This window comes from Lygodium microphyllum, chromosome 14 (genome assembly GCF_053477565.2).
Source record: "Lygodium microphyllum isolate KBCC chromosome 14, Lygodium_microphyllum_v1.1.10, whole genome shotgun sequence".
In the NCBI taxonomy this organism is placed as follows: Eukaryota; Viridiplantae; Streptophyta; class Polypodiopsida; order Schizaeales; family Lygodiaceae; genus Lygodium; species Lygodium microphyllum.
The window spans coordinates 65,380,299-65,452,387 of NC_141148.1; the positions used below are offsets into that span (position 1 = coordinate 65,380,299).

The window sequence follows — 72,089 nt, forward strand, 5'->3', positions numbered from 1 at the left end:
ATAACTTGCACAGGTTTTCTCCAAACGAGATAAAACTTTACCATAGAACATCTATGGAAGAGAAAAATATACCTGTAGAGTTTTGTGAAGAGAATCTTAGGGCTTTGGTAAAACAAGCTCTACTCTCATAAAACACATGAAACTCTCTCTGTGCTTGTGCAAAGCAAATGAAATTTTACAGGGTTACAGACAGGGCAAGCAACAGTGAGGCTGTAAAATTTCGTCAGGAAAGAAGAAGCGAGGAAAGAGATATGACAAATTTGAGTTCCGCCTAAGAAAGAGGGGAAAACTGAAAAGGGGAGAAAAGAAAAGTCAAACATAAAAAATAAGAAAATGAAAATTCGAGGCACAAACTTCCAAGAAGTGACAGCATTGTAGTCCCCACATTTTCCCTTATTTTATTGCTAAGGGAAGATTTGGTCCAAGATATGGCTAGAAGATTCATGTTACATGAATCTGGAATCCCAGCTCTCTCATTGGTTAGGCCTATATTTTTTTATTCACTCCTTAAGGGGCAAAAAAGAGAGTCCATATTTCTCCTAATGAACTATGCTGATAGTTAAATCGATTTTTTCTTTACATCTACTGCCTATTTTCAAGCATAAACTAGTTTTTTGGTATTTCAAATACAGTCAAATGGATTCCTTCTTTAATCTACATTTGTTGATAATCACTTTTCAAACATATATACTAATTTTCAAGGGTTGTGACAAATTTTCTCTAAAATTTGACTATTTTTGAAGGGTTTATACTATCATTTCAATACTTTGGCTACTTTTTCTCACAAGACATGTCTTATGAGTCTATACTCATGGTGCATACAAAAGAAAATTGAGTTTAAATACCAATCAATCATTTATCAAAATATATTTAAAGGTACTCATGAAAAATTAGTTTCACATACATGGTTAAATTACTTTAGAGATTTCATTTATCATTGTAGATAATATTTATCATTCTACACAATCATCATTCTCATTGCCCATTTGGTGGGGGATAGAATTTCCATATTTGATAGTGGATAATTTGTATTACATAGATAACTATCTATGTATCTCTAAGAAAATCAATCCCACGTTATCTCTATTATAAAACTTCCTTGCAAAATATACCTTTTTTCTTGTATATCTAACGGTGAAAGAAACAATGATAGAGACACCATAACATCATATAATCTAAACTGTAGTAAAGTCAATAACATACGAGGGCAATAAGTCATATCCAACATTTGTCATGAATAGAGTTTACAAAACTACACAACTCTAAATATCTTGCAAAGTATGAAAAACAATATGCTCATCATTCTCTATACCTAAGTAATGCCAGTCAAGGTCTTTGCATTGTCATCCAAGCTCCCCACATCTAGCAAATATATCGACAACTATTGTATGATCTTCTCCTCATGATAAAAGTTGATAATAACCACCTACACAAAGTATCCCGTTAGTGACTATAACACTTCATTCATATTCATTAAGTATATTTATTATTTACATCTTGGAATATAAATATCACCTATAAAAGTGTAACGACTGCTCTCCAACCCTCCTCGCAAATATTCATTGCCTACTTTGGTGCACTCATACAGCAAGCTCTTGCTTTGCTCCCCTAGCATGTTCCACTTTGCATTGAAGAGGGCTCATGCAACTTCCTCACGTCATAATGGGCCAAGGATATCCCTTCTTCAAGAAAGTTAACAATAATGAGTCCTTACCTTAACAATAAAAAAATGGTTTTAGTTCTTATGGGTACATTACTCAATAAAATACCTGTGAAACTCAATATAAAAGGACATGATACAAACCTCTTCCTCGTTCTTATATGTGTGTGTGTGTGTGTGTGTGTGTGTGTGTGTGTGTGTGTGTGTGTGTGTGTGTGTGTGTGTGTGTGTGTGTGTGTGTGTGTGTGTGTGTGTGTGTGTGTGTGTGTGTGTGTGTGTGTGTGTGTGTGTGTGTGTGTGTGTGTGTGTGTGTGTGTGTGTGTGTGTGTGTGTGTGTGTGTGTGTGTGTGTGTGTGTGTGTGTGTGTGTGTGTGTGTGTGTGTGTGTGTGTGTGTGTGTGTGTGTGTGTGTGTGTGTGTGTGTGTGTGTGTGTGTGTGTGTGTGTGTGTGTGTGTGTGTGTGTGTGTGTGTGTGTGTGTGTGTGTGTGTGTGTGTGTGTGTGTGTGTGTGTGTGTGTGTGTGTGTGTGTATATCCACGCTAGACTAGCAAGAACAAGGTTTTGTAGAAACCCTACCTTCTTCACATGTTTGTTGGCAACAATAGGCAAATGGTTTGCAATGCTACATATCGCAAACTATCCTTTGTCTGCAACATATCTGATGCCAAATGATGCAACAGCCATAAAGAGAGAAATCAAGAAATGATTCCATGGTGGACAGTTTGCAGACTCTGTCATCTCCATGGCAAGACCCATGGGAAAGTTGGCCCACACTAGCTTGGCCGCAGTGGCCGCAGTCATGCATGGCTCCCCCCCATGGCACAATGTCAGTACTCTTCAAAAAGTCATCCACTCTACACAATATAATCCACATGAAAAAGTCAATAGTAGACACATTATCCACATTAAAAATTTCAATAGTAGACATTGAAAAATACTCACATGGTTGGCCACTTCACAATGGTTACTACACCCTCTACAAGGATCCTTTTGCCATAGTCTCAAACACCTTTCTCCTTTGCCCTTGGTTGTCTGCTCTCTCATCCAAGAGCCTCTTTGTGAGAAACTCTCATCTTGAGGCTACAAGGGGTGGACCTTGTCCTTCTACTATTAGTGGAACCTAACTCTGTCTCCATCTATATGAGCATGTCTAGTGTGCTTATGTCTTCACCCTCTCCCTCTTCTTTGATATCCTCATTCCCCTCCCCTTCCCCATGCTCAGCTACTTGAAAATCTATTCCACACATTACCACATCATGTTATCTATTTAGAAAAAATGATATACTAGCTGATAATCAAATAGTCATTCTCATTGTTTACCTTCCCAAAGGGCTTACTCTGAGGGATGGATGTGGCCATGCAGATAGCCTAACCACCACAAACATTCCCTATACTCCCCAACATTGATTTCTCATTCCTTCTATGAGTCTAGATACATGCCCCTCACACTCCTATATTTTCCCAAACTAACATGGGCTCTGCCATATCCAAGCCTTCCTCCCTTTCTAAGGTCCTTGCCCACCTACACCACGTAAGTAGTTACATTATTTTTTGTATATACTCTTCAAGGACAAACAATACATTAATCAAAAACGAATTTATATGTAAACCACTCTCCTTGAGGATTCTTCTAAATGTGATTGTTTCTCTGCTTCCTTACTCATGTTCACATCTTTCCATAGACTATGGAATGCTTCACCTACATGTTTACTCTGAGCATTCCTCTAGTACAGGAAAAAGTATGAAGGTAACTTGGTAGCAACAATCTACAACTCCTTAATAAAACCCTCATATGTCTACAATATGTACTCCCAATACAACTCCTTGCAAACATAAGCAAGCACCCTCTTGTTATCACCAAACTTAGCTTGAGCTATGGTATTTGGAGTTCTGAGACTATTGATTAGCATGTGCAAGTCTCCTTTTTCCTACAACCGTTGGAGAGCTAGATGCAATTCCCAATCACATTGCCATGCAAATACTAATCATGTGCAACCAAATAGTATACCTTCCAAGGTTGAGTTTAGAGATTGCAACAATATTAAGTTTTTCCTTCATTATTGGTATCACACCCTTCTTCTTCCAATTGTATGAGAAGAGAAATTGGAAGAACATCTACAATTGCTATCTGCAACCACAGTTTTCCATGGTACAATACCCGAGCCATGTTATTGGGACAGCTTGTATGAAAGATACCTCAGTTTATCTTGCCAATCTTTTGTTGATCACCAACACTATGTTAAAGTAACTTTGAAACACTTGGAATACTTGTGTTTACAATATGAACATGGCTTGAAACTCTAAGCCCAAGGTTTTCCCAATAATGTGGGAGGGTATTGTACCATGGAGCACATGTTCCCTTTCTATAGCCATGTCATATTTTGCCCATCTAGGCACATCATTGCCTAGGTTGCTCATCACCAAAATCTTGTTAGCTAGCCCAAACTTTTGAAAGTAGAATATCTCCTGTGAGAGTGTCAAGGTAACATTGGTTCATGCTATCCTGTAACAATAGTATAAACAGTGAACACATGACCATACAAGAGACAAATGGAAAAAAATATAAAACTACAAGGAGAGTACTCTAAAAGAGTACTATTGAACTAACTCATTTTGGGCCTATAATGCCATTAATAGCTCGCCCTCTCTCTATAAACTCCAAGAATTGACATCGCACTCACATGACGTGTTGACATATAGGGCCATGCTACGAGCAAAGCAAGATAACAATGACGATGCATATTGTGTGACTATACATTACAAAAAACCCTAGTGTAAGAAACATAACTTCATGAATGTGATTGTACCATGCCTTGCATCGATGATTTTCATACCAAATAATGAATTTCTTGTTGCTAATATCCTTCCAACTAGTGCCATGAAGCTCATTTTCAAACACTCATCATTCTTAGTTGCCTAGACTAGCCCCCACTCACGTAAGTCAAGATCGATCACCTCCATGACCATGTCAAAACCAAGCAGCATGCAAATATGAGAAAAGGAGTACAATAAAAGATAACCCTTTTCTATTCAATCTATAAATAACCCCTTTATATTACAGGCCTCTGTATGTAAAAAATATATAAAAATTGTATTTTTAAAATACCTTATTTTAAACCCACGTGATGCACACATATATTCATGAGTAACTTACCCAAGTATAGGCATATCTATCAAAGACATCTTTGAACATATTAATATGTGCACCCACATTCCTCATCGCCTCATTGGGGACCAATCTACATAAAGGCACAAGTGGAGGCTCTAACCCCCTCTCGATGATAAAGGTATACACTACACTTTGCAAACTATCAATCTCCAATTCTTTGCCAAGTAGTATGTCATGGCATTGTGTGTCAGAAATAACATTGTTGGTGTCATCATCACAATTTTTTGGCTAGATTATAGCCTCTATATTACTAGTGTGGGATGGGCCTACAACACGTTGGCGAGCACTAGTATCAACACTACTCACTGTTGGTGAACCAGGCTATTGGTGTGAAATGGGCTCCATATGCACAATAGGATTCTCTGATACAATGCAAGACTTAGGTAGATCTCAATCTCCTAGTGTCTTGGAAGTAGTCTCCTCATTCATTGTGCATCGCATAGCCGTGGATCGCAACCCATGATCCCATGGGGGAGGTGTGGTCTTCTTTGGCACACTTTTACAAAGAACCATAGCAATCCTAAAATTTCCATGCATTAAATATAACCATGAGAACTCAATACTAGCTCTCTATACAAAATCACCATACAAGACTTACTTGGATCTTAGTTCAAGTTAGCACCTGCCCCCCTTGATACAACCCAGTGTTGTTGACCTAGCTCCACAATGTGCATTCTTGCACCATAAAAACCACCACTATCATGACATAATAATACAAGAGCATGGAATTCTCAATGATGATCAATTATATAACTAAATTAATTGAACTAGAAATAGGACAATATCTACTATCCACAATGCAAAAGTTGCACAAGAATATTAAGAGAATCTTTAAAGGGCATGCTAAACAAGATGGCCAAAGGCTCTATAGTCTAGATTCTACAAAGTTTTATGTATCTAAATATGTATTCAAAGATACCAAAGATTTGTTCTACTTTGGATGGGGGTCTCAAGGGGCAAGGTCATATGTATAAGTATTGGTGAGACCACATCCTTCACAAGTTTTAGGCCTCCACCTCTTAGTTCAATACCTCAAGATGCTCAATGCCAACAAAAGAGGCATTGAATTTTGAGCTCAATGAACTTGATTGACCCAACCATTTAAGACAATTTTTAAAGAGGAAGAATACTCCATGAGAAGTACAATTATCAACTTTGGTGGCCCAAATTCAAAAGGAAGAAGCATCATAGTCTCTCAAATGACTACGTTGTATCTTGGATTATTGCATTGTATTCTATAGATCAATGATGAGATCTAATAAACTCTCATGGGTGGTTACTTGGACAATGTCACACTACTAATCATCATCTTTATTACACCTAGCATTAGTTCAACATAATGGAAAATTGCCATTATGCTAGGTGTTATGCATTATTACAAAGAACTGGCTTTTTTGTGATCAACCTATGGATCTAGAAGCATCATGCATAGATGCATTGACTGCATCTTTGATATTCATACTATATGCTTCAGCTCATAGAGGTATGTTCAACCCTTACCGCTAATCACCAAGACATCGGCACTTAGCAAGTTGATCAACCTAATGGCATCTAGGATTGTCATAGCAGAGCTGAGAGCTAGCATTTCATCCAATAGCCTATAGATTTGGATGAATTGAAGGACCTTTTACTCTTATATCATGCATTGATGCGAAGGAAGAGTTTACATTTGAGAGACTATGATGCTTCTTCCTTTTGAATATGGGCCATCAAAGCTAATAAATGTACTTCTCATGGAGTATCCCTCATCTTTAAAAACTATCCTAAATGGTTGGCATTGAATTACAAGGTCAAAGAAATCTAGGTCAATGAATTTGATAGGGTCGTTGGAATCGACGAATCTAGAGCAATGATGTTCTAACTGCCATGAGATAAGGGGCACCAAGTTTTTGGATATGAATATGTGTTGGGTCCAAGGTATGAGGGGGAAGTGACAATGGAATTTTGCGAGTATTATCTCACTTTCCATTTCATTTTGCACTGTAGGAACACATTCAATTCTATAGAATCATACTGTAGTCAAAGTCCAGATTCCATAAGATTTGCATGCCTCAGCATGAGCATCTAGCATGACATTTGGTGTTAAGAATATATGATTTTTCAATATGATACAATATATAAACAAATCATATTACAAACCAAATTCACTATTGTGGCATAATGTTCATGTATCTAGGTAAAGTTGTTGCATTAGCATTAATCCATAAAGAAACCGCAAGTTGAGCAAAGATGGACATGCCTTGAGTCTAGACATTTATTATCCCTTGTATAGTGGTGTTTTGGTTTTCTCTTTTAAGGAATCAATAAAAGGGTCCTAATGTTCAAGGAAATCATCAACCAATTGTAGTACAAGCATTGTCAATTCTTCAATCTTACCTTGTTAAGTAGAAGAAGAGAAATAAGAGCGCTAGTCACTAGGAAGCCATATCATGGCATTGTAAGAGGCTAAAGGACTTGATTAGAATGGCATTATAAGCCTCTACTCAGACCGTGTTGAATTCCCCACAATGGACCCCTCATTCGAGAATTCCCCTTTTTTGAAATTCTCCTTGTAGCACTTGACAGTTGCACTAAAGTGCTTGGTGGACTCTATAATAGTTCCATGATTAGTCTATGCAATGAATTGTTTTTTATGAGCTCCATGAAGGGAAATTCTATTCATGATTAGTGGACTATGTAGCCCCATGATTAGTCTAGTATGCACTGAAGTGTTTCAAAGAAGATAAGAGATGGCATTATGGGGAGACTATGACCACTCCTCTAACAAATGGAGGGTTGGGGCTCGATAGGATAGATGACCATGACATTATGAGGAGGGCAAGGGTACTATGGAAGCTTCAAAAGTTACAATGTCATGGTCAACTATGCATTTCAGCAGCTCTGCGAGGACCGAAACGGTCTCCACTAGCAACTATGCATTTCGGCACATTCGTGAGGGGCATGGGCCGAAATGGTGTGCAGGTGCCGAAACGGACTGCGCTACCAAGACTACCAGGAAGGCCATGGGACTATCCAAGCGTTCCTAAATCATGAGCATGTATCACATCTAGAGCTACCTTCTCTACTTCATCTCTGCAACAATTCTACATTGCATTCCTCTCGAGAATTTTCAATCATTTGTGAGCAATTCACTTTCTAATGGTGGTGTCCTCCAAAGCTCACATAAATTGTTAGTTGGCCTAGGCACCACAATGTTAGGAATAATCTAGAAGACATTGGGTCTTCCTATATAATATTGTTGAAACCTTGTCTTCTATCATTCATTATTTAGATGCATTGAACACCCTAGGTGTTCATCTCCTTACAATGAATTAGTAGGACCCATTATCTCAATACTAAAATCAAGTTAACACAAATATAACATGAGAGATAATAAGACCTTGATATTCTGATTCTCTCCCTCTCAAGATCAAATAAGATCATGCAACCCAAGTAACTGTATAAAGTATGTAAGCTTCTCTTCCTAATGACTTGGTAAATATATCTGCTACATTGATCTCTAGTCTTCACATGGATCAAATCAGTCCTTACCCTTTGCTACCATTCCACGACTAGAATGATAATATATATAAATTTGTTGTGTTATCATATGTTGGTTATATAGGTATGTAGGATTGTTTGCCAGTTGCATAATGCTTATATAGTGCAATTCTCTATATAATCAATTCCAAATTCTATCAGAGCTTTTGACATCAAGCAACCTCACAAGTCAAGCAACCAAGGTTACTTCTCTACATTCTACCTTTATTTTGTAAAATAATATTGTGGGTTGCTTTTTAGTACTCCAAGTCCCTTATGATATCATAAGTGTATCCTACCCGTGTATCCAGTAAATTATAAGCTATGTCCATACTTACAAGTAAGTCCATAGTCATTTTCAACCTTGAGATATTTGAAGGTCCTTCCCATTGCATTCAAACGAGGTTCCTAGTCTAGAAATTTTGAACCATAATCACACACAAAAGCAAATCAAACCCTAGTCACACACATTTAAGGCCCTAGTCACACACACTTCAAGCCACTTACACATTTTGAACCCTAGTCGCACACACGAAATGATTAAGTGAGGATATTGTGTGTGTTGCTATAAGGTAGGTTCATTGAAGCAATGGATGAAAAGAGAGCCATGCGAGAGAGTGAGAAACACACAAAAGTGGGTTCGTGATGAAGGTGCAGAGGCCAAGAGAGTGCGAGGGAGAGGGAATAGAGATGCGGAGAGAGAAAGAGGGGGTTAGAGATATGATTATAGAGAGCGGAGAAAATATTTAAGGTAATAAAGAGGGGTCCAAGCGGTTATAGTTGCATGAAGAGGGTGGTGGCTATTGATGATTATTGGCTCCATCACCTCCCATGTTTTTATATTTTACAGAGGACCCTCCTTTTCACATCCTTTTCTCCCACGCCCCCACCCTCTTTGGAATATCTCTTGCTTGTTTCTCCTGGATCCTTTTTTCTCCTAACTTTGTCTTGCCACTGAAAATTTTGTTAGCAGATCAGATCCTGCGCAATCGGACTGTGCAGTCAGACTGCCACGTGACAGTCCGACCTGGCACAGCACAGTTGGCTGCATTTAATGCAGTCGATAGGCCTATTTTTTACGCTTGTTTCCTAGCTATTTATAGCCGAGATTTCTGCAGTCTGGACACACTTTTCTGCTCGCAGATTACAAACTGGTGGCATGCACAAATTCTGTCTCTGTTCACAGATTTCAGACAGGAGATAGTGCAGACTGCAGCGGACTTCGAGGTGAATAGCAAGTTGCATTGTTGAGGTGGAGACACGCAGTCCAGCGCACCGCGCCCGTGTATATATCTGCATATCTTTGTATACAGCACACTTTATACAATAGATCTTCATCTTCCACTGTCTCTTTCTCTCTCTTCTCTCTCTCTATGTTCTCTCTCTCTCAGTCCTACGCTTCCGCACCGCTGCACTCTGACATGGTATCAGAGCAGTGTTAAAGGGTTGACTGAGTGCAGAACCAACCTGAAGAGGAGTTTCTATCGTGACACAAGGCTGTGTTTTCAGCGTTTGAGGGCAGGCAGGAGGGCTGCGCCTCGGAACTAGGCTGAAGCAAGCATGGGCGCACAGGAAAGGAGTCCAGGTGGTGGATTTGCTGTTGTTTACTACTGTTTGACGAGGAGGAAGGTCAATGAGTTTTTAGCTTTCAAGTGTAGGTTTTGCTTTTTCATCGCCTCCGGCGGGTGAAGAAGGTTTAGGACGTAGAAGAGCCCTAGCAGGCTGAGTTATCACAGTCAGAGGGGGTTGCTTTTGCGTTTGTGAAGGCATTACAGGTGAAGATGTCTACCGAGATTGACTTGGAGTTCCAGACGATTATGGACCAGAAGGTGCCTGCCTTACCGTCTCTTCCCGCAGATCAAAAGCTTGATGGCGACAACTACCGCATCTGGCATGTGATGATGTTGGCCATCCTTGAGTCCTACGATTTGGTGGAGCTTGTACAGGAGGAGATCAACCGGGCCTCGGTGCGAGATGAGTCCAAACTCTCTTCCGATGCTCATGCAGAGTTGGCCAAGGCACAGTCTCACTGGGACAAACTGAATGCTAGGATTCGTTCCTTTCTTTTTCTGTCTTGTACTACAACCGTGATAGCTCACATCGAGCACTTGACGGTGGCTTGGGAGATATGGCTGGAGCTTGATTAGATGTATAACCGGATGACCCTTATGAAGCGGGTTTCTTTGGAGGTATAGATGCGGACCTTGTCCGTGAACAAGTCTTCTTCGTTGCAGGAGCACATCAACAAGCTTAGACAGCTTCAGATGTAGGTTCAGAATGCGGGGAAGCCGATTTCCTCCGAAAACATGGGATCACACTCTTGTCCCAGTTGCCGCCACGATTCGGTGCTTTCTACTCCGCCCTTATTGCTTCGGGGCGAGAGTCCACTCTTCGGTGGGAAGAGTTGGTTCCTATGGTCTTGGCCCAAGAGGAACAACTAAAGGGACATAATGCTTCCAAGTCGGAGGCACTGACAGGTCAAGCCTCTCAGAAGAAGGGGAAGGACCAAAAGAAGAAGAAGGGGGATAACAAATCAAAGAAGGACAAGGACAAGGACAAAGAATCTACATGCCATATTTGTGGAAAGACTGGCCATTGGAAGAAGGATTGCCCTGACAAAGACAAGAAGGACACCAATAAGAAGGACACAAAGGATTCTGGAGCAGTGGCTGCACCCTCATCAGCTGCATTTCTTCATCTAGTTGTCATTGAGGACTCTACACCGAATGCTTCTGATGCTGCGATGACAACTCCCCAGGCTCGTTGACAGTGGTGCCTCCCGGCACATGACTCCTTCATCAGATGGTGTTGCCCAGTTGCAACCCTTGCGTGGGTAGATTCTCATTGGAGATAGCTCTTCAGTATCTATTGCAGGACGGGGTGAGATGCAGCTTATTCCAGATGGACGCGGTGGTATCCATACCTCCGAGGTCTTGCATGTACCAGGTTTAGGATATCATCTTCTATCAGTTCACAAGATTTGTTCCCTTGGACTTTTAGTGGAGTTTGACAGTGATTCGGTGCGAGTCCTTGATCGTGGGTCTAGGAAAGTTCTCTCATCTGGATATGAGGAGAACGGAATCTACAAATTGAAGTCTTCCACTACCCTCTCTACTCTTCTTCTTACCTCTCAGACACAGTCAGAGTTATGGCATGCTCGGTTTGGTCACCTCAACTATGATTATCTTCGGAGGGCGTCACGTGGACAGCTTGTTCGAGGGTTGCCGGATATAGTGGTGAGACAGCAGCCATGCGTCTCCTGCATTCATGGGAAATAGCATAGGGATGCCATTCCCCACAAAGCTTCACGGCGGTCTACTTCACCGATGGAGCTTGTATCTACGGATCTTTGTGGCCTTGTGAGGAATGAGTCCTTGCGAGGGAGCTCGTACTTCATGTTGATCATAGATGACTATAGCAGGATGACATGGGCCTATTTCTTGGCATTGAAGTCAGAAGCTTTCTCCCACTTCAAGGATTGGCTTCTCTTTGAGGAGAACTGATCAGGCCGGAGATTGAAGACCTTACAATCCGACAAGGGTGGTGAATTTGTTTCTAATGAGTTTGCTCGGTTTTGTGCAGATAAAGGTATTCACCAAGAGTTTGCTAATACCAAAACTCCTCAAGAAAATGGCATTTTTGAACGGAAAAACCGCAGTGTGATCGAGATGGCGCGCACCATGATGGAGCACCGACAGACACCTCAGTTTCTGTGGGCTGAGGCTATGGCTACTGCAATCCACATCCTTAATCGATCCCCCACTTCGGTCATTGATGGGATGACACCTTTTGAGGCTTACTTTGGGACTAAGCCCGATGTTTCTTATTTTAGGGTCTTTGGGTGTGATGCCTATGTTCACATTCCCAAGGCTCATCGTGATAAATTTGAAGCAACTTCCCGAAGACAGGTATTTGTTGGCTACAACTCCCAGTCCCAAGGCTATCCTTTGTATAATCCCGTTAAGCGAGATCTGCACACTAGTCGAGATGTGCGGTTTGTGGAGGCTCCGGCCATATCAGCGAGTGAGGAGCATCCTGTTCTTGGAGATCCAGGGGAGAGTTGGGCTCCTGCTATACAGTTCCTCTGGAGCATGTGCCTTTTGATTCTGATTCTGTTTCTGACACAGAGTCTACTGTTCCACCGGCACCCCCAAGGAGTTACCACCGGTGGATATCCCAGCGTCTTCAGCTGATGGAGAGAGACGAGGAGAGGTCCGACCTCCTCCTTGTTGGGCCCATGACACACTCCGTGATTCAGGGATCGAGGGGGTCCCTGAGGAGTGGGGACCGCAGGATGGTCCGCGGCGGTCACAGAGGCACCAAGCACATTCAACGGAGCTTGTTTGCTCTAACTATTGTTTGATGACCCATGTTATGTAGGATCGAGAGCCCACCTCCGTGAAGGAGGCTTTACAGTCCGCACCATGGAAGAAAGCTATGGAAGCCGAGTTGGAGGCTATTGAGAGGAATGGCACTTGGTCACTCGTGCCACGCCCCCCGAATAAGAAGGTGATTGGCGTCAAATGGGTCTTCAAGACCAAATACCTTAGCGATGGTTCTTTGGACAAGCACAAGGCTCGCCTTGTTGCTAAAGGTTTTGCACAGCGCCCAGGGATTGATTGTCATGACAGTTTTGCCCCCACTGCTCGTATGGCGACTATTCGAGTTGTTATTGCCTTGGCTGGCCATAGGAGATGGCCTATCTACCAGTTGGATGTGAAGTCGGCCTTCCTCAATGGTGATTTGAAGGAGGAGATCTATGTCGAGCAACCTCCTGTCTTTGGATCTTCAGATGGGAAAGTCTACAGGTTGGAGAAGGCCTTGTATGGCCTCAAGCAGGCTCCCCTTGCATGGAACGAGAAGATTGATTCATTCCTTCAGTCACAGTTGGGATATCGGCGTTCTAAGGCCGATCCGCAGCTTTATGTACACACTTCCAAGGATGGTTGTGTGCTTTTTGTGTTGTATGTTGATGATTTGATTGTCACAGGTGATCATGCATAGAAGGTCCAAGAGACGAAGGTAGCTTTACATCGGACGTTCGAGATGACGGACTTGGGTCTACTCCATTTCTTTCTAGGCCATGAGATTTATCAGTCTCAAAGGGGGATCTTTATCTCTCAGCAGAGATATGTATAGGAGCTCTTGGTTTCTTTTGCGATGGAGGATTGTCGGACCCTTTCTACTTCTATGGATCTGAACTGGAAGGCCACTTCCCATTCAGCTTCTCCCATGGCAGATGCTTCCCGCTATCGTCAGTTGATTGGATCATTGATTTGGCTACTCAACACTCATGTTGATCTTTGTTTTGCTGTTGGGCTCTTGGTCGGGTTTATGAGTGAACCTCAAATGGTGCATTGGCAGGCTGCTCAGAGGATACTTCGGTATTTGAGGGGGACGTCTGATTTAGGGATTCATTATCCAGCAGGCACAGGTGGTTCAGATCGTGTTCTTGCAGGTTGGAGCGACTCCGATTGGGCCGGTGATGTGGACCACTGGTGGTCTACTACAGGTTACTGTTTTACCTTGGGTGCAGGTGTTATCTCATGGAGTAGCAAGAAGCAGCCCATGGTAGCCCTTTCGTCTACTGAGACGGAGTATCAGGCCGCGTCTTCCACCACATGTGAGGCTATATGGCTTCGGAGATTGTTGGAGAAGCTTGGCTGTCCCCAGACTCGTCCTACTTTGCTGCAATCCGACAATGAGAGTTGCATTTCCTTGGCACAAAATCCTGTTTTTCATGCCCGGATGAAGCACATAGAGATCCAGTACCACTTCATCAGAGAGAAGCTTCTGGATGAGACCATCACCGTGGAGTACTACAAGATGGAGGACAATCTTGCAGTTTTTTTACCAAGGCCCTTCCCCAGGCTCTACTTCGGAGACATTCCAGATCCCTCAGGCTTCTGCCCCGCCCAGGCTCTGAGAGGGGGTGTTAGCAGATCAGATCCTGCGCAGTTGGACTATGCAATCAGACTGCCACATGGCAGTCCGACCTGGCACAGCACAGACAGTTGCATTTAATGCAGCCAACAGGCCTATTTTTGACGCATGTTTCCTGGCTATTTATAGCCGAGATTTCTATAGTCTTGACACACTTTTCTGCTCGCAGATTACAAACTGGTGGCACACACAGATTTTGTCTCTGTTTGCAAGTTTCAGACAGGAGACAGTGCAGACTACAGTGGACTTCAAGGTGAATAGCAGGTTGCATCGTCAAGGTGGAGACACGCAGTCCAGCGCACTGCGCCCATGTATATATCTACATATCTTTAAATACAACACACTTTATACAGCAGATCTTCATCTTCCACTGTCTCTTTCTCTCTCTTCTCTCTCTCTGCATTCTCTCTCTCTCAGTCCTACGCTTCTGCACTGCTGCACTCTGACAAGTTTAGCGTTGTGTAGCATTTCTCTTGATCGTCCTATGATTTCACCACTATCTTCTTCTAGCACATCTAATTGATGACTTCTACCATCGTATGCACATTTATCAATGGGTAGTGAGAAGTGCAAGCAACAAGTGACTTTGTAGGGAGGAAAGCTTATTCTAACGAGATTATTCTTCCAAGGGCTTATGCCACCAACAGGAGGTTCATTGATCCCATTGCTATATTTGACAATAGTTTGCAATCTAACTAAACAAGGGAGTGGGATGTTGAGGGAAATGAGTGCTACATGCTTGACTCCTCCCTTTCTAGTGACTATGAGATTTTTCACAAGCCATTTTCTTCTAAAGATGGCAACTCTAGTCAAGGATATGGCATAAGCAGTGATGACGAATCCTTGTTTCAAGGTGCTAGCAAGTGTGAAAGCTAGTGTTAATGACTTGGAGAGGATGCCAAGAAGAGAAGAGAACCATTAGAGGAGGACTGTGTTGTGGCTATAAGTGCTATCAATATGATAGTTGGAAGCAAGACTAGTAACGTACTCAAAGCAAAGATACATACAATGAAGGATAAGGTCATAGTGGCAGAGATTCCTAAAATGCATAACGAAAACAAAATATTTGAGCTACCAACCCACATATGGCAAGGTCTTAGAAATGGATGGTATGGAGCAGAAGTATTGTCAAGATTGTGGGAGAGAAGGAAGGAGTCTCACTTGTAGCTTTCTCACTTACAAAATGGGGGAATACACACAAAGGTGGAGGCTGAAAACAGTTTTCCTCTTCTTAGTTGTGTAAGCCAAAAAGAACTCAAGTACAGAGAAATAGAAGAACCCTATATATGGGTCTCAAATCAAACTCAACTAACTAAGGTGGCATACTAACTGAGCCACGAACTAGAGTAGATAAGGATAGCTGTCATCTAGCTATTATTCATGGGCAGTGTACCAACCGCATCTGCTAACAAGCCGGTGACATAAATGCACAATGATCACCCTGGCATATCACGAGTGGAGCTCGATATCTCAACACTCCCCCTCGAGCTCAATCCCAATTCCTGCACACCAAGCAGATCTCTGAACTTGTGCAGCTTCTCTACGCCCAATGCCTTCGTGAATATGTCAGCTACCTGATCCTCTGTGCTAACATAAACTAGATCAATAAGACCTAGTAAAACCCTCTCCCGCACATAGTGATAATGCACCTCAATGTGCTTTATTCTAGCATAATAGACTGGGTTATTTGCCAAGTGTATACTACTCATGTTGTCATAATAAATGACAACTGGCCCATCTGTAGGCTGATGCATATCATAAAGTAGCTTATGCAACCAAGCTACCTCACATGCAGCCATTGCTGCACCCCTATACTCAACCTTTGTGCTCAACAAGGCAACTGTAGGCTGTTTCTTGCTGCTCCAAGTGACTGTAGCACTCCCAAAAGAGAACACATATCCACTGGTAGATCGTCTATCAGAAATACTACCAGCCCAATCAGCATCAATGTATCCATGCAACTGTATCTGAACCCCAGTCTCATAAAATAGTCCATATTGCAATGTGGACTTCACATACCTGAGTATGCGTCTAGCCACATCCAAATGCGGTTTCCTTGGAGCCTGCATAAACTGACTTACCAATCCAACAGCATAGCTCAAATCTGGCCTGGTAATAGTCATATAAATCAAACTTCCTACTATGAGTCTGTACATAGTAGGGTCTTCGAGAAGCTCACCTGCATTTGCGCTCAGCTTCACATTCTACTCCAAAGGAACTGAAATAGGCTTATAGTCTATCATCCCATATTTGGACAACATGTCCAATCCATACTGCCTTTGCAAGAGCCGTATCCCACTTGGTGATCTAATCACCTCAATGCCCAAGAAATAACGCAGCTCTCCCAAATCCTTCATCTCAAACTTCTGCTTCAATAGTATTTTCACATGAAGGATATCTTCATCACTATCGCCTGTCATAATCAAATCATCAACATAAATGACAAGTAGCATAATACCTTTCTTTGTTTTTCTCACATAGAGTGAGAAATCTGCCTTGGAAATCTGAAAGCCAATAGTGACAAGATACTGTCCTATCTTGTCAGACCATGCTCTAGGTGCTTGCTTCAAGCCATACAAGGCTTTCTTCAACCTGCAAACAAACTTAGGATGAATAGCATGCACATAACCTAGTGGCTGCTCCATATAGACCTCTTCTTGCAAATCACCATGCAAGAAGGCATTCTTTACATCCATCTGATGTAAAGACCATCCCTTTGATGTAGCCATAGCAATGACTGCTCTTACGGTTGCCATCCTTGCAACCAAACTGAATGTTTCTTCATAATCAATGCCATATGTTTGTGCATACCCCTTGACTACTAATCTTGCCTTGTATCTGTTCACAGAACCATCTGCATTGTGCTTCACCTTATAAACCCACTTACAAACAATTACATTCTTATCTTTAGGCAAAGTTACCAATTCCCATGTAGCATTTTCTTCCAAGGCATTTATTTCTTCATCCATGGCTTTCTCCCATTTTTCTTTTCCCATGGCTTGCTCAAAAGAAGTGGGTTCTGGTTCCTGTATCACTTTGACCATATGGCATAGTGAATGGCTGTAAATCCATCATATTTCAGCCTATCCACAGGATACCTAGCTCTGGTAGACCTATGCAAAGTAGGTTCACTCCCAGGTGCTCTCAAAACATCCCTGGTCTTCCTTACTCCAGGTGTAACAATAGAAGGAATACCCAACTCATCATCAATGCTCTGTTCTGAGCCACTGGATTCACCATCCACATAAGAGTGACCTGCGTTCACATCAAACATGGGCTGATCTACCTTCTCTTTTCCTTTTCGTGAAACCTGCATACCACTATGTGCATTGCTTTGAGAAGATTCTCCTGATCTCAATCTGCCTGTCCATGGTGAAGAATGTGAACCACTGCTAGAGGACACTCCAGGTCCACTAATATTTTGTGACTGCTGCTGTGAATTCTATGTAGCATTACCATTTTGTGCATCTACATCATCAATCACATTTACTGGTTTATACCAGCTACTCATCTCATCAAAAACAACATCTATGCTCACTGTAAACTTACGAGTAGAAGGGTTATAGCATCTATACCCTTTCTACTTGCAGAGAGTAACCAATAAAGATGCACTTCTCAGCTTTTGGATCCAACTTGGATCTCAACTCATCTGGCACATGAACATAATGCAACCAAAAATCTTCAAATGAGAAATATCTGGTTTCCTACCAGTATACCTCTCCTCTGGAGTCATCCCATGTATTGTTGCAGTGGGAATCCTGTTCATTATGTAGAGTGCTGTAGCAACTGCTTCAGCCCAGTAAAAATCTGGCAAGTCTTTTTCGTTGAGCATGGCACAAGATACCTCTCCAATGTGCCTTTTTTTCCTTTCTGCAATTCCATTTTGTTGTGGGGTATGACTGCATGAATATTGCTGCTTTATGCCATGCTCGTGCAGGAACCTTGCAAACTCATTTGAGAGGTACTCTCCCCCTCTATCTGACCTTAGGCATTTTATTTACATGTCTGTTTCTTTTTCAACCATAGCTTTAAGAGTTTTGAAATGCCCAAACACTTCACTTTTCCTTTTCATAAAATACACTCAAACTTTTCTGCTATAGTCATCAATAAAAGTGACAAAATAATGACAGCCTCCAATAGATATAACTTTAGTAGTCCACACATCAGAGTGGATTAATTCCAATGGTTTCTTACTCTCTTGAACATGTCTAGGAAATGGTTTCCTTGTCTGTTTTCCAAATTGACAGGCTTCACATACCTTATGCATTTTTGTAACCTGGAATTGGTAATCCTGCAACAATATTTTGGGCTTGCATTTATTTAAGTCGTTGTACATTAACATGAACAATGCGTTTATGCCATATATCAATATCTGCAACTACACCAGTCCCATATGCAAACATTACTGCACTCAATTCAGGCATGTCTGCATCCAACGTAAACATTCTGCCCTTCTTCTTTCCTTTTGCTATCAAGCGACCTTTATTTTTCATATCCTCAACAAAGCATCCATGAGAATTAAATTTGACCTGCAAGCCCTGCTCAACCATTTGACCAACAAAAACCAGGTTCTTGGTGATATTCGAGACATGAAATACATCCGATAGGTATTTCTTTTTCCCATCCTGCATAGACAAAGGAATTTTTCCAATTTGCACAATAGGATGTGTAGTATCATCACTAGTCTCCACAAATCCTGGTTTTTCCATTTTCCTTGTATCCTGCATCCATTCTGCATGACCTGTCATGTGGTTTGATGCACCTGAGTCAATATACCACACATCGTTGCTTTCTTCTGCACTTGTCACAGAATTGGTCATGTGCTACACCATAAACAAATTCTCATTTCTGTCATCACCCTGTCTACTAGAAGATGCATAATTTCCTTGTTGCAATTTTCCATTCATGATGTCATTCTGCTTTTTATAGCAGTCTTTAGCCATATGACCCATTTTACCACAGTAGTAGCATTCAACATTGCTGTTTGCATTTTGGCCTCTTTGCCATCCACCATGATCTCTTTGGCTCCCCCTGCCTCTAGAGTTACCATGTCCTCCTCCATAGGACTGGTTTTCTTGAGTTTGCTACATATTCTGATTTCTACCACGGCCTCCAGATCGGCCTCCTCTACCTCTGCCTCTACCTCTTCCATCATTTGAGTAGAAGACAGCTTCTTTTGAAGTTCCTCCTGAAGAAGATGCACCACCATTTCTCTGCTCCTCAGAAATTAGAAGAGCAATCAACTCCTCAAAATCAGGAAATCTTTCACGGACGGAAATCGATGTTCGAAACTGTGCATAATCCTTTCCTAGACCATTCAAGGTCACAGAAACTAAATCATCATCTTCCACTGGCGACCCAATGGAAGCAAGTGCATCTGCAATCTTCTTCACCTTCATGTGGTAGTCATTAATGCTCATACTTTCTCTTTGCACATTGTGCAACTCTTTCTTGAGTTGCATTTTCCTAGCTTGCGTATTTGTGCTATACATTTTTGACAAAGTATCCCATGCCTCCTTTGGCGTACTTGCATCCTGAATATGCACAATCATAGAGTCTGAAATACTGATAGACATCCAGTATATAACTTTTCTGGCTCTCTCATGCCATCCTTTAAATGCTTGCATTTGTTGTTGGTTGGGAACATCAGGAAGAACTGGTTCTTCTTCGTTTCCTGCAACGAATTCCCAATATCCTTTTCCGATAAGGAAATTCGTCATTCTAAACTTCCATGCTTGGAAGTTGTTCTTGTCAAGCTTTTCAGTGACAATCTATGAAAGAGAATCAGACGCCATTACAGAACACTACAAAAAATTCTGTCACTGCAAAAAACACAGCTTCAGCCTCACAAGGGAAAATCTACAAAACTGAAGAAAGTGGTATTTGACCACATAGTCACTTCCTAGTGACGATTTTGCATCAACACGTAACAAGGATGATTTTGTAACTCCCAATGTCTCTGCGCACAGGCATACGATGCAATTTCTATTGTAACTTTTCACCGACCTGTAGAACAGTGGTCGCACAGCAAAAAACTGGGCCTTTTCTTGAGTGTGTGCGGAAAACTTCCGCCTCCAAAATAGGCCCCGAAATGGTAAAAAACGGGGCAACCATGGGCTAAAGCCCTCACCCGCAGCATATACTGCCCTGTTGCTATACCGTGAAGGGTGTCTCAATCTGAGACAATGCACTCTTGCACTTTCCAACAATGCTACCTACAGAGACTTGCTCCCAAAACTCGAAAAATGAAAGCAACACTGGTCCTCTTACCAGAACACCGCGAACTTGGTTTGCTTTCTTGAGCTCCTTACCACGAACCAGGCTCTGATATCATGTCAAGATTATGGGAGAGAAGGAAGGAGTCTCACTTGTAGCTTTCTCACTTATACAATGGGGGAATACACACAAAGGTGGAGGCTGAAAACAGTTTTCCTCTTCTTAGTTGTGTAAGCCAAAAAGAACTCAAGTACAGAGAAACAGAAGAACCCTATATATGGGTCTCAAACCAAACTCAACTAACTAAGGTGGCATACCAACTGAGCCACAAACTAGAGTAGATAAGGATAGCTGTCATCTAGCTATTATTCATGGGCGGTGTACCAACCGCATCTGCAGCTAACAAGTCGGTGACATAAATGCACAACGGTCACCCTGGCATATCATGAGTGGAGTTCAATATCTCAACAAGTATGATGGCTATCTTTGGACTAAACCTATAATGTCAAACATGTCAATTCCATGCATTATGTGAGTTAGCTACTGTGTTGGCACACTAGAGTGCCACAAAATAAATTTTCCAAAATAAATTTCCCCTACTATACCACTAATCACAAATTTAATAATCTCTTCTTCAAGGGTATATTGATAAGGAATGGGAAACTCTAGCATTACGCTAACAATGGTAACAATGTCATGTTGTGCTATTACTACTGAAAGCCAACTATTTGTGTGGACACTCATAAATGTATAGTGTACTATGTCATGCCACATGATACCAATATGACAAGACTAATGCCTCATATTGGTCAACATTCTCATGTAGTGCAGTCTAGCACATCCAAGTCAATGATCACAAAAACAAAGAAGATGGTGTCAAAGGTTTTAAGAATGGATAGTTGTGCAAGACCAAAAAAGGTATAGATAGCAATAGCACAAGACCTTCTCTCTCTCTCTCTCTCTCTCTCTCTCTCTCTCTCTCTCTCTCTCTCTCTCTCTCTCTCTCTCTCTCTCTCTCTCTCTCTCTCTCTCTCTCTCTCTCTCTCTCTCTCTCTCTCTCTCTCTCTCTCTCTCTCTCTCTCTCTCTCTCTCTCTCTCTCTCATTATGATTTTTTATCAGGATATTAAAAGTGATTTATTTTTTTATTTTCCAAAAAAAAGCATGGCAATCTAAAGGTAATGATACCTAAATTTCCCTCATGTCATTCTAAAATCATGATGGAACATTTGTATTGCCATGGAAATGATATAGAACTATTCTTGTGTGTATCCCAAATATAAAATTATGAAATAATAATGCCTAATTTATTTTTTTGAGCAAACTAGTAAAAGTACATCCACCTCCCAAAAAAAGAGTTTTACATAGTCATGTTGCGTTGATTAACCAAGACCAAAACACATTTTGCCTTTGCAAAAGTCAAGGGTAACTTTGCATTCATGTTACTCATATATGTCAAGATCATCCCACTGTATTCTTGATAGATATATATCTTGGTGCAAAATCTCGCTAAATTTCTTATTTGTCCAAAAAGGCTCCACCCAAGCAAGCTCGCTAAAAAAATTCCCCCTTTTATTGTGGTGTTTGTTAGTCGCTCATTTTTGTGTTATTACACTAAAACATTGCTAAAAGACAACATCATTTAGTTTTGGTCTAAGAGACCAATGTCGCTGTGTATAGGGAACCATAATGATTTCAGTAAGAAAGGTTACAGAGAGTAAAGATAGAAAATATTAAGAAGATGAATCGATTATGGAATTTTATTTACTACTGTACATAGGCTTGAAAATCCATGTTTTAACTAAGCTAATCACAAAAGGGATGTGGGAAGCTTTAATGCTACCATATGATCTAGGTGGAATTGCAAGCTCTGGGATGCTACAAAGTTTTGACAAGATACGCTACCATAGATCCTGGTGGATCTATAGATTTCTTAGAGCAAGATGATAAATATGGCTACATGCAATTTAGGTTTCATGAGCTTTTGATGTTCTATGATCCAAGACAGAGTACTTGGATTAGTTGCATGTTTTTTGTGGGTATCAAGTATCTAAATTTACAATCTAGGAGGAAGTTATGTTGTTCATCACTTATGCAAGATGATTGTCTGGGTTTTTTTATCTTGGAAGTATCACTATGTTGATATGCATGATTTTTTGGGAGATCAATATTTGACCTTTTGACCCAGGTGAGTTGCATAGTGTGGCACATGCAGGAGGATGTGCAAGTTTGGAGGAGGTGGATGTCGTGTGGTTACACATTCAATGAAGGAAAATATATCTATATAAATATTTCAAATATATGCTTATGGTATACTTCCTCATGATCCTAATAGGTTTCTCTAGGATTAAAATTGTTCCATCGAAATAGTTTAAGTTTCCATTCTTGAGTTATATTAACTTAATGAGAACCTTGGGTGGATCCAAACATATGCAAGAAGTTATCTTGAGTGCTACAAGGTATCCAAGCCTAAAAAATACTGAAAAGTGACGTATTTTTCAAAAAATATATATTTTTTATTATTATGAGAGGATTTTTGTAATTATGCATGTGATAACTTGTTGATCAAGTTTGTTCACTTTGATTTGAGTATATGAACAACCATATTTAGAGTTCGTACGTGAAAGTTATGGTGGAAACAAGTTGCAACCAAGTTTAGAACATGACAGCTATCTTAAAGAATCTATGACAATTACATGGACTTCTTGGATGTATGTTGACCTAAAGATCAAGGAAAGGTTTTATAATTATTTTAGAGGCTTGATGTTTCTCTTATAGAGGGTATTTTGGATTTATGCAGGCTACTTTGTCTTGAATAAAATCTATGTATATACATATTTTGTTCTTGGCAAAGGGATCTATGTCTTGAATTTGGACCATTTATACAACAATTGGATTGATGCATACAAGGTATTTCTAAGCTATTGTCTTAAACCGAGCTATCATCTTGGTGACATTATCTTGATCTATCATCTCAAACTTGTCTAAATGGATTCATGTATAGTGTATAAGATCTAAATAAGAGACTCTCCTATAGCTAGGTTTTCGATATATCTTATGTCTCTTTTGCATAATACATTCTCTTTCTAAGATTTCTTATCCTGCTTCTCTATGACTCTTCTTACCAAACCCCTATGATTAAGGCCTTTCACTTAACCCCCCCTGACAACATGTAAGTACAGCTCTTGTAGTGGCAATTCTCAAGCATTAGACTTGGTTGGCAATCTTGTGGGTCATCAACTCCGGCCTTTATCTTGGCTAATGAGTTTAATCCATTTTGGGGGTTTGATTCAAAGCAAGATATTTAGTTAGCCTCCAGCGTGCAAGTAGGACCAAGTAGAATCAATTCAAGTCAAGTGGTAGTTCAAGCCTCCAATTCCATCATGGATGTTGGAAATGTTAATTCAACTTCTTTCGCATCCCTCATGCAATGCCCTCAAAACCCCTAACAATGCCCTTATCGATGAGCCTCCAATTCTCTACTTGTAAATTCTTGGTTGCTACTTCACAATTGCAATGGCCCATATATTGTTAAGAGTCAACTCTTTGTTAGGTCTGGCTCTATGTAGCTATCCAAAGAAATTGTGACATAGAGATGTAGATCATTGATGTGATGGTGCTCTATTAAGTTCCCTTGATAGTTTTTGTAGAGGTTTCTTCTCCCTCTTTAGCTCTGATAGATGGGTTTGTGTCTCTCTCCAAAAGTTCAAACTTTTCTATTTGGTCTTTGCTTCCCCACCCTTGCCTTTGTGTTGTTGTAATCTCTAGGCACTCATATTTTTTTAGTCTGGTTTTTAGTATGTTTTTCTTAGGGCCCCCTTTTGCACTAGTAGTCCTAAATGCAATGCAAGCTCCCTATGGCTTAAATACAATCAATTGGGGTGTTGAATGTGATTAAGTGCAACATCAAAGATACAAGAGTGGCCTTGGGTTTTGTGGTGGAATGTTGGTTTTGGACTATGAGATGTAACTAAGCAGAAAGTGCAATAGCGTCTAGTGGTTGTCTCCAAAGTGTGAAGATTATGAATGAGGCTCTCCAACAAGGCTAAGAGATTTTCTCGAGTCACGTAAGTTCTTCTTTGTAATCTCACTAGCCAACAAGTTCTTGTTCCTATGATACATGCATGAGTTTCTAGCCTTAAGTGTAAGTGTGGTGGTCCTGAAGCATTAAGATCGAAGCTCCTATTGGAAATTGTAAGTGTGTCTCTCTTTGCTACTTAGAATACAAGAAAAAATGCCTACCCCCTCTCTTATCCTTGACCTAAGTACTCCAATTATGGCTTACGTGCAAGGTGCCTTGCAATAACTAGCACTCTTCGTGCACATGTGAAGTGTGAAGTGGTTGTACTTAGTGTTTGCTAGTCTATGTGCATGTAAGAGTGCCAAATGCTAGTATGTATGAGTGGTGCATATGTGCACAAGTGAGTGCCTATGTGTACGATTATAAGGAGCTATTATGCAAGCAATAGCATGTGAGTAGTAAGCACTAGTGGATTCATGTGTCGTGCACGAGTGAGATGAGTGAAAATTTGAATTAGTGAGTGAATAGTGAGTGTGACTAGTGGTGAGGGTGTGCACATGAAGGTTAGTGTGGTAAGTGTAGTGAGTGCACAAGCATGTCATGGATATGTATGTACAAGTATTGATGGTGGAGAGGGTGATGTCCACGAGTAACATGGTGATGGACAAGTAGAGAAGGTTTTTGTGCATATGCTTGACATGTAAGTATGGTGTGCATGAGTCAAGGTCCTCAATGCATGTGTATGAGTTATTGGTGCACAAGTGTTGACTTATATATCCAAATGAGGGAGTGATGTTTTTTTTAATACAAGTGATCCCTAAGTGTACACTAGGGCAAGTGAAAAATGTGGGTACATACATGGTCTTACCTAATGCAAAAGAGTAGGAACTCTCCATGTACATTATGTGAATCATTGGTTAATCACTATGACACAAGAACAAGTTAAATCGATGGCACAACATGTGTACGAGGCAACTTTGGTATTCTAGGCACATGCACAAGTATGCAGGTTGATCAAAACTGCAAAGATGGTGCACAAGTGGAGATGTGGTCACATTGTGGCAAATGGACAATTGATGGTTGGACATGATGCCCAATTTCTAGTGCACAAGGTGTTGGAGGTGCATAGTGCATGAGGGGTGATAAGTGGCACGTGAGGTAACAGCAGCACATAATTGCCCTTTGTAGCAATGCACAACAAGGAAGACAACTAGCACACAACTACAATAGCATAGGACGGTAGCACCTACCCAACCCATGATAGCAACAACATGCATGCTATGCTAATAGGAGTGGCTGAATGTTATAAAGGGAGTAGTCGATTGGTTGATGAGGTGGCGAGCCACTGAATGCATGCAGTGAACCTTATGATTCTTGAAGGTCATTTTCGACTAGTCGAAATCTTAGTTTTATTTTATTTTATTATTTTTAAATGAAATTTAAAAGAACCATGGCATGTTTGGCCATATAATGGGCTGAATGCTCCAAGGAGACTTATTAAGGCCTTTAGCCCCTTGATAATGGCATTATTCATCAAGTGTGAGGGGAAGAGGCCCAAGCGGCCAAATGCTAGTGGGTGAGAGTGATCCAATTAATCTATACTACTATATTATTTTGGTTATAGATTGGAGAAGCCTTGAATCTCTAGAGGGCTCAAACCTACCCCCTTTCCAAACCTCTCTTTTTTAATTAAAACCCTCTCTCTCACCTGTAATCTCTCCCTCTCTCTTCCCCCTCACCTTTTTAATTAAATCGTCCCTCAATTAAATCAAACTTCTTTTTAAATCAATTGTGTGTGTGTGTGTGTGTGTGTGTGTGTGTGTGTGTGTGTGTGTGTGTGTGTGTGTGTGTGTGTGATTAAACTTTTTAATTTAAAATTTCCTCTTTTTTTCTCTTTTTTCCTCTTTTAATTAAATATTTTAAATTATATTTTTTAATTTCTCTTTCTCTTTTAATTAAATATTTTTAAAAAATAATTTTTAAAAATTGACATAGTTTTTCAGATACTTTGGGAGGGGGAAGGGAAATAGAAATAGAAGAAGAAGAAGAAGAAGAAGAAGAAGAAAAGGGGAAAAAAAAGAGGAGAGGGCAGAGAGAGAGAGAACAAGAACAAGAACAAGAAGAGGGGGGAAGAGAAAATAGAAAAGTCATTTTTTTTATTAAACCTTTTTTGACAGTTTTTTACTTGTGAGAGAGAGAGAGAGAGAGAGAGAGAGAGAGAGAGAGAGAGAGAGAGAGAGAGAGAGAGAGAGAGAGATAGAGTAGGGGGAAAAGAGAAGAAAAATATAGAGAGAGAAAACAGAGTGAGAGAAAAAAAACTTGAGAGAGAAAGAGAAAAAGAAAAATGAGGAGAGTGAGAGAGAGAGAGAGAGAGAGAGAGAACAAAAAATTGAGAGAAAGATGCAAAGAGAGGAGAGAGAGAGAGAGAGAGAGAGAGAGAGAGGAGGGGAGATGAAAAGGGGGAGAGAGAGAGAGAGAGAAAGAAAGAAAGAAAGAAAGTTATATTAACGTCTTCTAAAGACCAAAACTGGCCTATGAGACAAACTGTGATACAACTGATGAGGTCCAGCTATCCAAAATAAAAGTGCTAAATGAAAAGCTAAAAACTGGAAACTGAAAATACGGTGCTGTGAGTGTGATAAGTGTCGTGTATGTGTATGTGCGTATGTAGCTCTGGTACTCCAGATAATGGCTACAAAAGGGGAACAAATGTCGGCTGTGATAGGGGAACAACTGTCGGCTGTGATAAAGTGGTGCGATGTGTATATGTAACAGATGCAGGGAGATATACTATCCTGGGATGTAGTAGCAGTCGTCGAAGTCGCTAATAGCAGGTGATCCCTCCTGGATGCAGGATGTGGTACATCAGCGGTGGAGAAAGAGCAAACTGGAGATCTGAGATCCAATGTGTCGAGTGTCGTCGGATCTCAGTCTACTGTCGATGTAGATCAAGAATCCTTCGGATCTCCTGTCGGTGTGGCTGTGGGGTCCGAAACCCACGGATCCTCGTGCGGCGTCGGGTACGCTGGTCCTCAGCCTGCTGTAGTGTGAGCCCGGAGGTCTGGCTGGAGGCTGGTACAGTAGCTCTCACTCTGTCTGTCTGAAAGAACTGTGTAATAGTCGTCTGGGTGGGCCCCTCTCTGACTGGGACCCACTGTGTGCTCTGCTCTCTGATGTGCCATGCCTCTCCCAGAAAACGGCCAAATGATCTCGTCCATATCAGTCATACATCCCTGAAGTGAGCTACTCAATGTGTATCTAGATCTCAACTCTGAGTATGCCGGGCATCTCAGAACAAAATGCTCCTCACTCTCCACCTCTGATCTGCAAAGGGGGCATATCCTCTCCTCCCGTGGGATGCCACTGGCTCTGCCACTCTCAATCATAGCTGATGTGATGAGAGAGAGAGAGAGAGAGAGAGAGAGAGAGAGAGAGAGAGAGAGAATCATGGAGAGAGGGGGGAAGAAGAAAAGGAGAGAGAGAGAGAGAGAGGAAGAAGAAGAAGAAGAAAGAGGAAAAGAGGGAGAGAGAGAGAGGGGGGAAGAGGAAAGATTAAAACATTTAATTTAAACATTTTTTTAGAGAGGGGGAAAGGGAGAGAGAGAAAAGAAGAAGGAGAAGAGGGAGAGGGAAGAGAGAGAGAGAGAATTATAGAGAGGAAAGATAAAATTTGAGAGAGAGAGAGAGAGAGAAGAAGAAGAAAAATTAAAAAAGAGGAGAGAGAGAGAGAGAGAGAGAAGAACAAGAAAAAGAGAGAGAATATGAACATAGAGAGAGGATTATAGAGAGAAAAAATATAAAATTAAAAGAGAAAAAGAGAAAAAAATTTAAGGAGAGAATAGAGAGAGAGAGAGAGAGAAAGAGAGAGAGAAGAATAAGAAGAAGAAAAAGAAAAAGAGAGGAGAGGGAGAGAGAAGGAAAAGAGAGGATAGAGGGGGAGAAAAAAAGAGGGGAGAGAGAGAGAGAGAGAGAGAGAGAGAGAGAGATTTTAGACATAGGGAATTGGCAGGAGAGAGGAAGAGAGAGAGAGAGAGAGAGAGAGAGAGAGAGAGATTTTAGACATAGGGAATTGGCATGAGAGAGGAAGAGAGAGAGAGAGAGAGAGAGAGAGAGAGAATAAAAAAATTAGAAACTGAGAGGGAAAAGAGGAGTGAGAAAGTGGAGAAATGTGTTGTTGAGCTATTGCAAGGTAACTTCGTTTCCTGCTTCGTGGCAGCGAAGTAGCTATGAAGCAGCCTAGAATTTCATGCGCATGAAGTGGCCTAGCATTTCGCACATGTGCGAAGAGGGTGCAAAATGCTAGTTATTATTAATGATGATCGATTGAGGGTGGGGGACTCACTCGTGTATAGGCCAATTGCCTCACAAAAAAAATCAACTATTATAGATGGTTCGATATCCTATTGGCCAATTTTGACACTCAAGGCCATGAAAGCCTTGATTAAGGTCTTATCGGATGAAATGCATGCTATAGCCTAAGAAGGCCAATATAAAGGCTTAGAGTTTTCAATTTTAGGCCTTACAGATTTTAAAAAAAGACATAAGGTCTATAATTGACCTAGTTCTTGGTCTTAAGGCCTTATGGCCTTTACAAAGACCCAAGGGTCGATTCTTTGTGTCTAAGGATTTTGAGCCTATCCTTTTTGCCTTTTAGTTGATTTGAATTGGGCAAGGCCACCAAGGCCTTAATTCAATTGAATGTGCTCAAGGAGACTTGCTCAAGACAAAATCAGGGGAAGAGGGCCAAGTGGAAAGCTCAAGGCTTCACATCTATTGTTGTAGCCTTATCTTTAAGCATAGGTGATGGGGAGGTCCACATGGCATCGTACCTCTTGTTCTTCTTCTTCCCTAATCCCCAATCTCACCAAGGATAATATTTATGTCCGTGCAAGCTTGGATCCTAAGGGGATGTTTTAACGCTTCCTGCAGTCAAACCAACTCTACAATCTGGTCCCCTCTCACCGCCCCCCAAAAAAAAAGGAAAAACCACCTACAAACCAGTAATCGTTACTGTCCATTCCAGCTTCCTCTTCCTGCTCCCTATCTGTCCTCTCTCCTCCATTTTCTGCTCCCACCTTCTCATCTCATCCTCCAAATAAACCTCTCCCATTCCTCTCCTCCTCTGCCTTCTTCAGTCCTTCCCACACACTCCCCCTCAGCCCATCACACTCAACTCCTATTTGGGCCCTCTCAGCCTGGCTTCCTCCTCCCTCCACTAGGCCTTTGGCCCTTCCATGCAGCCTCTTTGCTCTCCTCCTCATAAGCCTTCAGCCTTTCTCATTCTCTCCACCTTTTAGTATCCCTTCCGTGCTGCACAATCCAGTTTCTCGGCTACAGATCCGCGTTTGAACTTTCCTGTCACTCCTTCGTCAGGCTACCTAAGCCTAGAGTCTGCACTAAAATTGACATACCATCATTAAATGGTACGAGCTAAGAACTGGCTTTGGATTTCACAAGAAAAAAGAGCACTGTCAAAATTACAAAGAGACGCCTAATTTCAGCTGTCTGTATCTTTCAGAAATCCCAAACATTTAAAATGTTGCAATGTTCCACATTTTTCACTTGCAGAAAAGGACACAGAATTAAAACTGTCATGGAAACACTGAAAATGTTGGTGCAAACTTTATATAGACAATCTGAGTACTCTGCATGAAGGGGCTCGAGACTCTCTACCATGACTGCTTGTGAGTCACCCTGCCTTGTCCAAACCTCTCAAAGATCAAGTTCAACTAGTAGAGACTTAGCTTTTCTTTCGATCGATGAGAGCCACAGAGAGATATAGGATGTCTCAAATCCCCTACTTTTGCAAGCCCCTTGCTTCAAAATTACAAGGAGGGCCTTTAAACAATCCCATTTGATAATAAACAAAGACTCCTAAATTAGTTTTAGTAATAGTTTTGATTTTTTAAGTTTTTGTTTCTAAGGCTATGGCGACTCGCTCCTCTACCCCAAATATCTATATATGTCCCTCTTCTTTGTGATTGCTATAGTGAAACACACTAAGGGAGCACATAGGATTACTTTTGCTACTCCTCCTAAGCGGATGGCAGCTAGGCCCCAATGACTAGCTTGCTTGCTATAAGGTGATGTTGCCTTCTCATAGCATGGCCGCAAAGAGAGATGCATGATCTGAGAGAGAGGATTGGCTGAGCATTGGACCACATGTTGGGTGGCGCACTCAACCACACACTCATTTTGCCATGTGATCACATGGGGATTTCCACACTTGATCAGATGGTTCTCTATTCAACCACTAACTTGTCTTGCCCACTAAACCCATCCACTTTCTCACTTTATCCCCTTGCCTCATTTCACATGTAGCTCACTTGATCACTTTGCATTGGCTTACTTGACCACCATGCAATCTTAAGTCACATGACTACATAGAGAACTATTGTACAAAGTTCACTCGATTCCAAGGTTCACTCAATCAAAGTCACCTTAGGTCACTTAACTAGATTCAAATGTGATCACAAATTGGCTAGGACACTTCATTACTCTCACAAAGTGCAATATTGCAATTGATCATGTGCATATAGGACATGACTTCTTAGTCACACTAGTATACATGACCACATAGGGACACATCATAAAATAGGGGTATATTCCTTTGCACACCAAGGTTAGGCACCCCTTGAGATCACTAGTACTTAGGTACATACACCACCTAGCTTTGGCACATGACACCACCATCAGTACGACAATTATGTTCACAGCATTGAAACATATATAGATAAATGTGCACTAGGTGGTAGTGATGAATATTAAAGCTTAGAAAATCAAGCATACCATCACTTCAACACTTGTACTCAACTATTTAAGAGTATTTAGATGCATAAGAAATATACGACACTTTGCACATAGAGAATCCCTCAATTGCATTACCTAGATTCCACTTAAGACACTCAGTCATTAGCCACTTTAGGACACTCGATTACATCACAATACATTACACTTGGCACTTAACTATATTGCATCTTAAGTGCACTTAACTATATTGCATCTTAAGCGATAGCTCACACACTCAATCTAGGTATCATAGGCACTTAACCACGCCCACATTAAGGACCACTTTGATCATCATTATTAGGCACATAGCTAGGTCACTCCATTTGGTTACATAGGCACAACATAGTTTATCACTTAGTCACATAGACCACACAAGCTTGTAGGAAAGGCAACCTAAGGCACAAATAGGCGTGAACTTTCCTTAGGGCACATTCTCCTAAGATGCAACACATAAGCTCACCATGTAGCCCAGTTAGGCAACATTGATAGGCACATAGTGCTAGAAACCCTTAGGTGCACTTACGCACATAATACGACCACCTAGGCACATAGAAACACCCCTTGCACCAATAGTAGTTTGAGACACCAGATACACCATCATAACCCACACATCTAGTTACCTAAGCACATTGCACATAATCGTGATAGGGCACTCTTAGCACAATAAAGCAACCACATGCACATTAAGCCTTGCACTTTCAAATAAGGCCTTTTTTTGGGAAACTCACTTAGTCCACTTAGGGTAATTTGGCTATTATAGGTCGTATGAAACCACCCTTCATAGGAGGATAAATGTTTTGCCTTAGGGCACATTCCTATACCCCTTACCTAAGGTGTATTCATATTTTGCTAAGGGCACAAATCTTTTTGCGAAGGTCATACACCTTCTTACTTGCATAAACAAACAAGGGACAAGGGTTTAACCCTTATCATTTTGCAGTAAGATATAGCCCTTCCCAAGATATCCTTAGGAACCTTACATCATTGCACCTTTGTGTAGGCTACACTCGCCCACCTCTAGTATCTCATTACCCGTTGCCTTAGAACTAGTTAGACTCTAGTTCTAACTAAGAGCGTCTAACACTCTCTCTAAGGCATCACAAGCACTTGCACATTGATTATAAGGGTTCATCATTAATGCATCCAGCCCATAGGAACATTCACTTTAGCCTAGGTTAGCCTTCATACCCCCTTGTAATCATCATCACTTGCATACAAGGGTGAGTGCACTTGCACCAAGACACAACTTAGGAAACCAACCACAATGTTAGATAGAGTATGTTGTCATCTTAGGTGCACTTGTAGTAACATCCATTGACACATCCTAAATCCCCTAAGTTAAGACCCTAGCCATCAACTCTCATAGGTGCACAAGGTCACACTTAGGGTAACCCTTAAGTTTAGGCAGTCCTCGCTTAGTGGCACTAGGTCCTTAACCCTAGCACACTCATTTCACACATAAGCACATCATTCTTAGGTTTAGATCATTAGGAACTAGTCATATAGCAAGTGGATAGAGCACACTAGGTTGAAACCACTCAAGTGCTTAGGATCACAATGCACAACATGCATAGTCACATGTTTTTAAAGCCAAATTCTGATTATTACAAGGGCCTTATGAGAGAAAAGTAGTTGATGAATAGCCAAGAGTATTGAGTCAAATCATTGCGACCACATTCAAAGTATGCACCAAGAATTGAGCCAACTATTTCAACGTCACGAGAACTAACATTGACTTAGTACCATTTGCAAATTAGAGTTGCATTATCTAAGCTTAGACCCAATTGATCTAACATGTCTTTGAGCTAAACTCAAGTGAGTTTCACCCACTTCATTGACCAAGACTTGCAAGAGGTTTGCCTTTAGGCACTGCTACTTGACCCTAGGAGAACAAGAGAGAACCAACTTAGGTGGCTCCTTGACCCATTCTAATCGAGAGATCGATGACTTAGAGCTTGCAAAAGGTAAGTGCACCAAGGACTAAGAATCAACACATTTGAGCTTGCAAGATCAATTGGATTGCAACTCCAAAGGATCCATAATTGTTAAGATAGCAAGGTCCCAAGAAGATTGATCACCTAAAGAGAGAATGACACATCAAAGAAAAGACAAGGACAATTGAGCATAGTGCTAGCTCAGAGAGAAAGTCATTGTATTGACAATTTGAGAAAATAGAGCTAAGCACTTGAAGAGAAAAAGTTGAGCAATCAAAGAAGAATTAACCAGCCTTGAGGTTTGAAAAAGAAGCACACCCCTAAGACCACACAACAACTTAACATTGCAAGAAGAGTCAGAGTTTTAACATTTGGCCATTGAGAGTGTGATACTCTGTTGACATGCATAGATAGCAAATTAGACTGCAAAGTCTAGGGGTTCTCAAACTTGATGAGTCAACAATAGAAAACATTCCCATCAATAATCCATTCACAAGATGATATAACTATGAACACAAGAGCCATGACTACCCCATTAGTGGATCAAATGGAGACCATCACACATCAAAAGGCTAACCTAAGATGTACTAACTATGGCATTACTCACACGTATCATGATTGTCCAATGTGCAAGGCGTCCAATAAAACCTTAACCAGGTGCACCTAGTCTAATACCCAAAAGGTCAAAGCCACAAATACTAACCCAAAAGATGAAGAGCTTATACCTCCAACATATATTAGAGTCGAACTAGATCACACTTTGATATTACTGACTACAATGGTCTGATTACTACCATTGTACATGGGTTTGTCTCATGCCACTTTCAACCTTAGTAGAGATCTCTCTCTCTCTCTCTCTCTCTCTCTCTCTCTCTCTCTCTCTCTCTCTCTCTCTCTCTCTCTCTCTCTCTCTCTCTCTCTCTCTCTCGCATAGCCTTACACACCAACCTATCCATAGCTGTATCCACCCACCATATTGTTGTGCCAAGAGGGAGTGTCTCAAGCTACTTTTTGCAACAACTTCACGAAGTATCATATTTCCACTTTGAAAAACATAATTAAGGAAACAAAATGCTCAAAGCAATAGACTTTGTTATTGCTTCGAGGATTTTTGCAAAGCCTTCAATACAATGCACAAGAGGAGCTTCTCAAAGACTACAAGAGATGGTTCCATCAATGGGAGATGGTTGTTCCATGGGAAAGCAATGGGATAGTTCAAATGCCTAGATGGTTAGTAGAGAAGAGGCAAAGCACTGTGAAGGTCATGTAGGAATCCCAACACTCTTTAATCCCTATCAAAGATTGATGAGTATAAGTATAAGAGATGGTAAACTATTGCATACTTAGTACTTTATGCAAGTGAGCCTAACACAAGGATTTACAAGCCAAATGGAGGTATTAGATTATTTGTACTCACAAGCTCTCAATGAACCTTGGTTATAAAGCAATGACACACATATATACATGGAGTCAAGAGAAGGTGCCAAATTAATGTGTTCTTGTACATTACTTTTATATACTTAGGGAATCCTTTTTCCTTGAGACAACCATCATAATACATGTTGACTCAAGGGCATGTTATAGTCAAACTGATGGAGCAAGTTTGCCCACTTTTAAAGAGCCTTGCACCAACAGATAGTATCTATATAAGCTTAAATTGTGGTGTATGGAGCTCCCAGCCTCTCAATTTCATAATAAACCTCATTACATCATAAGATCAAAAACTAGCTTACATACTCCATGGAAAGCAAGACTATTCCCTCATTGTCACTCACATCAACATGCCAAAACCATGGGCTCAATTCCCCAAATGATTGGGCTGCATAGATGTGTAAGCAAGATTGCAACATGTAAACTTTGGGTTTTTTTAAATAAGATTTATCTATGAAGAGAGAGAGAGAGAGAGAGAGAGAGAGAGAGAGAGAGAGAGAGAGAGTTGTATTAACAACACTTCAAACTATCAAAATCCTTTTAAACACCTCAAAGGTGTATTAAGACAAAGAGATGTACATCAAGGTTTTAGTTACAACCCCCTATAGATACCACTAGCCATAAATTTTAATTTTTAAAAAATCAAAACTCAAGGAACCATTGGCACAAAAAGAAAAACTACCAAAACTATATAAGTTACTAAAAAGTCCAATCTCAAAATTGAACTTAATGCTTAGGCTTTCAAAACTTCTCTATGATGATTTTCCCACCTCAAACAATTCCCCAATTGTTGTTTTTTCTAGTTGCCTTCATCACGGCAATTTCATTTGGACATGCTTGGCAATCTTGTTTGGACATGCTTTAAGTTGTGTTGATGCAAGTTCATTTAGTGCCTATCGCCTTGCTTATCTACATCCTTATTTTGATTTCCTTTTGTTCACCCTTTGGTCATTATTTCCTTGGATTCATCGTCAACCTTCTTGTTAGTTGCAACCACCTTTACTACCAACTTTGCCTAAGTGCATAGGCACTTTGGCAAGCAAGTCCACTAAAACCATAGAGAGAAGCATTTTAACGCAAACAAATGCCCAAAATACTCCATTAGGGGACATTATTACCTTCTAAGAAATGTATTGCTAATTAGGGCATTCATCTCCTAGAACTAGTGAGGTATCAAGAGGGATCTACAAGTGCAAAGCCAAATATCCTAACCCCACAAATCACTCCCTACTCATCCATCTCAACAAGGTCTCAAAATATGCAAAGCCTCCATCTCCATCATCAAGGCTACCAAGAGTACCAAAGTACCAAGAGATAGAGAATACTTTGGTTCAAACCCCCATTCTCATATTAGACACAAATTAGTTAGATCCAAGTGCAATATCATAGAGTTTCAAAAGAGAGGAAATAGAGACTACAAGCACACGCATGAAGGCACACACATGCCACAAAACATTCTATTGTACCCCCTACTTGGCAAGGAATTACTCATCATGGCTGTAACCTTACAGCACAGCTTACATGGACTTGGCAAGAGATTCCTAGTCACAAACATTACATTTAATTTTATAGCATGTTCAATAGGGACTAGACTCATACACCACTAGAATGTCCTTTACAATTTCAGCACAATACCTTACAGCATGCCCAATGCAGACTAAGTGCATGCAGTACTAGCATGTCTTTTCCAATTTCACCATGATACTCCCAACATGAACTAATATTTCCTAGGTTGGTCTCCTCTCTTTTACCTGTGACTATGTGAAGTGTATGAAATAACAAGCACAAGGAATATATTGGATACAGTGGTTACAGGGAGTGAAAAAGAGATTGAGATCGCATCCTGCAACCAAGTGGCAAGAATCATATAAGACATGAAATCAAGTCAGACCAGTGAGAAAACCAGTTACTCTTTCTAAATATCACTCTGATGATATATCCTTACAATCTATCTCAGTGGGGTGCACACAAAATAACTGAATTTAACCATAGCTAAGGGTAATACTTCAGTCCTCTCCAAGACATACAACACCCAAAAGCAATGAGTTATAGAGGCACAAAGTCTGCATATTGTACATCCCAATATTCTGTTCTGCATGTAAAGGTCACTGTTCATGCTCATGTACATATAATAAAGTCATTTGGATATCTTGGACAGTACTTAGCTACCTGCCTCCACCCCTCAGCGCAAGAACAAGATGGAGAACAGAACCACCCTCTATGTTATAGTCTTTCGCAGTCTTCTCATCGTTCATTTGTTTGCCGGCAAAAATAAGCCTGCCATCAATCAAGCCAACAACAATTCAGCACATGCTGCTCACAGTGTTTTAGATAGTTATCACATCATAGATTGTTGAAACCCACAAACCAAGTATGGTATCTACTCATTTTCTGGCAAACCCTTGTTGACTAAAGCAGAAAGTAAAGACAGAATAGGAAGTAGCATGCAGTTTCAAGCACAGACTGGTTCCGAACACCCAGACACTACTTCCTAGAGAGAATAAAAATTAAGTTGCTGGAACATTTATTGCCAAGACTTTAACATGTAAGCAACCATTTGGGAAAATTCAGACTGCTACAGAGCTGAAAAGTTGCATGCATGCATAAAATGGACAGGAACCACCATCCCAATGCTCTAGCATCATGCATGCACAAGAGCATATAGCAGATTCCTTGGACACTAATGAAAGGAGACATTGATGAGAGATGTGTTAGTTCTGGTACTAATGTCAGGAGGGTGTGAGTAAGATGTGGTGGTGGTGGTGGTGGTGGTGGTGAAGGTGGTGGAGGCAGTGGTGGTGGTGATGGTGAAAGTGTTGGTGGCAGTGGAAGAGCAGCATAGGTGTTTTGACATATATCCATAAGAAAAAGAGGAACAAGTGGCCTATCTAGAATGGAATTGGAGGTTGCCCAAAAAAAAAAAGCTCAAAAGCTCGCTTCTTGTATGCATTCTGTATCCAATTCCCTTGCCTTGAAGCAATTGTTTTTCTATGGTCTCAACAAACAGTTTTTGGCAGGCATCATGTTTGACGTGCTCTACAGCTATCTAAGTTTAAATCTTCCCAAGAAAACAAAACATCTAACCTCCATGGGGTATCAAACATCAAGAAGCCATTAAGTGCTCACAACCCCTACATCACAGCTTAAACAGAACGGTATCAACACTAACCACCAAAAACTTACCTCTGTTGAACGGGTGGAATGCCTTCCTTCTCCTCCACTCGCTCCTTGATTCTTTCAATTGTGTCAGTGGGCTCAATGTCAATTTCAATCTCCTTTCCTGTTAAAGTTAAAGTTTTAACTTTGATCATTGTGCCACCTCGTAACCTGAGGACAAGGTGCAATGTGGACTCTTTCTGAATATTATAGTCAGCAAGTGTTCGCCCATCTTCCAACTGCTTCCCAGCAAAAATTAGGCGCTGCTGATCAGGGGGAATCCCCTCCTTGTCCTGTTGACAAATTCACAAGAAAAATTAAGTCCCATAAGATGTTTTCAGTTTCAAGGGAGAATAAGATCAATGAATTTTCAGAAGCTTGACTGATAGCGTCCTTGAAATAATTTCTTCTAAAGACTTTAGTGTATAAGCACGACCTTATGTGGTGGCTGCAAGAGCTGACCAAAATGAACCGATGCTTAAAGGCCATTAACACAGTACAAGAAAGTTATCAAACATGCACTGAGGCATTGTCACTCAGATGTCATAAACACTTGGCTAGAAGGCTTGCCAACTCTCTAATTGACAAAATTGCCTCCTGTAAGAAATTTGCATCTTGCAACTTTCTTCTAGCATAACCTAACCGGGGCTTTAATGGCTGTAAGATTCTAGAATGTCTAAAGGGCATGCAATATAAGAACAAAGTGTAGATTGAATCCTTCTGAAGAAGACATACAAAAGAGTAAACAAAGGAAGGTTTCCCTCTGCGGTCATGACCAATAAAAAATCATCCCAACCAGCATTCTTACGTGAAAAGAGCCACAACATTCAGAAAGGGCACTTCAGCTGCCATAGCAAATGGCTCTAAATCATTACGAGCACTGGCACAAAAGTGAATCATATGACACTTCCTATGAGTTCATCTTTCATCATTTGGCACCAGCTCAGTAGCAAATCATACATGTTAATCTGGCCTTGATTTCAAGATTTGTGGCCACCCAAAATGGCACCACGGCTCATGACATGGGGAAGCCTAAGCTTCCTGTCACAAAGACAAACCAGGAGAGCAACCTCATTGATCTTTGTCCACACTGAACAGGTGGGGTCACAGCCAAACCAAAGCTGCCCCACCTGCAGTGTGGGGATGGCAGTGCAAAATGATGCAGGCATAGGATGGCCCATTTAAGATCAACATTAGCTTCGTGTTAATTTCCTTATGATAGATATCTCCTATGTTGCCTGTCAAAAACATTATTAGCAAATAAGGGGAATTAAAGCCATATCTTCTGAGGCCATGACTTTTCACGCCACCAGTAGAAAATGCAATCCAAATGCGGCCATTCCTTTATGGCTATCTTCTGTATCTTGCCTGTCCAAACGATACTTGCGAAAAAGGGGAATCGAACGTATATCCTCTAAGGCTACGGCTTTTCAAGACGCAGGTAGAAAATGCGATCCAAACACCGAACAGGAACACTATTAGATTAATGATAGCACTCGCAATGAGTAGGATAATGTAAAAGAATCTCATAGGCCCAAAGAGGACATCGTCCACGAAAGTGCGATCATGACAGTGATCCTGGCATCTAGACTAAAAACCTGACGATCGTGACAGTGCTCCTGGCATCTAGACCAGAACGCTAATGATCATCACAGTGCTCTGGAATCTACACCAAAACCCTAACGAAAAACCATGAAACAACGCTGATTTTTTGAAAGAAGAGACAACGAGGCAAGAGCACCTGGATCTTGGCCTTGACGTTGTCGATGGTGTCGCTGCTCTCGACCTCGAGGGTGATTGTCTTGCCTGTCAGGGTTTTAACGAAGATCTGCATCGCGACGACAGGACGACAAGCGGCAACAGCGGCGGGGTCAGTACGAGGAGGAGGAGGAGGAGGATGGGAGGCAAGGATCGCAAAGCAATGGTGGTAAATGCAGCCATGTCGTGACGATGATGATGTAGCCCTAGAAAGCTATTGCGAGGAGGGTGCCAATAATGACTGATGACAAAAGCCTCCCCGTATTCCCAGGGTTTATTGTAAACACGAATCACGATAAAAAATCTATAGTGCTTTTGGGACCAACTCAAAGCAAATACTTAAGATTCGAGGAGGCTTGGCATTTGCCTACATTGGCCATGAAAGCTAAAGTATTAACCTCTAATCTCTTTAAGATATTGGAGGACAATAGATGTGGGCAATACTAATGAGGCAGTCACTTGCAAAAGTGCACTTGAAGGGGATCAACATAACAAGCTTGCTATGGTTGGATCTGCTACCTTTAGGACAACGAGTCAGAATCAAGCAATCACAAGTGTGGTAGAGCAATTGGTGGAAGCTTGGCAAGATATACTTGAGGTTGCAACGTGCATGGGGGCACAAGATAGTAAGGGGGACTCATCCCTTATGCAACTGATCTGGACTTATGACCAGGCCTACGATCCCCCATTTAGGGCAATCAATTCAGATAGTGTTTACTGCAGCATAGAGGAGCGGGAAATGGAAAAAAGGAAATAGCAAAAGGCGCAGGACAAAAGGGAGAAAAAAACGCCTTAACTGGTAACTAGACCCTGAAAAAATTAAAAGCACGGGCAAGACCCTCAGGAAGTCTTAGAGTCGCCCAAGGAAAGTAAAAGAGAAAAAAGCGCACCATTAAGTGTGAAAGCGCTCCCGAATCCTTGTAAAAGAGCGCAGACTCACTCCTATGCAAATTGTATGCATTAGTTGGGAATAGGATAGATTAGAACGGTGGGAAATGAGAAATGGGCCTAGGCTAATGGCCGGCCATGTAAAAAAAGGGGATGGCCACCCATGAAAAGTAGGGCATGTATATAAAGTTCAAAAAGTGAATGAGAATATCATTCTTGTGTGTAGCCAAAGCTTCTTCTTCTTCTTCTCTTGTTTCTTGCCTTCTTGCTTGTGCTTGAGAGAGGGATTGAGAGAGTGTGAGGGAGTGAGGGAGTGATTGTGTGAGAGTGAGGGATCTTGGAGAAGAAGCTCTCCATCTTCTCTCTTCATCTTCCCCTCCTCTCCTCTCTTCTCTTGTCTCGTGCGTGGCTATGGAGGATGAAGCTCATGGGAGAGGGATTGAGGTTGCTTGAGCTTGCCTCAAGGATCGTGGAGCTACCAGTGTGCAAGAAAGAGGAGGGTACTCGATCGAGCATCAAGGTAAGCTCACTACACCCGTAAGGTAGGCATTACGTGTCGGCTCTGTGAGAGGTAGCTATGGCCACTCGGTTCGAAACACTTGAGCAATAAGTGGTCTGTAGGTCTCGGGGTAGAGCTTGTAGCTCCCCTTCATTTTGCTTTCATTTGCCGGGACAGACGGAATCGAGCCTTGAGCGCCACGCGCATCAAATCGAGCATAGAAGTAGGGTTTGCAGCCCGAACCAGTACTCGAGATAGCTAGGAGATTTAGGAGGTTTTAATCCATGAAACAAGTAAGTGTTTTGGTTTGTTGGAAGCATTAGTGTAGGATTACCATTCTGCATCTCTGTTTTGCATTTTGGCTACACTAGATTAAGGTTAGATTAGGTTAAGAAAAGAGAAAACAGAAGGTTTTGGCTGCTGCTGGAAATAGGGAAACATGGGACCAGATTCAAATTTATGGGTAAAACAGGAAAAGAGAACGGGCTTTAAGGTTTTGCAGTGCTAGGAAAGGACCTTAAGAGGCTTGGAGACCAAGACAAACCTCATCTCACTGGCTAGCTTTGTGAGAGAGAGAGATAGAGAGCTTCTAGTTACCAGGAAGAGGGAGCGCTATCACGATTCTGGGTGCCATTGATTTGTGCTGCTCCAGGTGAGTCTGGTGCTTCTTAGTAGTGCCCTAATCAGATCTGGAAAGTCTCTTGTGATTGTGTGTAGCAGGTGTCAAGTGGGATCGAAACGCGTCAAAATCGCGCCTGCCGCCAGATGCAGTCAGACCAGGTCTCAGTGGTCCGATTCCCAGAATCGGACCACCCAAGTCCTGGAGTCGGACCGTCCGATTCCAAGAATCGGACCATCCGACTGAGGAAGTCAAAGCAGCCCTGTCTGACTGCAAGAATCGGACAGTCCGATTGGACGTGCCACGTGGCACTCGGACTGCCCATCATAGTCAGACCATCCAACATTCGGATCGGACCAAACAATTTTAGGAATTGGACCCGACCTATCCTACTGCTGGACTCGGACTAACCCTGTCCGACTACAAGAATCGGACCACCCCGTCCGACTGCAAGAATTGGACTGTCCAACTACTAGAGTCGGACTAGCCGTGTTCGATTCTCAGAATCAGATAGTTCAATTCTGAGAATCGGACCATTCTGCCAGAAGGAAAAATAAGAATCTTTAGTTGACCCTGCCACAGACCTGACCCCTAGGACACAACCCTGAACACCCCCAAGACCCAGTTTGACCATTAGAACCTCAGAGACCAATCTAACTTAGAGGAAAATAGGAAACGCAGCACAGACCTTCAGAAAGACCATAGAATAGTCGGGAACCGAGCTTAGAACTCAAACTAGGCTAAGAATGTGGAGAGAAACAGAGTGGAGCTCGCATTAAACGCTTTCTGCATCAGCACTTCACTCTTGTATTCCACTAAGTTTGCACTGCAAGAAAAGAGAAAAGCTTGTTTTCGCACCAAGCACCACGAAAGCACTAAGCATAACGTGTGAATAAGGATTGCAGCTGCTTTCAAATAACAAGGAACACATCAGGATATCTAATAACATTAAGGAACCCACTAGTAGGAGAAGACCCCAAGACTTAGACGGGTGCCTGAGTGCCCTACTAGTAGGACCTGGAGAAGACACGGAAAGCATCAATATAGAGGATTGGACACTGCTGGAGCTGCTTGGATTTATTGACACCCTCGTGGAGCTGGAAGCAGAAACAATGTCGGGATCAAGAGGCGAATGAGGAGAGGACCAATTAGACTTAGGAGAATTTCCAACCTCAGTCCAGGAACTGGTCCACAACTACGATCAACTCACTAGGACCGTGATCTAGGGCAGACCTGTAGAGGAAGTGGTAGCAAACCTGGAAGAAGAGAGAAGAGCAATCAAGAGAGCGCTAGAAGGCATAATTGCCTACAACCATGAGCAAAGGGCTAGAAGGCTATAGCAAGACGTAGATATGTACAAGGCTAGACGAGTGCTAGACCTAGCTGGAGCGGCCAAATCTGGACCGAATGTAGAGAGGGAACGGGCAGCAGAGGCTGACATGACATTGAGCGAACTGGTAGCAAAGCGACTCTTGGACAATACGTCCATTGAACAGAGTGCTACTACCCTAGCCACTGCGCTATTATCGGGATTGGGAGTCACCCAAGGGGCTAAAGGGCAGGCTAGAATCCCCATCGTAGCAAAACAACTAGCTAGATATGAACCTAGCAGTGACCCGTACAGCTTCATGGAGCAGTTCGAGCAAGTATGTGAGACAAACGGTCTTACTGACCCTGCGCAGCGAGCTCAAGCTTTCGGGGATAAGGGAAAGAGTGTAGACCACGACCAGGGGATGGCAGAAATGAGAATGGAGATTGCACGGTTGCAAGAGCTGGTAAGGAAGCCTGTGAGATCGCATATACAATGTATATACTGCGGCAGCAATCACCTTCCAGTTGAGTGCCAAGATCCTAGATCTCGGTCGTGCTCAAATTGCGGTAGATTCGGGCATGATGCAGTGCATTGCAGAATGCCGAGGAGATTCCATACGCGCAGTAGTACAACCCTCCATACTTAGGTAATAGGCCACCCAATTTCTTTAGGAGGGGAGCCCAGTTAGCTCTCCCAGCACTGACTGACTCAAGACCTGTCGTACCTAGGCTGGAGATGAACCCAACTGGTATACCCAGACCACCAGGGCCTTTTGTAACCCACCCATCTAGCGATGCTCCTGTTCACTTTGTGGAGGAGCCTAATGAGGAAGAAACATATGTCAACCCATACATATCCTATGACGAGGAGGGCAACCCAGTCCTGATGGACTATCGGCCGGTGCCGGTGATGGCTTTAGGAAGAGGAAGAGGCAGAGGCTTTGGAGGGCCAAGCCAAGATCCAGTCACATGCTGGACTTGCGGCCACCCAGGCCACATTTCATCACGCTGCCCAGAACGAGAACAGGCTAACAAGGACAAAGCGGATCTCCGATGTACATAGTGTGGAATCACGCATTTGTTTCCTGACTGTCCTAGGTGGAAGCCATCAACCAGCTCTGCCAGCATGCCATTAGTGCCTTTGGGGCTTTTTGGAGTGGAAACCTTTGACAGTGAGGATACACCCATCCCACTATATGTTATGACGCGAGCTGCAGGCATCTCTTTGCCAGGGCCAAGTAACCTTGATGCAACCTCAATTGGAAAGAAAAGCCGGAGGAGACGGAAAAAGAGAACCGATGCAAAGATAACTCTTAAAACCGAGGGAGCGACTACGTTAGTAACGGGAAAGAGGGTCACAGACGCAAAGGCGGAGACCTCAGCTCCTAAGACAGCCGAGCTAGGAAGTGCCAAGGTAGGGGAATATCCCCATCCCAAACGACAGCTTGAGGCTATAGCTAAGGTCAAGGAGTGGGTCAAGGACGCCCAAAAGCACCTCAAGGATGCTGAACCCATATTAGAAGATCCTATTGACGATTTCTCCAGCGTGAGCACACCAGTCTCACCTTCAAAACCACAAGCTGCGAGCATGCCTGCACCACTGGGGGCAACTCAACAGCAAGGCCAAGGGGAAACTTGCCAGGGCAGATAGAATGCATGGCCTAGAAATGCTAGCCTCAGGGGAAGACAAGAGCCCAGTAGCCTCTTCACAACCTCGTTGTCTACTCCAGTAACTCTAAGCTTGGAAGACCTACTTAGGCAGAATCATTCCTTATGGCAGGAGTTAAAAGACTTGATGGAGGGACACATAGGACTTGCGGGTGCTGATCCGCAAGATCATGATGCGGTTACACAGATCCCAAGTCTAACTCTACACTCAACTCATAAGTCTTTGCACATCAATGCTTTTTGGGAAGGCACTGAAATGCATGCAGTTTTACCCATCCTAGCCTTGGGAGATATGACACGAAAAGGAATTGTAGACACAGGCACAGGTGTTAGTGTACTAAACCATGCAGTCTTAGAGGCATGGGGAAACCCTCATGTAGAGACTACCAGGTTTAACTTCACGTTAGCAAATGGAATGAAGGTAAGACCATTCGGGGTCTTAAATAATTGGCCAGTAAAGATTGCCGGTGTGCAGTTTTCCATAAACTTCATTGTCATGAAGGGAGTAGATTACGACATACTATTAGGCCGACCTTGGATGAGGAATGCGCGTGTCATTGAGGACTGGGGTAATGGTTTGATTTTCCTAGGGAACAGAACTAGTGCCGTAAGGGTAGAGATGGACACTTGGAAGATGACCCCTGTTGACCTAGATGCCATCTCAGCTATGCTAAAAGGCGATACTCAAACGACCAAACCCTATGGATCACTCACTAAATATATTCCTTGCCCTGAGGATGAGAGGGATTGGATGCATGTTTTGGCAACCATTGACCTACCATTCTCAGATGAGGAAGAACTATATCGGCAGGCTGCTAAAGCCGCAACCATGCCAATTGTGCCACTCTGCATGATGGCAGGAAGCTCACTCAACCTAGGCAAACCAGCCTCATTCCATATCCCCAACAACAAACTAGAGCTTCAGGAAATTGTAGAGTATCTGACCAATAAACTGGAAGGCAACTTGGCTGCTAACTTAAAACCTCTACGTGATCTATTAGCTAAGCCAAAATGGAAATAGACCAAGGTCCACAACCTGAATTTGTTATATAACTGGGCTTTAGTTACTGATGACAAGGAGACTGGAAAGGAAAGCTTAGGTGATGATGAGTAGTCAAAAGGACAGGACTCTCATGACGAGGAGTATGAGGACTGTCGCTCTACGGGAGAGGAGAGTGAAGAAGAGATAGATACAATAGAGTACGACATGGAAGGAAAAGCGATAGAACAAATCAGGGCAGACTCGAGGCCTATGAGAGGAAGGACCAGTCAGAACGAAAAAGGAGTCATGCGAATGGAGTGTGACAGATCCTAACTAGAACACATGGGAGCCGTGGATTACGAGCAAGCCGGAGTGGCACGACCATGGGTAATCCCAGTGCTCAAGACGGATGCACCTACGACCCCCTGGGGAAACACCTTCCTCAAGTGAGGGATGCGAGTTTAACTCAGAGTCGGAAGTCAGCACTGAGAGTGATCCCGAGATACCACAACCTTCTAAAGTCAAACGCACCAAGGGAAACCTGCCAGTCCACTTAAGGCGCAGGAGGCTAAAGGAGGAGCCCAGGAAGCAAGCAAAGGACTCAGAAGAGAAGTAGAAAGGTAAAAGAAACTGCAGGATCTGCCCAAACCATTTACGAAATTTAAAAAGGGTGACAGAGTGGTGATTCTGCTAGGTGTGAAAAGACAAGGCCAAACTAGTGAACCGATCGAGGGACCCGCCAAAGTCAAGGAAGTTAACTTGGCTGGGGAAGATGAAAAGCCAAGACCTGTATTCATTGCAGATAACTTGACAAAGGATGAGGAGACCAAACTTGTTGCACTCTTGCAAGAGTACATTGACATATTTGCCTGGACGTTGGATGAACTTAAGGGACTCGACCCTAGGGTTGTGACTCATAATATCCCAATGGTCCCTGATGCAGTGCCAACGAAACAACGACCTTACCCCATGAATCCCAAAAAAGCCCATGCAGTAAAAGAGGAGATTGATAAACTCATGAGGGCAGGATTCATATATGAGATCGAGCACACGGACTGGGTATCACCTATTGTGATTGTCATGAAGAAAAATGAAAAAATCCGAGTGTGCGTGAACTACAAGAAAGTGAACGCCGCTACAAAGAGGGATAACTATCCTTTACCTTAGACAGAGCACATGCTTGAGAGGGTAGCAGGTAAAGAAGCCTACAGTTTTCTGGATGGTTTCTCAGGCTATAATCAAGTGCAAGTGCACCCCGACGACAGGCACAAGACTGCCTTTGCCACGGAATGGGGTGTATTCGCCTACATCGTCATGCCTTTTGGGCTGATGAACGCACCTGCGACTTTTCAGCGCCTAATGTGCACTATCTTTAAGGACATGCTTAGGCACGAACTAGAAGTGTTTGTAGACAACTTATGTATACACTCTAGTTGGGCCGAACACTTAGAGAAATTGAGAGCTGTCTTTGAAAGGTGTAGGTTGTACCACCTCTCATTGAACCCCTTAAAGTGCCAGTTCTGGGTGAAACACGGATGCATCTTAGGGCACGTAGTGTCAAGGAACGGCATTGCCACTGACTTTTCTAAAGTCAGAGTCATTGTTGACTTACCGCCACCCGATAACTACAAGGGAGTTCAGTGCTTCATAGGACACATTGGATATTATCGATGCTTTGTACTAAATTACGCACTAATTGCTAGACCATTGTACAAGCTATTGATAGTGTTCGAGTGGACTGAGGAATGCCAGCGCGCATATGAGGAGTTGAAAAAAGCTCTTACTACTGCACCAATCTTACGAGCCCCAGACTGGAACATAACGTTTCATGTACACATAGACGCCTCTAAGTTCGCTATTGGAGCCGTGCTATGCCAGCCTGGTGAACATAACTTAGATTACCCGGTGAGTTTTGCCAGCAGGCAGCTCACAGAGATCGAGATGAACTATTCCACGACAGAAAGGGAGGGGTTGGCCATGGTATTTGTGGTAAATAAATTTAGGCATTACCTGTTGGCCACTCCCTTTGTCTTCTTTGTTGACCATCAAGCCTTGCTATATCTTGTGAACAAGCCTTGCGCTACGGGACGCATAGCTAGATGGTTACTCCTTCTACTGGAGTTTGACTTCTCTGTGGTTGTACGCAAAGGAAAGCAGCATTACATTGCTGACCACATGTCCCGCATACCCACAGGAGAAGCCGCTGGACAAGGCATACAATGGAAGAGAAGGTGAATCACTTTTATATGTTGCCCCATGCCTCCATGGAGACATGGCTCGCCAAGTACCAGATTGCAAGGCAAGATCGAGAGGAAGCGCGAGCTGAATTCTGACGCAGTATGTGTCACCGACCAATTCGATATCCCGAAGGCATGGAGGAGATGCCGCGGTTTATGTCAACACAATGGTTGCATGGAGCCTTGACCACAGCATCCAACGAAGGGACAGAGGTCTCAATGGAGGAGTGGGAGTTCTCGAGGGGATGTAGTCCAAAGGTGATGAGGGGTTTAGAATGTGTCGTATCTAAATTTACAGTACAAAATATATAGTGCAGCATGGTCGTGCGGACGGCATTTTCGCGTGGAGCGTATTGACAAAATGCGCTCCACAATGGACTTTGGTGTCATGGCAAGGTTTGAGCAAGAGAGTCGGCGACGAGCAACGGATCCGAACACGGTTGTGGATGAGATGGAGTATTTTGGAAACTTGCAAAGTATTATTACGGTGGATTACCGTAGCTTCTCCATGATACTATTCGATGTGCAATGGTTCAAAGTGGTACTTGGAGGAGCTGGAGCAACAGTTCGACGAGGTCCATCTGGATTTCTCGAAATAGATTCCAAAAAAAAATGGACGGATTTGCGCGACACCTTTGTGTTACCGGCCCATTGTGAACAGGTGCAAAGAGTCATTTGCTTGCTAATTGTAATACGACATGGTTTATGTCACAATGGTTTGAACTCGCTTTGTACGTGTTTGTGAACAGGTAATCTTCTATCCAAACCCCCGACAACCTCGATGGTGGTATGTTATACCTTCAACTCCTCGAAGTGCGAGAGTATATGATCAAAGCGATGTTCCAGGCATAGATGAAGAAAATATGCAAATAGAGGGGTCGATATTACAAGGGGTGGAGGCCACCGCAAGTTTGGAGCCCGCATCGGCTAACAATGATGGAAATACAGAAGTCTAAGAATTTTTTGAGAACGAGGCAGACTCGTTCTTTTGTGGTGACATGTCTATCGACCTTCCAGTGTATGCAGAGTTGTGTCAGGAGATTAACATGGGACCATAGAAAACTTCATTCTTGGAGAATTGTATTACTCAATTCATTGTTTAGATCTTCCATAAATGTATATAAGATATGCATTTTAAGAGGGATTTTTCAAAAATGATTTATATTACTGTGCTTTGTATAGTTTAAATTGATTATTCTAACACCATTTTTTATATGTGCAGGTGACATTTTCAGGATGAGTCGAGGGATGAGCGATGAGGAGTTTCAGGACATGATGGCACACATGTCTCCAGATCAGCTCGCGAGATTCAGAGAGATGGCAGACCAGGAGCTGTCTCGTTCTTTATCAGGGCGCTCTGCTAGATCTGCTTCAGCGCGATCAGATGCTTTAGCTTCGAGCAGACGATCTCGACGCTCACGACTTGGGCCAGAGGGAGGGACTGCATCGGGATCAGGGGGTGCTGCTGTGGAGACACGGACGTGGTGTCTCCATCTCATCGTTCAGCTAGAGCTGCGTCACCTCCGGGATTTGTCAAACCTATGGGGACGTCTACTCCAGTTACTCCGGCTTTTGCGCAGCCGTCAATAGGTGGCACCCCTTTGAGTGGCACTCTGAGAGAGGGTACCCCCGTTGGTACACTGGATGTACAGGGGTCTCCTGGATATGCCCAGGAGCGTGGACGGAGATGGGAGAGGACCCATCTTAGGCAGACTCCTAGGGGTTATGGATACCTAGTTGATAGTAGGTCAGGAGCCATCATCATGAATGATGAGGGGAGGAGGGTGATGGCTCGCATGAGGGAGTTATGCCAACAAGTTTTTCGGCACAACGTCCTAGATCATTGGAAGAACATACCGGAGGGGAGCAAGGACTATATAGTAGCATCCTTGCACGAGGAGTTTCCGGTGCCAGCCGCAATAGATAGATTCTCTACGGGCTGGATGATGGATTGCATGCGTGCATGCATGTCACATAGATGATCCGACGCACGCAAGGCAATCAAGAGTGGGGCTGCAAAGCCCGAGTGGTTAGATGCAGACAATTGGCGCCGACTGAGGGAGGAGGCTACAGATTCGCCAGGATGTTGGAGTCAGCAGCGGGAGGTGGCGAGGGCAAGACTCGAGACCGGAGTGGTGCATCATCTTGGGAGTGGCGGCCACACGACATATTTGGAGGAGTTTTTAAGTTTCTCTTTTGTTTTGCTTATTTGTTTTTTTGAAATATTCTTTGTACTGACAATCATGTTTCTAATAGTTAGCATTTTGTTTTCTTTGTAGCACTCCATTATAAATCGCGATCCGCAAGGCCTTGAGACTCGATATGCAGAGAGATACGGTCTCAATGCATTGATCGACCGATTGTATAGACGCGGTGGCCCTGTAAGTCACTCATCTTTCTTGTCCATAGTTACCATGAGATATTTGAATGCATTATTGTATGGTGGATTGATATGTTGTTTCTTTTTCTGCAGAATCCGTTCGATGCTCCTTCGACGGGACGAGCTTTCGGGGGATGAGGATTTCTAGCTCGCCCTTGGATCCTTGGAGCTCACACACCTTTAGTTTTTAGTCGCCTGATCTATGTAGACATTTTCTATGTATTAGTGATATCCTTTCATGATTGTACCAATCGCATTTTATGCGATCATGTATTTATTTCATGTATCAGTTTTATGATTTCAGTATACATTCTTTTTGTTTGCAAGCGCTTTGTATGCAGTAGTGCAGAAACTTTTTGCAATTTTTTTTTCCCTGTTACCGTCGCTATTTGCGTCGCAAATTTACTGCTCGCGTCGCTATTGGCCTCGCTATGAGCATCGCAAATTTACTGGTTGCGTCGCTATATGAGTCGCTATTTGCGTTGCATTTGCGACGCATATAGCGACGTTTCTATGGCGTTGTCAATAACGACGCTTTTTGCGACGACGGGGGCAAATTTTGTTGTTTGTATTTTCGTCGCTTTAAACATCGGTATAAGGTCTATATCTTGTAGTGGTGGAGTGTGCTGTTGAGGCAGGGGATTCTCCTCCTGCTAGTGCTTCCGCTGGAGTGAGAAGGGCAGCTGAGCTTTGAATGGTTTTCTGTACGAACCCATTCTAGTCTACCTCCTCAGGGACTCCTGCTGCGATGCTTTCTAACAATGGGACCCCGATCCTATTCATCAATGCGTTGTACCTCTGGCCCGAGAAGAGTGTGTGGATCATCTTCGCTTGCACCTTCACTGCTGGATCCGGGATGTCAGCCAAGCTGATTCCATCCACTGTGTGCACCTCTTCTTTCTTTACCCCCAGCATGGCGTAAACATCCCTTCTCGGCCGCCTCTCTTTCTTGGGTACAAGCCCCAAGGCCTTCTCTACGATTGCCGCATTGAGGGCACTTCAACTCTTCTTTCCTGCTCCCTTGTCCTCACTGTGACAGTGCCACAGTTCTTACCCTTGTCAAAGTTCCTCAGAAATTCAGCACACATGCCGTAATCCACGGCCTGCCCTACCTTTTTCACATACTTGTGGAGGTGGCATCTGTCCACCAATTCTTTGACTACAGGTTCCTCCAAGATGGCCTCATCCAGGTTTAGCGTGAAGGTGAATTGACTGAATCCTCGTGTCTCGACGCTGATGCCGAACTTGGTCATCTCTTCTTCAGAAAATGGGAGTTTGCCCCCTTTGTCTTGTCCTGCCATGGTGGTTACCTGTCAACACCCCATGCCAACATTAATGCTTAAAAATCGGCTTATTTCTAACAAAACTCAATTCTGAGAGAAAAATGTATGTGTCAAAAATTGGTATACTTGCTTAGAGGCTTGAATTTTAGAGACACGCTCACAACAGCAATTGCTATTGTTTTCCCTTTACAATATCTTCCATTGAGACTCAATTAATCATAACATTCTGCTAGATAGCATGACTCTCATTTTGCTGACTCTCATTTTGCTCTGCTCTTGCTCACATTGCTCCCCCCCCCCCCCCCCCCCCCCCCCATCTTGGATCTTTCAAGGAATCCTTCCTAGGATTAGCAAAGGAAGTACAAGGCAAATGCTGTTTTTTGTGGATTGACTTACTTAGCCAATAACCAATCATAGAAGCTTGGATTGTATTCGAGTTGGGCATGACAATCAAGAGCAGATGGTTGGATGGAGACTTGGGAGATGTAGGTCAAGACATCGTGAAAGAGATCTCCAGTATTAAGGCGGCTTGCAACATGTAATTCCTCTTCCGTAAGGAATTGGTCAATGTAAGGGTGAGCGAGTACATGGTCGTCTAAATGCTGGTTGCGGGTGATGGCCAAAACCCTAAACGAGATAGGTGCCACATAAGTAGGGTCATATTCGATGGTTTTAACTGCCCTATGTTGCTCAGCATTGGTCATTATCCGGCAACCTTTTTTCTCCCATTGGATTCTCAGAGCAAACCACTGCTGCAAGAACGTGGAAGGCGAGCTTGCCATCTGCGTGAGCTCTTGCAACTCGTGCTCAGGAACATAACGAGGAGGCTTACGATATGAAGTGATTAGTCTTCTGAGGGCAGCTTGCTCCTTTGAGATTTCATCGTTTGCTATCAGTTCAGCAGCAATTTTGGGAAATTTAGTGGTCATACGTTCGTATTCTTCCCAAGTGCATGGTAATTCACGAACATCCGAAGCAAGTGTTTTGTCAAGAAGACCTAGGTCTAGCCTCTCATAACTTCTAGTGAATGTAGTGAAAGTTTTGTCCAACATCTTGATGTAGGTTACTAAGTCATCCCCAGAAGTCGCGGCGAGGTCTTTAGCCAAGGAAAGGAAAGGTCGTACCGCGTAGGAAGGTTTAAGACCTGCTGGTGGGAATGGTGCAAATGGACTGGATAGTGGTGACTCCATCATTGGTGTCACATGTGTGGCTTTGCACTCCGAAGCACTTTGAGGTGCTGTAGGAAGCTCTGGGGGCATGGGAGTTGTGCTGGGTTCTGAGTGAGCAGTCATGGGGGTATTTGAGTTCTCTCGATTAGGTAAGTCTAAAGCTTATGGCGTTTGCTTTGGTCGATAGATGAGCTGGGGCTTACTAGCCATAGCGGGAAATGGTTTGTTGACTATGCCCTGGGCACCATGTGTGCAAGCCTTCCTCACTGGGGTGAGATTGCTTGTAGATGAGCTTTTAAACTTGCCATCTTTAGGCACCCAAATCCAGGGGTTGCCCTCGTAGTATCCTTGTGCACGCAAGAGATCTTTGGGGATCCATCGCGGCGTGGTTGTGTGTCTACGTCGATAGCGTCTAGACTGCCTCTTAGGTCGTGATGGTGGCTGATTATTTTGGCGTTTAGAATCACGTTTGGGTGGTCTACCCGGATGTGGTCCTTGCCGTTTTGGCACCCATATAAGCTTGGACTCCTTGGCCTTGTGAGCACTCTTGGTGGGTTTGGGCCTAGGGTCAAGAGCCTAGCATGAGGCCTTAGTTTTCTTCTGTTTAGACTTGGGCTGAAGTGTGGTCGTAGGGGTTTCTACCAGTGGCTTCGTAATGGTGGAGTCGTCAGGACAGCCCTTGCTGAAAGTTGTCACTATGCGCACATTGCCTATAGCAAGATGAATGCGGTTTAGGTTGTAATCCACATTACAATTCGTTTGCTTCTTGAAAGTATGACCTAATAGTGACATATTACCGGCTCCTTTAGTGTCAGGCAACACATGGAAGAAAGCTGGTAAACTTTTAGACTCGATAGAAACGACTACCTTGCACTTCCCTAGGAGTGAATAAGCATTACCCCCAAACGGGGTGAGTTTGGCATTAGTGGGCTATAGTTTCGGTTGACCAATGCGTGTCCAATGGTCATGCGTCAAGATGTTGTAGTCGGTACCTTCATCAATCAAGGCATTGAAAGAATACGTCGCTCCTGCTGTGACTGTGATTCGTAGATACCCGGTGCCACTGCTTCTTCATCCTGATCTGTAAGGTCGATTATAGTAGCCATGCAGACGTTCATTGGGGGTTCTAGCATGGGTGGCTCATGTAATGGATGGAAAGGAGGATAGTACTTCTTTATGCGGCTGCCATTAAAAAAGCCTATTCCTTCACCTTCAAGTGTCTCTAACTCAACATTCCCTGTTCTACCAATCATGCGTACTCTGAAAGGCCCTAGCCCCCGAAACTTCATCTTCTGTTTATGTCCTTTTATAGAGTATAGCAGAACAAGGTCCCCTTGTTCAAAGTCTCGCTGTTTGACATGCTTGTCAAACCACATCTTTCGTCGAGCCTTCTCACAAATCAGAGAGTGAGTGGCGAGGAGTCGGGTCTCCGTTAGGCGCTCTAACTCCACTAAGCAATTGGTCCAAGCCTCTCTTCCCTCCCAATACTCCTGGACTGCTATCCTTAAGCTAGGGATGAAGAATTCTAAGGGTAAAATGGTTTCAGTTCTGTACGTCAGCCTAAAAGGCGTCTGTTCTACAGCCGTTTTATAAGATGTGCGATAGGCCCACAAGGCCGCCATTAGCTTATTGTCCCAATCACTTCTTGAAGTAGACACTACCTTTGTAAGCACGTTGACTAAGTTTTTATTTGTGGATTCGGCTTGGCCATTAGCCTGAGGGTAATAGGGAGAGGACTTCCGATGAATTATTAGGAAGGTAGAGAGCAGGTGGAAAATCACCTCATTAATGAAGTGCGTGCCTTGGTCACTTACAAGTTCAATTGGACAGCCAAACCGTGAAATGACCTGCTCCCACAAGAACTTTGCAGTGGTTCTAGCATCATTCTTCCTCGTGGCTCGTGCCTCTGCCCACTTCATTAGATAATCGGTTGCCACTATGATGTAGCAAGCTTGGGAATATTGTGCCGCAGGACTGATAGGTCCAATAAAATCGATGCCCCATTTTTCAAAGGGTTGTCATGCTATGATAGGGGTCAACTCCATCTTGTCTTTCCCCACAGGCACTTTGGTCCTTTGGCACTCATCGCAGTGCTTTACGAATTTAGCTGCATCACGGAAAAGGGTAGGCCACCATAGTTGGGATTGTAGCACCTTTCGGACTGTTGTGTCCCCGCTAAAGTGTCCTCCAGCGATTCCGCCATGTGCTTCTTTCAATGCATCGTGCATCTCATGCTCACATACGCATCTGCGCAATAAACCGTCTTATCCCAACCTGTAGAGTTGGCCGGCTATCAGTTGGTATGGCTGAATTTTCAGGATAAGTCTTCTCAGCCTGGCCTTCTCAATGGGTCTCTCAGGTAGTCTGCTCTCTAGCACTTTCACTATGTCATCGGCCCAGTACGGCGTCAGATCAGCTTTAAACAATTCTCTCTCGCTAGATAGGTTAAAGAGATGAGCATCCGGTAAATCGTTAGGAGGCATCCATTCTTTTTTCTACCCCATTTCCAACCACTACATCTCCAGTCAGTCTATCATCGTCCTTCAGCGTCCATAGCATTTCATTGTCTGGTTCCACCGTTGGTAGCCACTCCAGGAAGAACATCCATCGCGTATGGACAGGTCCAGCAATCTCCACTTCGTCCACAAGATGCACAAGAAGGTGAACTTGTATCGTGAGCATGCTAGTGGGCATGTATTTCTCAAAGAGACAGACCGTCTCAACTGCTCCCCGCCTTGCGGATTCAATAGAGGACGTCTTAATCTCTTTCTGTGAGATCCATTGCACCAAAGTTGACAACTTGTAAATGGCCCTGCAAATTTTTGGAGTAAGGCATCCTGCGATCGCGATCAGTAGGAAAAACTGCCACAAATGAGAAAGCATTATGAATAATGGCCACTTTTCAAATTGCAAAATGCCCACGCTAATTACAATCCATTCTGTTCACAAACCTAACATATCTTATGCCAATCATGGGATTTTAGCCCAGACAATTGGTCATCTTTAGAAAATGCGGACCTGAGAGAACGCATCATACCCGTCGGAGTGCGGATAGACTTGATTACTTGCTTCACAATGCACTCTTCTTTGGTAGACAAAACCCAGGGAGCGCGAGGAAGCTGCACTCCCCCTTCAGCACTCAACTGCGGCCAAAGCGCCTCCATCTTACCTACCTCCTTCAAATCCATTCGTGACCCTATAGTGTCTCTCTTTCCTGTGATGTGGTCCCATAGCAAGCTACCCACATTCTTGAAAATATGCATGGGATCCAACAAGTGGTTGACCTGTAAGTGGGTCCAATATGGCAACTCGTAGAAAACTGAGAACCGTCGCATTCCATTTGGATGTGATTCCGGGTTTACTATTTTCAGCTCATACTAGCTTGCAGCGTTCATACGTGCTGGAGGTTGTCCAAGAAAACCTTCCCTGAGTTCATGATCCTCCGGCAAGAAAGCGGCGTGTCCTTGATATATCATCTTCTTCATGGTTCGTGACCTTCGGGAGTCTAACTGTGGCCCACACAATGGACATGCATGATAACCTGAGGTAACCAGACCTGTAAGGCGAGCCATGACCTAGTGAATACTTGATTGAATGAAATAAAATATAGATATTACCAGCGAGAATGGAGGTCTGCTCACCTGAGCACTCTCCCAATCCCGGAAAGTCATGCATCGTCCACATGAGAATGGCTCGAATATTGGCTGACCGCCGACCATCGCGCCTGCTCATATCTTGCACAGTGACCCCCTCCTCCCACAAAATCTTAAGCTCATCGACTAATGGACGAAGATACATGTCCATATTTTTTACTTTGTAGCGGCCCGAGATGAGCAAGCTAAGGATGATACGTCCTTTCTTCGTAGAAAGCCATGGAGGGATGTTGTAGTTGACAAGCACTATAGGCCACACACTGTAAGAAGTCGAGCGCACGAATGGGTTCACACCATCCATGGCGAGACCGAGCCGAAGATTCCTTGGCTCTCGCGCAAAGCCTGGGAAGGTAGAGTCAATGTGGCTCCATGCGCGTGAATCCGCTGATATTCGTTGAACTCCATCCGTGGACCTATTCTGCACATGCCACGTTGTCAAGCTTGCCATGCCAGACGTGCGAAACATGTGGTTTATGCGGGGGATGAGCGGAAAGTGTCTGAGAACTTTTTGAGGGATGGTTTGCCCTTGCAACAAGTCCTGTCGATACCTGTGAGCACCACACTTTGGACATGTCTCCATAGTCTCGTATTCATCTCGAAACAGTATGCAGTCGTTGATACATGCATGGATGTTATTGTAGTCCATGCCAAGCTTCTGTAAAACATGTCGTACATCATCACGAGACTCAGGCATGGTATTTACAGGTGGTAATATATGATATTTCAATAACCTGAAAAAAATCATAAAACACCTTGAAAAAGCACAAATGTTTGCAATAATACTGTAAAAAAATAATAATCAATGAAGCCTATGTGCAAGGTACCTGAATAACTCATTCACACTCGTATCGCTCCAACCATATTTTGCTTGCACACTTAAGAGTGCAAGCAATGTCTTCACCCGAGATACTCGGCACCCATCATATAATGGTATAGATGCTTCCTCTCTAAGCGGGTCAGATGTCTCAACATCCATGGGAATCAATGCATCGATCATTGCCTCCATCTCAGGCTCCAAGATTGTAGGTAGGTCGGGAAGGTTGTCTGTCTCCTCTGGCATTGACGGTATAGATGGGCCTTGCGAGTGGTGGATTGGCTCCTGCAATCCATCCATCGCACGTCCATGAACTCTTCTAATTGGCCGCAAAGGGTGCACTCCTCCTTGGGTTGAGACATCACCCCCCTGGATAGAAAAATTGCCAACAAGACCCAATCTTATTGCGTATGGTTTTCGATTAGCTTGCGAGTACAATGCATGATTAATATTAACTTCAAATTACCGTTTGCTGAAAATCCGCAATCGCCTGATCAATGATCTCAGATTGAAACTCGCCAAATCGTCGTATGTGTTCTATAGACAATCGGCGTTTTCGTCTAATTGCCAACTTGCATTGAGAGCAAGGACATGGGACACGCTGATTAAGATACGTCTCGCGGTCTTGAACAATAAGACCTTCTTCGTTTTCCATCTTATCTACATTACAGCAAATGAGGCTTAAATGGATAGCGTCAAGTTACATAGTAGTTGAGAGATTTTTCGATGTTATATCTCGGCCTTGTATCATGCTCAAGGATTTGTTTGTCCCGGTAGATAATTATTCATTATTGTAAAAAACTGCACTAGAGGGCTTTGAGTATAAGTAATCCATTTTGAGCATCATTGAGGATCTCTTAGTCTAATAATAAATCAGTCTCAACAAAAAGCATCTTAGAAATGTGGTTTTTTTGTCCTAGGATCGCGTATTAAAATTAATGCCATCTATGAAATTTATCAACTATAGTAATAAAATTTATTTCAATCAATTCTACTCATAGTCATAAGACCTGAGAGAAAATTTCCTATACTCAATTTAAGGGATTCTTCTTCTATAACAATACTTTTGGGTTCATTTTGATGAAGTACCGTAATGACCATTAGCTAGGGTATCATTTTCTTTTAGTCCTTCCATTGACTAGTTGGCATGATTTCTAATTTGTTATGCCTATAAAGTTAATACAAAAACAATGAATTATGCATATCACAATTAGATCCCCTACTTGGACATTATGAAGGACATGACCAATTTTAAGCCATCTTAAAGAGTCACCAATGTACGTGGCCCATGGCAAAGCACATTGCATACCATTATCGATAAGTCTATTATCTTAAATTTCCTTCCCCTCCCTCTCCCTCTCTTTCTCTCCCTCTCTCTCCCTCTCCCTCTCTTTCTCTCTTTCTCTCTCATTTTCTCTCCTAAACAAGCAAAAAAGAAAGTGATTCAAACATTAAACAAGCAAGAGGGAGAGTGAGAGAGAGAATGCACTCTCCCTCCCTCTCCCTCTCCCTCTCCCTTTCCCTCTCCCTCTCCCTCTCCCTCTCCCTCTCTTTCTCTTTCTCTCCCTCTCTTATTTCCTTCCCCTCCCTCTCCCTCTCCCTCTCTTTCTCTCCCTCTCTATCTCTCTTTCTCTCTCATTTCCTAAACAAGCAAAAAATAAAGTGATTTAAACATTAAACAAGCAAAAGGGAGAGGGAGAGAGAGACAATGCACACACTCTCTCTTTCTCTTTCTCTCCCTCTCTCATTTCCTTCCCCTCCCTCTCCCTCTCCCTCTCTTTCTCTCCCTCTCTTTCTCTCTCATTTCCTCTCCTAAACAAGCAAAAAATAAAGTGATTTAAACATTAAACAAGCAAAAGGGAGAGGGAGAGAGAGAATGCACTCTCCCTCCCTCTCCCTCTCTTTCTCTTTCTCTCCCTCTCTCATTTCCTCCCCCTCCCTCTCCCTCTCCCTCTCCCTCTCTTTCTCTTTCTCTTTCTCTTTCTCTTTCTCTCTCTCCCTCTCCCTCTCCCTCTCCCTCTCTTTCTCTCTTACTCTCTTGTTTCCTCTCCTAAACAAGCAAAAAAGAAAGTGATTTAAACATTAAACAAGCAAAAGGGAGAGGGAGAGAGAGAATGCACTCTCCCTCTCCTTCCCTCTCCCTCTCCCTCTCCCTCTCTTTCTCTTTCTCTTTCTCTCCCTCTCCCTCTCCCTCTCCCTCTCCCTCTCCCTCTCCCTCTCCCTCTCCCTCTCTTTCTCTCCCTCTCTCTCCCTCTCCCTCTCCCTCTCTTTCTCTTTCATTTCCTCTCCTAAACAAGCAAAAGAGAGTGATTTAAACCTTGAACAAGCAAAAGAAAGAGAGAGGGAGACTCATTGATGAGATATGGCGAGCGTGGGGCGGCTCCTCTTTGCGATGAAAGCTCCTCCTCTCCTTCGCGAACAACAGCGGCGGCGGTGGCAGCGGCAAGTCTTCTTCCTCTCCTTCTCTCACGACGGTCGCTCTCTCTCTCGCTCTCGCTCTCAAAACTCACAATGGAGCAAACGCGAAATGAAAACCGCGCTCAGTTTCGGCCGCGTTTTTTCCCTGTGGCCCATCGCAAATGCAACGCAAATAGCGACGCCGCTATCCGCTGTCGCTAATCGGCATCGCTACTAGCTCAAATCCTTGTAGTGCACAAGGAAGAAACCTGCCTCAAAGGCGGCCACAATTAGATATGGTAGTGTTTTGACAGCCATCATAGATGAAGCAATGAAGGATGATGGAGTTATGGAAGAGGAAGCTGCACATCAAAGCCCACCTCACCACGAAGGAGAAAAATCAAGTGAAAGAACGATAAGTGACAAGGGAGAATAGGAGGTGCCGCCTACACAAGCAAGCAAACCAGAAGGACAAAAGAAAGGGGACAGGAGACAGAAGGAAAGGAAAGAGGAATTAAGCAAAGAAGAACGAGCTGAAATTAAGAGGGCTCAAAGAGAGTCTAGGAGGGCTAAGAAAGAAAGGAGGAAGAGCTTGCAAAGATAAGTGAAGAATCAAAGAAGGCAGAAGAGGACAGGAAAAGAAGGGCGGAAGAAGAAGCTAAAGAGCAGAGACTGAAGGAGCTGGCCGAGTTGGCAGAGGCTACGCGAAGATCTGTGGAAGAGACCCACGGGGATGGAGAGCTCGAACTTGTGAGCCCCTGCCATAAAGCCGAAAGCAGAGTCACAGCAAGACCCTAAAAGACAAAGGCTGGAGGCATCAACCACCACACCCCATACTCCCATGCCTGCCGACACTGACTATGACGCATATGTGGTTGAGCTACTGGCACAACTAGACAAGGCGAAGGAAGAGAAGAAAGTGGCCTTGATGGAGCTAGAAAAAGAAAAAGAAACGTCAGCTGCTCTTAGGCTAGAATTCTCAAGGCAGGGAGCCGACCGACAAAGAGAAATGAAGGCCCTGTAGGACCAGCTAGTAGCAAAAACAAAGGAAGCCCAGGATAACGAAAGCCACCTTAGACAAAGGCTGGAAGATGAAGAGCAGAACTTGGTGGTAGAGCAAAGGAGTCTAAAGCTACTAGTGCAGCAATACAATGATCTACAGCAAAAGGTCGCTCAAGTGGAAATGCTAAGACAGGAGGTTCAGGAAGGCGAAGCCAGTATACCACAAGAACATACCATGGAGCTCCGTTTGTGGCAGGAGCTAGAAGAACAAAATAGATTAATAAGTGAAATCGAGTTTCTGAAGAGTGAAGGGCCAGGAGTCTCAGCAGCAGAAGCAAAACGGCTACAAGATGAAGCGCAAAGATTACAAGATGCGTTGAAGACCTCCCAAGAAGATGTAGAGGCCCTCATGGCCATGGCTTTCAATCAAAAAAGTCTATTCCTTGCTGAGATCCAAAGCCAAGAGCAGCTGGTGCAGTAAAAATCAGAAGTACTGGCCGAGGTGCACCAAAGGCTCATCATTGTAGATCAAGCCAAAGGGATTGCTGAAGAGCAGCTGGCTCAAAAGTTAAGAGAAAGGAACCAGTTGTGGTTTTTAACAAATGAGCAGCAACAGGTAGTGACCACCCTGGCGAGCCAACTGGAGGAAGAGAGAAAAATGATGGAGGAAAGAGCTATGGATTGGGAAAGGAATAATTTTGACAGGGTGAGGGACTTGACCGAACGCTTGGTAGCGGCAGAATGCGAAAGAATGCTTGCAAAAGCTAGGGTTGAAGCTGCCGAAATAACTACTAAAACACAGTGGCAGGCCTTGCTTAACACGGTACTCCATGTCACACAAGCTGAGGGCGATGATCTAGTGGAAAAGGTGAAAAGAAATTTGGAGCTAACCACCCGAGCTCTAAGATATGGTCTTCAAGAGCGGGAGCTCCCAACGAGTACAGGGATCACTAAGGAGCAACAATTACGCTGTACGGGCCTTTCCACTGCTCAACTCAAGGAGCTAGGTTTTGAGGAGCATGAACAGCCACCACCATCACCGCCAGTCATCCAATTTGTGGTTGAGCGACATGTCGAAGAGGGTCCGGATTTCGAGCAAGGTGATGAAGAAGAGTAACAAAGAATGCCGAGTCCGCCTCAACCCGATCTCCCACAAGAAGAACTTGCAGATGCCCATCTACCTGAGTGTATAGTTGCAGCAAGGAGGAGAAGACAAGAATTAGCTGAGGAGGCCCAACACCGAGAACGGACAATTCCAAGACAACTTCCTGAAGAGCCCATGCCACTGAGAGGTGATGCACATCCTGTAGACTGGCCCCAGGAGTTGGTCATCTGGCGTCAGTGAGAGTTCCATAAAAGGCCGTTTGAGCTCTCATTTGCTTTCCCACACTCTCTGGACCGGGCCCTGCCTCTAGGAGTCTTAGCCAAGATCAAGGATCTGGCTAATGAACTTGCAAACAGGTGGATTGAAGAGAGGAGCATGATAATGACTAGGTGGCGACAAAAACCATAGGATTACTGGAAAGATAAGGTCAATCTGGTATCTACATGCCCTACCCCCATAGGCATGGAGTGGACTATGATAGAGACTTGCATGGGGATTACGACTTCCCAAAAATATATAATGTAAATGCTAGGAGCCCTGAGGAATGCTTAGTGTTTAGGTTAGAAGATATACTTCCTTCTATAAATCGTTTCCTTGCAGACTTCTCTTCCTGCCCAGATCCAGCGTTTTTGACCACTTGTAATTACCTCCGACTTATCAAATTCCTGCTACTCCAAAAACCCACAGCAGAGAAAGCCCATCTCTCCCCACTCTTCTTTGATATCAACGTAGGAATAGATAGTAGAGCTATGACTAGGTTAATGATGCGGGCTACTCTCCTTCCTTCCTTCTATCTAGAGCTCTTAGAAAATATGAGTGACACCCGCTTCACAAGGTGCAATCACCCTTTCTTGTCAACCACTCCTCTGAGAGCTAGGGCCGATATTAAAGAATACCTAAAAAGTCGCGCATTCTTATCTCAATGCCTACGACCGCCCCGTGATTAAATGGGTGTGATATGCCTTGACAATTGTACTCCCTCTCTCATTCTCAAAAAAAAAAAGAAAAAGAAAAAAAGAAAGCAAAGAGAGAAAAAGCCACAAGGAAACAAAGACAAGGTGACTGGAGAGAAAGACAAGAGCAAAAAAATAGCAAAGCTGAAAGATAAATCTACTACTAAGCAAGTTAACAAGGAGAACACTTCACATGTGCTTGCAGTCTTCCTTCATTGTTATTGTGCACCACACTCACTACATCTAGGGTTCTCCCTAGCCCCTTCCCCACTTCACACTTAGGGCAATTTCTTTCTACTAGCTTAGTGACTTGAGATGAAGGCTTATTAGAGTCTCTTAGACAAGCTTTGTCAAATTTCAACCACACCCAATCTCCTTGTTTAACAAAGTGTCTTCTATTCTTGTCTATTACTTTCTTTTGATTTACTTGAGATCTTTGTATAGCTCATTTCACTTGAACAAAAGCTACATTCATATCATGCATGAACTCATCAACATGAAATATCTCCTATTTTATTTTGAGAAAACGAAGCAAGAGTGGTGTACCATATATGTTACTTTATGTATGGAAGCATCAATATGTTGTTATAGGCATACTCTACCAAATGTATATATTTTTTCCATTGTTTGTTGGCTTCATGACAATAGCACTTTAGCATATCCAATATTATGAGATAGGTTATCTCACTTTGACCATTTGTTCAAGGATCATAAAAGAAAAAATGTAAGTTTTGTACCTAAATTTTCAAAGAGAGCTCGCCAAAAGAGACTAGTGGTTCATAGATCTCTATCATCCATGATGGATTGTGATAACCCATGATCCTTGAACATTTGTTGAAATTTGGCCATACGTTGAGACTTAATCTTTTTAACTAGAATGAAATGAGCCTATTTACTGAATCTATCAATAATAGTCCATAAAACATTATTGTTATTTGCTAATTTTGACTAGCCAAAGATGTAATCCATTACAATGCTTTCCCAAAGTTGACTCCAAATTGGTAATGGTTGCAAAAGCCCTACACGCTTTTGGCGATCAAGCTTTATCTTTTGACACACAAGACATTCTTTAACAAATTGCTTAATAACTTTAAGAAGGCTTGGCAAAAAAAAAATAAAAAATCAAGAGCCTTGGTCATGGCCAAAATACCACAATAAGCCACACACAAAGTAGCATGAAATTCTTCCATTATTTCAAGAGTAAAATCTTTTGTAACATACAATTTTTTCTCCATCAAAAGAAATCCATCTTTGATAACATAAGAATTCACATTTTAATTAAGCTGTAAACTTTTCCAAATGACTTTAAAGTTTTCTTAAAAAGCATAAATGTCCTTCACACTAGTGAAATTTGTGTGATGCATTATGGACATTGCATAAATCTAATATCTTCTTGACAGGGTATCAACTACTTTGTTCTACTTCCCAAGAATATGCAGTATCTAAAAGTTGGATTGAGCTAAATTGGCCCATCAAATATGTTTCTCAAAAATCATCGATTGGCTGAAAATCTATCTTAAAGTATCGTGGTCCATCTTGATGAGAAATTCTCAGTCTAAAAGATAGTACCTCCAATCTTGAATAATGATAATCAACTCATTTTCATAGATAGTAGCATTTCTTTTTGCATTTCATAACCTTCTACTTGCATAAGAAATTGCATGCCCTTCTTAGTTTAAGACTGCACCAATGCAATCTCCTGGAGCATAACGTTCCACAAAAAAAAAAGTTTTGACAAACTTAGTATAATCGAAACATATCCTTTGCTGATATAGAATTTCAGAGCTTCAAAAGCTTCCTTCTCCAATTTAATCCACTGAAATGCCACTGCTTTCTTGGTCAAATCATGCAATGGTCCAGTAACCACTGCAAACAATATGATGGATCTCCTATAGGCAGTTAATAAGAGTATAATCCCAAGAAACTTCGAGCCTCGTGAACACTAGTTAATTATGGCCATTCTACAATAGCCTTGTGGATTCTTCCAAATCCCATATTTGGATACAATATGGCCTAAGTAGTGAATCTATTCTAAGAAAATTTTACTCTTTTTGCCATTCACATAAAGTTTTTGTTTTCGGAGTTCTTGAAAAACTATTTTTAAGTATTACTTATTCTCTTCTTCATCTTTTGAGTGAACCAAAATATCATCAAAGAAAGTACCTATAAACTTCGAGTATGCTCTAAAGATTCTTTTCATCATTCTATTTAAGATTGCAAGAGAGTTGGTAAGACGAAATGGTAACACAAGAAAGTCATACAAACCAAAGGTTATCCTGAATGTTGTTTTATGAGTATCTTCATAAGCAATCCTTATTTGATAGTAGCCACTCTTCAAGTCAATCCAACTGAAGATTTAGGATCCATTCAATACATCCAAGATATCATTAATTCTTAGTATGGGAAATAGGTTGCGAATAGTAATTTTATTAAGGACCCTATAGTCCATCGATATATGATAAGATCCATCTTGATTCTACACTACAAGGACTAGAGAGCAAAAAGCTGAGGAAGTAGGTCTTATTAGACCCTTTTCCAAGAGCTCATTCACCTACTTTATAATATCCTATTGTTGCGTTGGACTAACACGATAAAGTAACCTAGTTGTAGGTGAGCTCCAAGAAATGTGGTCAATGTGATGATATTCTAGCCTCTCTAGTGGTAACTTGTTAGGTAAAGTATCTAAAAAATAATCTTCATGCTCCTTTAAGTTAAAAATCAAGTATGAGAAAGTAGACATTTTCATTGCTTTACAAATTTATACATGGGATATGATAAGAGTATAATTTCCTTCAACTTCCATATCAAAAGATACATTTTTGCCCTCAAAAGGAAATCTAAATGTATTTTTATTCCAATCAATGGTTGGATCTATTCTTCTATGCCAAGGTATTCCTAATACAACATCACAATGGCCAAGATTTCCCACAAACAAAACTCTCATGATCTATATAGTCACCTATCTCAATCCGTAGTTTCCAAAGATTGACGTAACTTGAGATTCCATCCCTTGAAAAGCAACACTTGACATTTCTAGTGTTCTAAATCTCTCCTTTCATAGATGTAAAACTTTAGGCAATTTGATACTGGATATAAAGATACGTAGCCCCTATGTCAAAATGAATGAGAACCTGTTGATTTGCACCAAGCAATCTTACTGCAAGCCATAAAAAGGCTTCCTTTTCTGTGATGGACTTTCATCCTATTGTACAGATTCTTTAGGCTCAACATTCACTTGAGGTATCTTTTGGGGCTAGTTCTCCTACTTTGCCTTGTTAAGGCATTGACCAGCCATATGTTCCTTTCCTTCACAAGAGAAACGCTGCCCTTCTCTTATATATTTTTCTAATTTTTGATATTTTAGCTTCTTTTTGGATGGCAATAATAGTATGCCTACATCCTTTTGCTTTAGCTCTTAATAATCTCATTAGTTTGGTGAAACACGTTAGTCTTCTTTTTTTCTGGTTTTTCTTTGGAGGACTTACCAAGCATCCATCCCATATGTAGTCCTTCAGCATCGAGGGCTGCATCTTGGGCTACTTCCAAAGTATCAAGCTTTGTATTCTCGAGAGCTCACTATACCATTAAATGTAATCTATGGATAAATGTTCTCATCTCCATATTGAAAGGAACTTCATTAAGAGATGTAATTTTTAAGAAAATATCTACAAACCTATTGATATATATTTCCACATTTTCTTATTAGTCTTGCTTTAGTTCATCCCATTCTTGTTGCATATCGGCTTCAAAGGTTGAAGGCAAAAACTTCTTGTTAAACATCTCCTAAACTCCTTCCAAGACTTGTGTTCCTTTCCCTATTAAACAACTTTGAGCCTCAAGCAACCACCTTCAAATGCATTTTATTCATCCTAATCTTTGGATTTTTCAGTATAACATTCACCACCTGATTTTCTCCTTGCTATTTTCCATACAGGAATTTTTAGGACGAAAGAAGGCAGCTTATGTATGATGAAACTTTCAAGTCACCACTTGGATTGATCCTTAAATGATAGGTAATGTGTTACCCTTCATAGACTTTGTCATATCAATAACATTGATGTCTTTCATGCTAAGGTAGACCTTCATAACCATAATACCATCTGTCTCAAGAGCCTTCTTAATAAACAAATATCTAAAGACCTTCACTTAAGCTTGTGCTTTAGCCATAATTACCAAGGATTTTTTAAACAAGAGGAATGAAACATGTTTCATATGAGTTTCCCTTACGAAATAGGTTTCTTGGCAAATATGGCTTTAGCCCTTCTCCCCATCACAGCTAGAATTTTTGAATCAACTTCCAACCACTCCTGTGTTTAATTCTTCTCATTATCAAAAAAACATAGAGATTCAAAGTGTCAAGAGTCTTCTAATTATTGGCCATGTTTCGCTTCGCCTCTTGATATGGTGAGAAGGTTCAGCTCAAAGATCTTATCACCTCAAAAAAGTCCTTATAAGGAAAAAGTCATTGCTCTCATACCGATGTAAACACAAAAAGAATCTGATATTGGCAATACTTTGAACTATCCAAGTTGAATAATTACCACCATGAAATTGAAAGATGCACGCACGCACGCATGCACGCACGCACATGTGCACGCATGCACACACACACACACACACACACACACACACACACACACACACACACACACACACACACACACACACACACGCACGCACGCACGCACGCACGCACGCACGCACGCACGCACGCACGCACGCACGCACGCACGCACACGCACACGCACACGCACACGCACGCGCACACGCACACGCGCACCCACACGCACACGCACACGCATGCGCGCGCGCGCACACACACACACACATCTGTGTGTATGAGAGAGAACAATTACCACCATCAAATTGAAACGATGTAGAGATAAATACACGCGCACGCAGCGAGAGACAACACCATGTTGAGAGGGAAACTAGCCTACCCCTCCCCCTGTAAAAATAAACCACAAGCACCAAGTGCTTGGACAATATACAATGGGCTAATTTGCTGCAATTCTGAAAATTAAAGTTTTGGAAACCTAACTTCCATGTGCATCAAGTAACAAGTCGATTTTCTTCTCTTATTCTTTGATGTGTTCAAGCTAAGTAGGACACTTCACTTTCAAAATGTCACATGTCCTATTCTAGACGCCATATGTCCATTTTCTAGTGAAAAAAGCTTCTAAAACTTCTCTAAAGAACTCTCAAATGGTCGAAAATTTGAGATAGCTATTGAAGAAAAAATTATTCCTTGCAAAATTTCGAAGCTTTGACACAAATAGAATTTCCATTTGAGTAACTTTCAAAAATAGTAACCTCCTAAATTTTAGGAGTCACCAAATTTGGATTCTGGAGAGCTTAATAGTATAGGTTCACCAAATTTGATTTCTAGCATTATTTTATGACCATTGAATTTTTAAGGCCATTATGATGCTCGCTGACCTAATGCATTTTTGGCATTATTTATGCATGTTTATTTATTCAAGTAAATTTATTCAAGCTCCCTCCTCCTCAATGATTCATTCACTTGTAGTCTTCTAGGGCAAGTTGTGCTAGAGAGAGGGAGCTGGTGCTACTATCCACACAACCAATGACTCGTTGTTGTATGTGATTGTCTCATATTTGGTATATGGATTCCATTTCCCGAGAGTATATTTGAGTTCTTTTTTCACCATGCTCCTTTTTTCTTGTGCTTTTTCTCCTCTCTCTTGTATTGTGCAAACTATTACATCAGTCTTTAATGCTTCCATCACTGCACCCACTTTTGGCATGGTATCAAACGTTCATATTCGGGCCCTAGGTGTTGTTTTTTGCTATGGAAAGTCTGCCCTCACGCCTTTTTGCTGCTGATCATCTTTCTACAGCTTGTTGTTGTTCAAGCAACCTCAATTCGAAGCAAATCAGCCTGTTTTCAGCCATCTCTACCCTGTATTTGTGAGTAGCAGCATGCGTTTTTTTTTTCTGCATTGATTTAATCCTATATAGCTGCCTTTAATGCTTGGCTTGCCTGCATTTTTGCTACAGTTGCTTGCGTTTTTGTTTCTAGCTCTATGTAGGCTGGGTGACAATATTTTCAAGCTTTTCTCAGTGATTTTTGGCTGTAATATTCTTTACTAATCCTTTGTTGGCTATGTTTGATCAGATTTTGCCTTCTTGCAACAATTGCGTTGTGATCAGCTCTCTATCCACTACGTGTGAACTCATGATCAATTCGGCCTACATTGTGTTTGCCTATCTCTCTATCACAAGGACATGAAATTTTATTGCTTTGCTTATCATTTCATTAAAAGTTAATCAAATGTGCTAATGTGACTCACACATCTGAGGTGCTAGTTAATCTTTCAAAGTGTGGGACCCAAGACTACAAGATATCAGTTTGGTGCCAAAGGCAAAAGTTGCAATAAGTTGTCCATGACAAATACTAGGTGGTGCTCGGTGTCAAATTTGGGCCTAGACCAATTTATTGGCCACTAATGTTTGTGGTAACATTAGAAACTAAGCATTAATGAATTAATTAATGTCAATCTAAGGGTCAATAACTGATCAGAGATACTTTAAAGACTAACTGGCCTAGCCAATTTAATTATTAGCTGTGGAATTATTTTTCTCAATATTAAAATAATTTTCAAAATTAATATTCTAAAAATTAATTTAAGAACCTAGATAATATTGAAAAATGGAATTTAAAGGTTGCCACTTGGTAAAACTTGCCCATGCAAGTGGAAAAAACGTTTTTAGGGGTTGGTGGAAGTCTATTCTAGCCATTGTGAGAGAGGAGGATGTTGGAGAGCAAGGAGATGCAGATGATGTGATTTTAAACCACCAAGGACTATTCCTACAACAGGTGACAACAATTTAGGGCCCTCTAGGAGCAAGTAACAATAGCTCAAGGTCCTTCTGGTGCAAGTGACAACATGCATGAGGAAACACCAATCTTTTCGGTGATCTTAAGCTATAAGTGACAGCATCCATGGTTGTTTGAGCAAGCCAACATTATTTTTTCACCATTTCTTGTGATGAAACTCTTAAATTTCTCTCTCTACAACATTTTCTCTCATTCCCTAACCATCTCTCAAGTTGTCTTAGCAAAATCCAACCATTTGAGTCATCAAAGGTGGAGATATTGGAAAATCCTTGTTGTAATCTCTAATTTACAGCAAAAATTAGGGTTTGACAACCACCTTGGGATGCTTGCTTAGAATTGAGGGCCTAGGATTCAAATTCCAACAACTAAAATTAAAAATTTCAAGGAGATTCAAGAGGCCAACCAACCAATATTAGATTTGGGGTTGAACTTGTCTTTCAAAGAGCAAGGTGAAAGCCAATCCCTGAGCAGATCAAGGGGCAAATCGGTTTGGAGGCTTATTGGTCAATTTTGACAACAATTGGCACCTGGATTGGCAGAGGAGATAAGAGGATCTCAATTGTACTCCATCTATTTGCAATAAAATTTGAAGAAATAACACAAGGGACATAAGTTTTGGGAGTAACATGCTCTCCATTGTCCAAGAGTAAAGTGGTAACATTTACATTTTCAGCTTATGTGAATTTTATGCTTGCTAATAATTACTATTAAATCAGGTCATTACTATAATTAATGTTAAATCTGTTAGATCAGGTCATTACCACCTTCTCCGAGGAGGGAGGCTGGTTGCATGATTCAAATGTTGAGATACCATCAACTCCCTTGAATTGTTGGGCCCAATGCATCTAATTGAATGTTAAAACCATTGCTCTAGTGCTGAAATTGTATTCAGTTAAGCAGCTACAGTGACAATGTCTTCAAGTAGTGAGATGGGATCAAGCAATGATGATATATCTCATTCTAAAAATGCACATGATTAAGAAGAAATGCAATGCCTAATCTTGGACACGACATGCAACATGGACAGCAAGCTGATAATGTTGGTTTAGACCAAAACGTAGGTCTTTCTAGGTCTCTTGAAGATGATGATCGACAAGAGAAAGAGAACTTTGATGACCAACTTAAGATGAGGATAGTAGCTGAAATGCTCGTACAATTGGCAAAAGATCCTCAATTCATGTGCTTTTTGAAACCCTTAAAGGAGGGTAGCAAAGGCAAGAAAAGAAAATTGTCTCCAAGAGCTTCAAGATAGCAAGATACAGTGAAGAAAGAGCCAATACAACAACATGATGTTCCAAATGTGGATAGTGAGCATAAGTAAATGATGCCAATAGGGCAATTGATGCATATGCAAGGCCATCTTGGTAGTGCCAATCTAATGGGTCTTGGATAGCAAGGCATGCATACAATGATGGGCAATCATGGTACTTTGGTAGTGGCACTAGTTTCCATGCTATCGTGGGTTAGGGACCGCATATGGAGATGTATAGCACAACTGCTTATGGTATGCAGCAACCAATGCATGGTGTGCAAGGCCCAATGTATCCATGTATGGCTTATAAGATGCATAACCCTATGTATAGCAATTTTAGCATGATGCTAGGGCACAAAGTGGCAAGATTGACAATGCATATATGCAGCCCACTGTGTTTGGGACTCATGGTAGTAATGCCAGTTATGCAAATGCTCCATGTAGTGCTGGTCATGAGGAAAAATGCATCTAGTAATGCCTGCATGAGAAAAAATGCAGCTATTCATGCACACAATGTATGGGAAATGTATCTTAGTATAGCTAGTAATATGCAAAGTCACATTGCAATGGTCCAAAGTATGCAAATAAGAACATTGCCTAATGCATCTAGTGCTCCTTGCATGTCAAGTACACATGAGAAGCTAGTCAACTAGATTCAATTTGCATATTAGTTAAGTTGGAATTGCAGCAATGGGAAAGTATAAAGCATTGCAATGCTTAAGAGGGGAAAAGGCCTAGAACCTAGTAGAGGATTTGAGGCAAGTAAAGTTGAAGTATCCATGTGCTTCTTGGTGAAGTTTCAACATTGTTTCACCTATGAAAGAATGCAACTAGATTGAGGAGGGTGACCTGGCAGATCACCCTGAGTGATGCACTTTACCTTGACGTGTTTCAGTTAGAGCCGCCTTTGGATTGGTCTCTTTAAGGCTCAATAAAGCATAGAAGATCTAGAGTATTGCCTAATGCTCAATGAGGAGGTTGCATCTCCACTCCCCTAATGATGGATAGCTTAGTTATATAGTGGATCTCAAATGAACTTGGTTTGCATCTAAGGTATTATATGCTGAGAGCATCTTTTATCATTGGGATAATTATTTAGTGTACTAGCATGTATGGAATACATGAAATGTACATTTGGATGTGATGTACATTTACAAGGCATGTATGGGATACATGAATGGTATGAAATATACATTTACAAATGATGCAAGAGAAGTACAACTATATAAGTTACATGTGGTTTACAATTGATCTATACCTTACATGAGTATCATACAGTACATCATTGCAATGAGGCATTGTTTATGCTTAGCTTATGCATTACAATGCCTTGGTGATCAAAACAACCTTGGTTTTTGGCATATGGACACATCCCTTATGGTTCTGACAGTGGTTATGATTCATATGTGTGAATTGTAATTG

General features: G+C 42.3%; 1 protein-coding gene across 1 annotated transcript; it reads right to left on the bottom strand.

Annotated features, from left to right (window-relative positions):
- Positions 1-36,533: 36,533 nt before the first annotated feature.
- Positions 36,534-39,835, bottom strand: LOC148025678 (ubiquitin-NEDD8-like protein RUB2). The gene is made up of 3 exons (XM_087692898.1): positions 39,577-39,835; positions 37,863-38,128; positions 36,534-36,956 (listed from the first exon to the last, which is right to left on the bottom strand). Exons 1-3 carry the CDS (start codon positions 39,667-39,669, stop codon positions 36,845-36,847), a joined length of 471 nt encoding a protein of 156 aa, XP_087549024.1. The 5' UTR covers positions 39,670-39,835; the 3' UTR covers positions 36,534-36,844.
- Between the last annotated feature and the right edge of the window lie 32,254 nt (positions 39,836-72,089).

Excerpts from the sequence above, each read along its gene's own strand:
- LOC148025678 (XM_087692898.1), bottom strand. The coding sequence starts at position 39,669 with ATGCAGATCTTCGTTAAAACCCTGACAGGCAAGACAATCACCCTCGAG. Across the intron at positions 38,129-39,576 it reads ACGTCAAGGCCAAGATCCAG|GACAAGGAGGGGATTCCCCC; the intron begins GTGCTCTTGCCT and ends ATTTGTCAACAG. Across the intron at positions 36,957-37,862 it reads ATTCCACCCGTTCAACAGAG|GCTTATTTTTGCCGGCAAAC; the intron begins GTAAGTTTTTGG and ends GATTGATGGCAG.